The sequence below is a fragment of the Dreissena polymorpha genome, chromosome 12 (genome assembly GCF_020536995.1).
Source record: "Dreissena polymorpha isolate Duluth1 chromosome 12, UMN_Dpol_1.0, whole genome shotgun sequence".
In the NCBI taxonomy this organism is placed as follows: domain Eukaryota; kingdom Metazoa; phylum Mollusca; class Bivalvia; order Myida; family Dreissenidae; genus Dreissena; species Dreissena polymorpha.
In genome coordinates, this window is record NC_068366.1 from 34,597,886 (window position 1) to 34,669,974 (window position 72,089).

The following is a 72,089-nucleotide window of genomic DNA, read 5'->3' on the forward strand; positions in this document are numbered from 1 at the left end:
AATATTCTATATGTCATTATGCGGGGATACCTGACTATCTCGTATGTTCGTATTTAAGTGATGCTGTAGCACATTAGTTCAACACTCACAAGTCATACCAAGGGTATATAGGGTAAGGGCAACTAAACCTAATCATATTGTTCACTGCTCGCCTGCATGGTCTGTTCTTCTAAAAGCCATGTAAGAAACACAATCATTCTGCTGTGTGCATATTTTGATCAAATTAATGAATGCTAGTTCGGTTGTTCGGCGTAGCTGTCTTACCAAGCTTTTCACATAAAATACCCTTTATCAACAAACAATTAAATGATGGGGAAATTTCACGCCTGTAGACCCGAATGAATGAATCAGAATATTTTAATTATTGATTTCAGAGAAATCACCCACAGCATTGGCCAAATCACTGCGGAAATCCGGACTTCTTCGTGCACGTTTTGACCTAACAACAATCACTGCGAAATAGCGCAGACCGTGTTTGACTTACGCTGGCCGCATACGCATTAAGACCTATTTTCGCAAGACGCGACTATAAGTGTGATTTGGTTGTGTTGAAAGAACACTGTGCATGTATGAACTATTTACATCTCATTGCGATGGCGATATAATAAATTCATAATAAGCCTTGTGAGGCCACATATGATCACATGTAGTATATTTTTATCTAAGGACAAAATTGTTCGGTTTGAATATACGTGCACTTTATAAGAAACACATCATGCGGTGGATATGCGACAATTAAACCTTTATTTTCTATTTAAATATTTATAAACGTGAATATACGACTTGCTTTAACGATACAAGCGTTAATTCGTTACTGATAGGATCATGCGGCAGCAATGAATAGGACACTCCTCGTGTAAGTATTCATCATAGTCTAGGGACTCTTCAGATTTTGCATCGTAAAAAGTGTGACCCAGTAATATTGCTTAAAATGGTTGAGCTAACTTAATTTTCATCTTTTCTCGTGCTCTTTAATTACCCACATATTTAGGTCTGGTTGATAGTACTTATACTTCCCACAGAGCAATTCGGTTCAAATTACTAATGACAACAATACACATTTTTAGCTTTATTTCAAATGTGAACATATTTATTTAACGCAGACGTGTACATAATTTTAACACAGAACAAGGGCTGTTTGTAAAACATGCATGCCCCCCCTATGGGCTGTCAGTTGTTGTGGCAGCCATTGTGAATACGTTTTTGTCACTGTGAACTTGACTTTTGACCTAGTGACCTGAAAATCAATAGGGGTCTTCTGCCAGTCATTATCAATGTACCTATGAAGGCGGTCATCTGCCAGTCATTATCAATGTACCAATGATTTTTTTATTTTATGATCCTAGGCGTAAGCATTTATGAGTTATCATCCGGAAACCATTTTTCTATTTCGAGTCACTGTGACCTTGACCTTTGACTTAGTGACCTGAAAATCAATAGATGTCATCTCCGAGTCATCATCAATGTACCTATGAAGTTTCATGATCCTAGGCGTAAGCGTTCTTGAGTTATCATCCGGAAACCATTTTACTATTTCGAGATCAATAAACCTATGAAGTTTCATGATCCTAGGCCAAAGCGTTCTTGAGTTATCATCAGGAAACCATCTGGTGGACCAACCAACTGACATGTGCAAAACAATATACCCCTCTTCTTCCAAGGGGGGGGCATAAATATAATATTAATTTTTAGTAATCTAAATTAAATAAAAATTGCTAGATTGTATTTTCCGAGAAATTATCGGAAAACAGCGTTAAAGTTAAAGGGTATCTGCCAGCTTATGCCATTATAACACAAATGTTAAATGACAAAAGCTGTTGCCCGGTTCACGGCACGCGGAGCCTACCCTATTGTGAACCAAAATCTTTTTGTGTATTTCATCCTAGTAGTTACCTTGACATAGAACAGACACATTGGTTACTTTTATGAAACAATTCTTATAAAACTTGGTATACAAATTGCGACATTGTTGCCCATTTGTCCGTCAGTCCATGTCCGAATAGTAGCTAAAATTGAGAAAACTCAGTAAGATTTCATGAAACTTAATATTCACATAATTTTTAAATACACAAAATAATACATTGACCATTTTAATTTTGTGATAAAACTTGGTTTTCAAATGAACTCAGAAGAGCAATGTGATATTTATTTTGTCCCTACCGTTTTCACATGAAGGGATTTACGGTTGACCCACTGTCCATCGGTCTGTCAGTCAAATAAACCTGGATCTGGTTACAATGTTTTCCTAAGATTTCACCAGGTTACCTACTTTTTGGAAACACTCAACCCAGGCTTACTCAACCAAGATGAGCATGTCGATCAGGTTTCATCAACATTGAGTCGAAAAAAGCCTGGTTTCTTCCATCACCTGATGATCCTCTAACACAGCAAGTCAATCCTCGAATGTCCGAAATATGTTCTGGTTCTTATAGTGGCAGACAAAAACAAGACCTATGATTTTAAGTAAATTTGTTATGTTCATATAAACATTAATTATTCCAACTATTTTTTTAGCTCATATATGTTGTTATACAATTGTATTAAACATGGCCATTTAAGTCTTTCATAAGATTCTAACTAAACAAATGAGTTTTAATTTCTTTTAAAACTCTTGATGCAAGCAAACGATGAACGGCAGTATTGGGGGAAAAAAACTGGCAGACAATATGTATTTGACCATCAAAACTAGAGAAGACTGAGATAAAGATATGCAGAAAATGAAGCAACACCAGTTCATACACAGTTCTAAACTCACATCATAGAGATGTTTAAGTTCATGGTTTTCAAGACTATTAAAGCTCAGGACTTTGGTACAGTCTCCCCATCTACAGCATTTCTCTTGAACCACATGAGAGATGATATGTGCATCTTGCTGTCCTATGGAGTGGAAGTCTTCCTTGCAGGATATCCATTTGCACGAATACTCCTATAACAAGCAACTTTGTAAACTGCAGATTGGAAGCCAAAGTCAATTAACTTACAGTGTCCACATTTTTAACTTTAGTTATAATCATTGACTAAGTTTTTCATAAATGTTATTTTTGATTGAAAATGTTAATGAAAAGGCAAAACAAGGGACAAAATTGTCACAAAACCAGGTTTTCATTGTGAAAAAAAAATCTGATAAAGGGAGAAAACTCAAACTGAACTTTTGAAATGACCAAAAAAAATTACCCCCCTTTGTAAGTTTTTTTGTTTTTTTTTAATCTATTTTTAGTCGTGGCGACCTTGACATTGGAGATATTGACGTGATTCTTTCGTGGGACACACCGTCCCATGATGGTGAACAAATGTGCCAAATGATTTTAAAATCTCACAATGAATGACATAGTTATGGCCAGGACAAGCTCATTTATGGCCATTTTTGACCTTTGAACTCAAAGTGTGACCTTGACCTTGGAGATATCGACGTAATTATTTCGCGCGACACACCGTCCAATGATGGTGAACAAATGTGCCAAATGATTTTAAAATCTGACGATGAACGACATAGTTATGGCTCGGACAAGCTCATTTATGGCCATTTTTGACCTTTGAACTCAAAGTGTGACCTTGACCTTGGAGATATCGACGTAATTATTTCGCGCGACACACCGTCCAATGATGGTGAACAAATGTGCCAAATGATTTTAAAATCTGACAATGAACGACATAGTTATGGCCCGGACAAGCTTATTCCGCCAGCCCGCCAGCCCGCCAGCCAGCCCGCCAGCCAGCCAGCCCGCCCGCATTCGCCAATCTAATAACCAGTTTTTTCCTTCGGAAAACCTGGTTAAAAAAGAGATTTACTGTGAAATAAGTCAATGGAGATAAGCCTACTAATAGCTCTTGGTGTGTATTGTGGATTTCACCATGATTTGTTTAACTCTATTTTTGTTTTATTTATCTATATATTGATATTTTCTATGAGTTCTTTACGCAGATACACATATAATCAGAGCCTCTGTTAATGTAATAAAAGTATGTTACTGTTCTGTTCTTCTGTTAATAACTAATCTAAAAAGAAAGAAAAAAAGTAAATTTGCACTATTGTATGAATATGGCATACACTTATTTTTCCATGTTGAAATCTTATTAAATTCATGATATGAAGCCCTAAAATGTTTGTAACAAACAGATGGATGGACTGACAGACTGACCGATGGAAAACGCCAACACTATATCTCTCTGGCTTTGGAAAGGATAATGATTCAACAGAAAGTAGAAATCATCAATAAAAACTTGATGCATCTAAGTTAACTTAGCAATTAGTGAGTTCAATATGTCCTTTAACTGAACAAAAAACAGATGTTTCAAAAACTTAACATGATTTGTCATTTGTTGCAAATATTAAGAAGCACTTACAGGTCCTGGGTTTCAATCACCAACATATGATAAAATAGTTCTCAGTAATAAAAGGCACAAAAATGCAAGAAAAAAATCACTTTAATGTTAAAATAAATATATATAGTTATTCAATAAACGATGTATATTTTGTCATAAAGTACCGGTCCTGGATTTTTCTCAACATCATTTAAGAGATTTAAGAGCATCAACATCCGCTGGGACAGGTTAACATGTTGTTGAATACACAGCTGCATCATGATGTAATGAAGACCACCTTGTCCACACATACGACCCAGAATCATCAGCCCAAACATCTTGATCCACATGGTGGGTGGGAAATGTTTGTATGTTCCTAAAGAACAAAACATGTTAATGATTTATCATTTCAAGTATAAAAGGCAAGCCTTAAAATTCTTAGAAAGCTTTAACATCTGAAGGTTAATATCACCCTGGCTGTGCAGATCTTGGTAATATACCCATTTAAAAAACATTCCTTAAAGCCACACACCTTGAAATGAAATATCTGGCATAGTAAATTTTGATATAAATAAGAAACATATTTTATCTTTGCCAATTAGAATATATCTGGTGGTTGCAAGGTAGAAATCCGTCTTTCTTGTGCTTTAAAACTTAAAAATAATTGTGTTTCTCGAATTGAACATGTACGTATACAAATCATACATTCAGTTTTAAAATATAAAAAATAAATTACTTGCTAACTAGGCTATAGATTTAATGACAATTTTGCACACTTTCAAATTGCATCTATATGTACTGAGTAACATGTATTTCATTTCAAGGTGTGTGGCTTTAATGTAATAAACAAGAGTGCTAAACTGTCACAAGATACACCCGTTTGAAGGTTTTGGACACCATGCTAAACGCTGGAAATGCACTAAGTGACCTAGTTTTCGACCCGGCATGACCTATATCTGAACTTGACTTAGATATCATTAAGACACAACTTCTGCCCAAATTTGGTGAAGATCGGATGAAAACTCTTTCAATTAAAGAGCTTACACCATGCTAAATCCTTGAAATGCACCCTGTGAACTAGTTTTTGACCCAGCATGACCCATATTTGAACTTGAACTAGATATTGTCTAGATACAACTTCTGACCACATTTGTTGAAGATCAGATGAAAACTACTTCAATAAGAGAGTGGACACCGTGCTAAATGCTTAAAATGCACTAAGTAACCTCGTGACCTAGTTTTTGACCTGGCGTGACCCATATTTGAACTTGACCTAGATAACATTTTGACACAATTTCTGACCAAATTTGGTGAAGATCGGATGATAACTACTTCAATTTGAGAGCGGACACCATGCTTAATCCTTGAAATGTACTAAGTGAACCCCTGACCTTGTTTTTGACCCGGCATGACCCATAATTGAACTTGACTTAGATATTGTCTAGATAAAACTTCTGACCAAATTTTGTGAAGATTGGATGAAAACTACTTCAATTAGAGAGCAGACACCATGCGAAATGCATGAAATGCTCTAAGTGACCTCGCGACCTAGTTTTTGACCCGGCATAACCCATATTTGAACTTGACCTATATATCATTTACACACAACTTATGACCAAATTTGGTAAAGATCAGATGACAACTACTCCAATTAGAGAGCCACCAATGCTAAATCCTTCAAATGCACTAAGTGACCCCGTGACCTAGTTTTTGACCTGGCATGACCCATATTCAAACTTGACCTAGATATTGTCTAGATACAACTTCTGACCAAGATTGGTGAAGATCGGGTGAAAACTATTTGAATTAGAGAGTGGACACTATTATGGACGCCGCCGCCCGCCAAGGGTGAAACTATAATACGTCCCGTTTTTTCAAAACCAGCGTATAAAAATAAGTAATATCCCTCACAGGGTTCAGGTCACACAATTAACTTATAGACAATAGGCAATACTTAATTCATTCGCTTCAAACTGTTTCTCTTGACAGATAACAAATGTTCAATCAAATTTTCATTCAAGATCTTGTCACTTCATTTGGTTACAAATTTGAAATATACTAAAATTTGCCTTCATAATGGAAACTTCTATTTTCCAAGCATGCCTTCCACTTCCTTGAGCTGACTTCGTTGAGTTCATGATTAGCAGATGCAATCTGTAAGATTTACTTATAAATAACTCTAAAATAAGTGATTGTTACCCAAAAAATAAAAAAATATAAATTCTTTTGTCTAATTACACACTTTCACATACATAAATGTGACACACGCATAAAGGCCCATAACCATCCAATCAAAATATTCAGAAATAGAGGTGCTCATTATACTAACAGTAATGACTAAGTTTGTATACATGTATGTTTTTTCAACTATGTTTTGCAAAATATTCTCATGCAAACCAGGGTTTCCAATTTAATAAGCCACATGTACATTGCATGTAACAGGGGTAAGACAATGCTAACAAGAAATGTGGTTGTCAGAAACACAATGCCCCCTAATGCGCCACTTTGATTATTTTTTTACCTTTGACCTTTAAGGATGACCTTGATCTTTCACCACTCAAAATGTGCAGCTCCATGAGATACACATGCATGCCAAATATAAAGTTGCTACGTTCAATATTGCAAAAGTTATGAAGAAGGTTAAAGTTTTGGTTAAAGTTTTTTAATTATTTTTTTTGACCTTTGACCTTAAAGGATGACCTTGACTTTGACCTTTCACCACTCAAAATGTGCAGCTCCATGAGATACACATGCATGCCAAAAATCAAGTTGCTATGTTCAATATTGCAAAAGTTATGATGAAGGTTAAAGTTTTGGTTAAAGTTTTGGGACACACACACACACACACACACACATGGACACATACAATGACAGACAGGCCAAAAACAATATACCCCCGATCTTTCGATCCGGGGGCATAAAAATAATCCTGGTTGTGTTTTTCAAGCAATCTAGCTAAAACAAACAGGTTTAATAAAATAGAAAGATTAACTAAAATGAACATACCAGTTATATAGGGCTATAACTATCATATTGAGTATGTCAACACAAAATCGTGTCATTAGTTGCTAAAAGATACAGAAAGCATTATATGGGAAAGTACATGTGTTGACCTCCTTTTTTTGTTACTTTATTTGTACATAAAATGCTTGTCAAGCATACACAAGTTAGTGATTTAAAGTCATACCATTGGTGAGCCTATCAGCTTAATTTTACTCTCTTTTCCAGTCTCTGGTTGCTTGATGTGGCGACTGCAGAAGTGGCTCAGCAAAGCGTCTTCGTTGGAGCAAACAACCCTGCATTCTGGACACCGATTGTGCGCCTCCTTTAAATATAAAACTTTGTGAAACATAAAAATATATTTAACATTTATTTTTCATCATTTTAACCAATAAATACCTACTAAACAAGAACTTTGACATTAACTTAGATAAGAAAACATATATATTATTTTCAATTAAATTGTTAAACAAGAGCTGTCTCCATAGGATGACGTATGCCCCCAATAAATGCTTTGATAGAAATTATGAGCATTTTTCGAACCCTAAACGCGGATCCTAAGGTCAAGGTCATGGGTAAAAATTTGTGTGGGTATGGAAAGGCCTTGTCCATATACACATGCATATCAAATATGAATGTTACATCTGAAGCGACAAAAGAAGTGATGAGCATTTTTCGAAACCTAAACACAAAGTGTGACGGACAGACAGACATCAGACAAACAGACAGAAGGACAGTTCGATCACTATATGCCCTCCTTCGGCGGCATTAAAAAAGTTAATCCAGAAATGCAAAATAAGTCCCAAACTAGAGAGCGGACACCATACTTAATCCTTGAAATGCACGTAATGTAAGCAAGTTAGTTCAAATAACAATGTACACAATTTCAATACTTTCTTAAAGTTAGTTCAAATAACAATGAACACAATTTCAATATTTTCTTATCACTTAATCAATAATTATTATTTAAAAAAAAACATCCTGACAGTCCCCTCACATTTATGTGACTGAACTATCAGTCAAAAAAACGTTTGTTAGCTAACAGGGAGATATCTGTTATGGGAGAAGGTTCAAAATATTTTTGCCATTTCTTATATCACACTGCAAGTGTCAGTGCTACTGGCTCTGGGCATTTTCTATTTTTATCAAACCACTAAATTCAATGTATTTTATTCAGAAAACTTTGCAAAAGACAACCTCAGTGTCTGGACTGACCTGATGCACCAAATCGCACAAGTCAGCTACATCTCTGAAATTATTTCAATACAATCATTTTCATTAATAAAAAAAGATAACAAGAGCTGTCAGAGGACAGCGCGCTCGACTATTCGAGTGCTTGACAGTATAACGTAAGCCATCATGGGGAAATTGTTCATATTCAATAATTTATTAGATGATCTTTCAAAAATAAAAAAAGGAAAAAAAATAAAAATTTGGGGAGGGGGTAGGGGGGTTGAGAGGGGGGTATAACGTGGGGTGTGGTCATTTATTAGACGATCTGACGATCTTTCAAAAATAAAAAAAGGAAAACAAAAAATTTGGGGGGGGTGGGGGGGGGGGGCAGGGATTCTGGGTTGGGGCGTGGGGTATTGCAGTGCTGCAGCTAGGATTTGAAAAAGGCAGGGGGATTTTTTGTCAAAAGGGCACTTTGGACGCGCAGTATTTTGTCAAAAGGGCACTTTCGAGCGCGCGGGTGTTTCTAGAATGCTTCCTCATGCATGTTAATTTATGTGTTATCAATAATTGTAGGAATAAATTATTCCCATTGTCATTAAACAATTCAAATTTAATTACTACAATGAGGAATAAATTAATTACAATGTATTTTAATAAGAGATTTATAAATCATCATATGTAAAAAAAAAAAAAAATATATATATTTTTTTTAAGGGCAGGGGGGGCCCTAGGAAGGTCAGGGCGGAGGTTCGGGAGGGCAGGGCGGGGCGCCCTTCGATTTAGGCCTAGCTGGAGCACTGGTATTGCACGGGTGGAATCCATTGTGGTATTCAGGTAAGTGTTGTTTTGTCAAAGTATTAATAAAATCTTATCATAAATAAAGAAGTTATGTGAATTTAAGCAAAATGTCCAATTCTCAAAGTAAAAAAGGGGCCATAATTCTATCAAAATGCTTGATTCAGTGGTCTAATCTTGTTTATGGGTTGGGGTCATGTTGGAAAACAAGTATGCAAAATATAATAGCAATATGTCAAAGAACATAGGAAATATTTGGGGTAGTACGCAAACTTTAACATAGATTTATCAATAATATGCATATTCTGAGTATAAAAGGGGCCGTAATTCTATCAAAATGCTTGATTAAGTGGTCTGCTCTTGTTTGTAGGTTAAAGGTCATGTTGGTAAACAAGTATGCAATATAACAAAGCAATATGTTAAAGGACATAGGAAATATTTGGGGTAGTACGCACAATTTAACATAGATTTATCAATAATATGCATATTCTAAGTATAAAAGGGGCAATAATTCTGTCAAAATGCTTGATACAGTGGTCTGCTCTTGTTTATAGGTTGGGATCATGTTGGTAAACAAGTATGCAAAATATGAAAGCAATATGTCAATGGACATTGAAAATATTTGAAGTAGTACGCAAACTTTAACATTTGCACGCTCACGGAAACGCCAACGCCGGGGTGAGTAGGATAGCTCCACTATATATATTTCATATATAATAGTCCAGCTAAAATACAGTCAACAATTAAAGAGTTGTTGTCACTGGGAATGTGATCTTGCATATATACACTTCATGTTGACAACATATTATTTTCAATTAAATTGTTCAACAAGATCTGTCTCCATAGGATGACGTATGCCCCCAATACATGCTTTGATAGAAATTATGAGCATTTTTCGAAATCTAAATGCATTTTTTGAACCCTAAACACGGACCCTAAGGTCAAGGTCATGGGGTAAAAATTTGTGTGCATATGGAAAGGCCTTGTCCATGTACACATGCATATCAAATACGAATGTTACATCTGAAGCGACAAAAGAAGTTATGAGCATTTTTCGAAACCTAAACACAAAGTGTGACGGACGGACAGACAGACATCAGATAAACAGACGGAAGGACAGTGCGATCACTATATGCCCTCCTTCGGCGGCATAAAAAACGTTAATTTAGAAATGCAAAATAAGTCCCAAACTAGAGAGCGGACACCATACTTAATCCTTGAAATGCACTAAGTGACCCTGTGACCTAGTTTTTGACCCGGCATGACCCATATTCGAACATGACCTAGATGTTGTCTTGATACAACTTCTGACCAAGTTTGGTAAAGATCAGATGAAAACTACTTCAATTAGAGAGCAGACACCATGCTTAAACCTTAAAATGCACCAAGTGACCCCATGGTCTAGTTTTTGACCCGGCATGGCCCATATTCGAGCTTGACCTAGATATTGCCTAGATACAACTTCTGACCAAGTTTGGTAAAGATCAGATGAAAACTATTTGAATTAGAGAGCGGACAAGAAAAGTGTGACAGACAGACAGACAGTGAGAAAACTATATACCCACTTTTCTTCGAAAGGGGGCATAAAAAATGTGGAGTAAAATATATACAAATGTGTTCTTTTTCTTTGCAGACTGACTTACCTATCAAAATAGTTACATAAACAAATATGTATAATTATATTGTTAATATTATGCGCATAAATAAAACATTTGCTATTTCATGTAAAATTAATTGTAGACAGCAAATAATGAAACAAGAAACCGTTTGAGACGGGTGATGCTCCACAAAGGTTTTTTTGTCACAATATTGCACTATATATTCAGATAAAAGGAAACGTCTTGAGGGGCATAACTTTGGACAAATTAATACAATGGATGGTTTAGTAACTTAAAAATTTCAAAGGGCCATAACTCTGTAAATAAATCATCTAACCAGAACCCACTAATAACATGCGCATCTCCTCAAGGTAGTTAAGCTTCCCATAAAGCTTCATTGTATTCCAGTCAGTAGTTGGGGAGAAATAGCCCGGACAAGAATTGCACTATATGTACAGTTTATAGAAAATTTCAAAGGGCCATAACTCTGTGAAAAATCATCCGACCATAACCGGCTTATAATATGCACATCTCCTGTTGGTAGCGAAGCTTCCCATAAAATTTCATTGAATTCATGTAATAAGTTGCTGAGAAATAGCTCGGACAAGAATTGCACTATATGTACAATGGAAAATTTCAAATGGCCATAACTCTGTGGAAAATCATCCGACAAGAACCAGCTGATAATATGCACATCTCCTGTTGGTAGTGAAGCTTCCCATAAAGTTTCATTGAATTCCCGTTATAAGTTGCTGAGAAATTGCTCGGACAAGAATTGCACTATATGTACAATGGAAAATTTCAAAGGGCCATAACTCTGTGAAAAATCATCGGACCAGAACCCGCTGATAATACGCACATCTCCTCTTGGTAGTGATGCTTCCGATAAAGTTTCATTGAATTCCAGTCATTAGTTGCTGAGAAATAGCCCGGACAAGAATTGCACTATATGTACAGTAAATGGAAAATTTCAAAGGGCCATAACTCTGTGAAAAATCATCGGACCAGAACCCGCTGATAATATGCACATCTCCTCTTGGTAGTAAATCTTCCCATAAAGTTTCATTGAATTCCGGTCATTAATTGCTGAGAAATAGCCCTGACAAGAATTGCACTATATGTACAGTTAATAGAAAATTTAAAAGGGCCATAACTCTGTGACAAATCATCCGACCAGAACCCGCTGATAATATGCACATTTCCTCTTAATAGTGAAGCTTCCCATTAAGTTTCATTGAATTCCGGCCTTTAGTTGCTGAGAATCCAAAAATTGTTCACGGATGGACAGACGGACTGACGAAGCGGCGACTATATGCTCCCCCCCAAATTTTTTTGGGGGAGCATAAAATGTCAAATTAACATGGATAATAGAAAATATTGTGAAATGCTTTATTTATAAATTAGAAACTAGATAACACTTCTAAAATGATTGCAAGTTTCCATGACTCATTGAGGAATAAACCATGTAAAATGTTAGTTTTGCAAATTTATATAGTTATGGGAAACAACTACATTAAATTTAAATATCAAAGCTTTTTTTTAAATTGTATATGTACCGGTAAAACACCGCTTCATTCGTAAGAATGTCATTTGAGCCTAGATGAAGATACAGCTGTTGAACATCCATATTCCGCAAGTCTCTCAACAATGCATGGCGAAAACGATCACAAGAAAATTTGGCACCTTTGAAAACAGAGTTGGCGAATGTCTGTGTAAATAAATCACAAATATACATGAATGAATACACAAGGAAAATTCATGCTTTGCCTCAAGATTAAAATGAAAAGTTTGCAATTACAATTCCCTACAATCTGTAAAATATTCCACACGCTTAAATAAAATATATAACCATGCAAATTAGTTAGAAAACGCAATGATGCCAATCATTGCACATGATGACATCAGCATAATAAGTTTAACTTTATATTGATGACAAATACTGTAATCATACGAAGCTTAGGACTTGACATTTGAACTGTTTAAGTATAAAGAAATGAAATAATTACATCATTTATAGAAACTATAAGTATCACGTTTAAATGGTGGCATTTCGTGTTTTCTCAAAAATGTTTACAAAAACAGTAAACATTTAAACGACTGTTGATATCAACATAATCCATTTTAGTTCATTACGTTACAATGTTGCAAAACTTATTAAAAGCTGTTAAAAAAAGACTGGTATACATTTGTATCATGTGTGCCAGATGGCCCTTATTCACAACAGCGTAAACATAACAAAACACCATGTACGACCTAGACGTCTTGAATATTTGACACACGTCGGCACAAAGTGCTCGGGAAAATTTTCCAGCTATTTGTTGCATGATCATTCCCCGAATTGTCTTGAACATTTGACGCGCGTCAGCACAACGTGCATGAGGACATTTTTTCCGACATTTATTCATCCGCATTCATTTTTAATTTAATAAACAGATACTCGTTTTTATGTACATCTTGTTAGGTAGAAAACAATAAAAAATTTACACAGGTGTAGTCTTATTGAAGAAATGTGGGATCAATAGTTATTTGTCTTTGTTATAAAATACTACGGCATGTAAGTAGAAAATGTGTACCCAATGACTCAACAACGGCAAGAACAGTTGATTTTAATATGACGTCATTGCCCAAATGGGTAATGATCTGAATATAACTTCTGGAAATAATCATTACTTTCAGTTTGGAAATGCGATGTCAATGACGCTTTTATAACTGACATATGGATACCGTTTAAACGGTAACCTTTTGTTTATTTCATTAATCATTTTGTTTTAACGTTTAGAAAAATGTGTACATGTGATACCATTAATAGAAACAAACCTGAAACTGTAATTACTGTTCTATACCATTGTCATTACATATTCTCATCAGAGATTGGCAGGCATTTGACAGCTATATCGTCAGGAAGAATATCCTTAATCCGATGAGCATTGGAGTCCCCAGCAATACGGTTCACTTTTCTCCTGTCTTGGGCACCTGAAAAAATAAAAGGAAAATGCTTCCTGACACAACACTGCATCCTGTTCAAAAGAGCCTGCGTAATAAATCTACTAATTATAAAAAGACAAGTCTTAACAACCCAAATACTACCTTAACAATACTATTGCAACAAGACTAACAAGGACGACTAAACTTGTCTTATGTGTATCTAACTACACAAAAAGAATATAAACAAAACAGATCAATCACGCTTTAATAAAAATAAAGGTCACACAAGTTAAAAAGCACTAGTTTTCAATAATCAATAAGTGTCAAAATTGCAATACACTGGTCAGTGTTCAGTGCAAATATCACTATGAACATGATAAAATAGTCAATTATTGCACTAGTGTGTAACACACTGAATGTGTTCAAATGCGCGAAGCACCTGTTTTTTTAATAATTAGTATTAAAGTGTCACTCAAAATTGCAATCCACTGGTAAGACAAAGTGTTCAATCAATGCAAATATCACAGTCACTATAAACACATCAAAAGTGTCAATTATTGCACTAGTGTAAAACACACTGTAAGTGTCCAAATGCGCGAAGCACGTGTTTTTAATAGATCACAAAATGGGTAATAAAACGCACAGTTGAACTATAGGTGAAAAGTAAACACAAATCCTTCGTTCACTCACACCGAGTTACCAGGACTAGGTCGCGAAAATGAATGCCACTTTGAATTATACACTTTACAACGTCGAAATACACCAAATCACAATTAAAAGATAGCTATTGCAAGTTCAAAAACAAAACTGAAATATATAAGCGCCGAAATGACTTCTTGATCTCAAAACAATGTCACAAACGTATACAATACCGGATCTCAACCGTTTGAAAGCTCGTGTGCAATCAAAAGGGGAGATTATTTCAACGATGTTTTTTCTTGTTTCTCCATTCGGTACCCCTCACACGTTATTTGATTACGCTTTCTTCATATATGGTCACATTACACTCATTCATAACGTTTATTTATAGATGTTTGTGCTGTGACATATATGGTTATGATTACCATATAAGGTAAAGACGGCCAGGGACCAGAGTCGCTCTGGTAGGCTAAAGCGTTTTTATTTCAGGACTCTGGAAGGACTCCAGGGGTCACTGGTTTGAAACCTGCTGCGGGCAATGTTCTTTTCCTTTTTTTATTTTTTTTCTTGATTTTTTACTGGAGCTTTTAGGATCCACTGTTTACATTTATCAATATAAAGCATTTAATGAATAAGTTAAAAAATGTCAAAATCTGTGAAAAGGCCCCTTTAAGTAGAAGAAGATAAATCTATACGGGTGGGCTTGTTGGAAGTTTTACGCAAACTTACTATATATTGAATAAGGAAATACTGGGTTGTTGAAGATTAATAAAGATCAATAAAAGCATTTAATTAGAATATGGCATTTCAATAAATACAGAACTACAATGTCTGCTATAATATTTATATTTGTAGCAGTAATTCTTATTTTGATTATGATCTTTGGATTGATTAATGGGTGGGTGCTGCGAACAACAAGAATGGTTGCCTTTGAGGACCGAGAACCCAAGTAAGCCGAGCTTTTGATAAAAGTTTCTTTCAGTATAACAGCTCTCATGGAATCGACTTGCGCATAGAACTCGTGCAACACGGACAGTCGGATGCAAATCCTTCAGTTTATCATCGTGTCCATAGAACCAGCAGCGTGCCTTCGTCTCAACATTTCACTGGTTGCGGCTGTCAAGTAAGTCAGTTCACTGGTTGCGGATGTCTAGTGAGTCATTTCACTGGTTGCAACTGTCTAGTGAAGCCTATCCGTTTAAGTAACACTGTTGAGCGGATAGATGACAGTCAAGAGGAGTAGAAAAACATAACGTATGTGTTTATTACTACTTAATGCTACACTGAATAGTGCTTTCATTATTGACTTATTGACACTGTGTCTCTGTTTACTCGGTGTTTTCTGATTTCAAATTTTCTTTACGCTCGAAATTATCGAATATGCATATTATATTTTATACCTGTTTGTACAAGTGATTACTCTATTAAAGTATTTGCGCATCCGATTAAACTAAATAGTTTTTTGTTTTCATTGTTTATATGAATGGCAGCATGAAATGGTTGCTATTATTATTACCCGTATTTGAGTTATACAATCTTATTACATCACTAATTTTTTAACACTTGTCACTACGCAAGTAGGTTCGTGTTTATCATGACGTCACAGAGATCGCAATAAAACTATTGCAACACTCGCTGCTAAAGAATGATATAGCGTCGGCTGAATTTCCTGTGTTTGTTTGTACCATGTGCAATTTGCGCTTGTAAAAACGTTTGTATATGTTCGAGAGGGTTGAGCGATGAACAATGATTTCTTTCAATGGGCTGCTGCAGATTAACACAAATGCAATTTATCCAACTTTTTGTTACATGGTTATGAAATATATTTAGAGAATAATACACGACTGACCTGGGCCGGGCAGTGATAATCGGCCCGCAGGGAGCATAACGGCCCGAGGGCTGCCCCTCACTGCCCGGCCCGGCTCAGCCGTGTATTAACGTCTATAATATATATCTTTCTTGTATACTTAATTATAGATGGGCACAGGTTTTGAGTCATAAAATCATAGTATTTTGGTCCTTCACTAAAATTTATGAAGAACCAGCTTTCCGTACTTTTATTTTCATTGAATTGATTACGCAATTTATGATGTATCTCATGTGACGTAATTTAAATGACAAAACTAGCTAGACGCTTTGGATTTAAGGACAACAACAAATCGGACTTAGAGGGGTTTTATTTAACCGTTAAATATTGTTTAAGCATTGAACGATTAGTGTGTGTGCGTGTTTACGATGGATTATTATACTTTTATGAATGTGAATAACAGTGTTGGGATATAAAACTGGAATGAAACTGGTGAGACTGCATTTTCGCTTTCGTTAAAATGTCGAATAACGCGATGTTTTGTTGAATAATTGATTGATTAAATTTAAGAAAATTTTAAGTGAATTGTTCTTAAACTGTTCGAAAGAAATCGATGTTGAATTAAAAGGGTAATTTCTTTGATGAATAAGTCGTTCCTTTGTCAGTCGATCAAAGAATGTCTATCCACAAAGAATTGCCTGCTTACATCCAGTGCTTTAAAATGGAAAAGGTGGATGGCGATGAAGAAATGTGTCCAAAATTTTAACTCGTCATGGAAGCAAATTAAACTTTACGAAAATAAACATGGATATTACACAACTTCGGTGAGTAGAACAATAACCTAGATGTTTTACTTTTTATGGCTAAGACTGGATGTGGACGCCATTTTTTCCAGTTCAACGTCACGCGCACACATTCTGAGGGCCGACTATAAATAATCGGCCCTAGGGCCGAATATTTATAATGACCCCGCAATGGTGATAATGGCATGAACAACTGTACAAATTTGTTACTATATATAGTAAGGTATGTATTATAACAATGTAAACCAGGGAGCAAAATAACACTAAATCGTAGAGCATTGAAAATACATTCTTGTTTAGGAGAAATTAATATTTAAAATCAAATATGTTACAAAGTGCTGCAAACGCGAAACCGTCGATTACATTAGAATGTTGTGTAGTTTTCGTTTAAATGTGTGCCGATAAAGCATAACGAGGATTACGCAATATAACAGTCACTGATGCTGTACGTTTAAGACGATAAACTTAAATACAAAGTACTCCGTTAAGTATTCCGGTAGTTTCAACAAGTGTTTATTTAACATGTGTTTTGAAAGTACACTTTAGCTCACTCATTTAATAAAAAACATAACGAACTATACACACATTTCAACGAATGCAACTAAGGTCGCTATGGCGTAGTAGATAGCTGTACGCCTAGAGAACGGGAGGTCATGCGTTCGATCCCCTTTGATCTCCTTAAATTACTTAGAGCTGGTTCTTCCAGTCCCTGGCAGGTGAATAGTGTGCAGCCAGTCCGGTACCCGAACCCGCGACATTCTTTTATAAAGGAGAGTGCTCTACCGATTGAGCTTACAGAGCCTACTACACAGTTTATCACATATCAGGCACCAGATATTTCTCTCTTGTTAAATTCCTAAACTTCGAGTGTAACAGTGAACAGTGTATAGCAGAGTAACCATGGGTTGTATCGGACACCCTCAGGAAAATTGCCGTGTTTTGTAGTGACGTCACGGTTTATTTCGGATAGCTTTTGATTTTATTGTTAAACCATCTTTGTCAGAGTAAGTACAATAACTTGTCCGATAATAATCGAGGCATTAAACGAACCATTTACGTTTAAATATGTGTTGGTGCACTAGGGGTGGATCGGACACTTCCTGGCTTGTATCGGACATCAAAAAGGGGTTTATCGGACGACTTATTTTCTAGGGGTTGATCGGACAGGACACATTTGTTTACGATACCATTGAGACAGTGGACCCATTTCAATATATTTATCGACCTTTTGACGAGAAAAGGAAATGTAAAAGTGATGTAAGCACTTAAACTACGTCATCATAGTTAAAAAAAAATCATGATGTCATTGATGACGTAATTTACAACTTTTACTATTACTATTTTTCATTGAATTGATTACGCAATTTATGATGTATCTCATGTGACGTAATTTAAATGACGAAACTAGCTAGACGCTTTGGATTTAAGGACAACAACAAATCGGACTTAGAGGGGTTTTATTTAACCGTTAAATATTGTTTAAGCATTGAACGATTAGTGTGTGTGCGTGTTTACGATGGATTATTATACTTTTATGAATGTGAATAACAGTGTTGGGATATAAAACTGGAATGAAACTGGTGAGACTGCATTTTCGCTTTCGTTAAAATGTCGAATAACGCGATGTTTTGTTGAATAATTGATTGATTAAATTTAAGAAAAGTGTAAGTGAATTGTTCTTAAACTGTTCGAAAGAAATCGATGTTGAATTAAAAGGGTAATTTCTTTGATGAATAAGTCGTTCCTTTGTCAGTCGATCAAAGAATGTCTATCCACAAAGAATTGCCTGCTTACATCCAGTGCTTTAAAATGGAAAAGGTGGATGGCGATGAAGAAATGTGTCCAAAATTTTAACTCGTCATGGAAGCAAATTAAACTTTACGAAAATAAACATGGATATTACACAACTTCGGTGAGTAGAACAATAACCTAGATGTTTTACTTTTTATGGCTAAGACTGGATGTGGACGCCATTTTTTCCAGTTCAACGTCACGCGCACACATTCTGAGGGCCGAATATAAATAATCGGCCCTAGGGCCGAATATTTATAATGACCCCGCAATGGTGATAATGGCATGAACAACTGTACAAATTTGTTACTATATACAGTAAGGTATGTATTATAACAATGTAAACCAGGGAGCAAAATAACACTAAATCGTAGAGCATTGAAAATACATTCTTGTTTAGGAGAAATTAATATTTAAATTCAAATATGTTACAAAGTGCTGCAAACGCGAAACCGTCGATTACATTAGAATGTTGTGTAGTTTTCGTTTAAATGTGTGCCGATAAAGCATAACGAGGATTACGCAATATAACAGTCACTGATGCTGTACGTTTAAGACGATAAACTTAAATACAAAGTACTCCGTTAAGTATTCCGGTAGTTTCAACAAGTGTTTATTTAACATGTGTTTTGAAAGTACACTTTAGCTCACTCATTTAATAAAAAACATAACGAACTATACACACATTTCAACGAATGCAACTAAGGTCGCTATGGCGTAGTAGATAGCTGTACGCCTAGAGAACGGGAGGTCATGCGTTCGATCCCCTTTGATCTCCTTAAATTACTTAGAGCTGGTTCTTCCAGTCCCTGGCAGGTGAATAGTGTGCAGCCAGTCCGGTACCCGAACCCGCGACATTCTTTTATAAAGGAGAGTGCTCTACCGATTGAGCTTACAGAGCCTACTACACAGTTTATCACATATCAGGCACCAGATATTTCTCTCTTGTTAAATTCCTATATCTTCGAGTGTAACAGTGAACAGTGTATAGCAGACTGATCCCGACGAATCCACGGGGATGGTCAATGGAGAACTACAATTAACACGACATCAAGTTGGGCGACAGAGTAGTGAAAAATGTGCAACGAGTCGGTTCACAAACCCTTAAACATATCCCGCAACGGTAAACCGTGATATACACCGGCAACTGACTCGACAGCGGCTAAATCAGCGTTAGCCATTTTATGTCATCACGATATAATAGATAGCTTTAAACGAAATACAACTGCAGTCAGTTGTAAAAGCAGACGAGAGTGGGTTCTCGAACGGTTAAACATATCCCGCAACGGTGCACCATTACATTCACAGTCATCTGACTCGAGAGCGACTGGTTCAGCGTAAGGCTTTATATCTTGTCACGATATTAAAGATAGCTTTAAACGAAATGCTGCAGTCAGTTGTAAAAGCAAACGATAACGTATCCTTACAAAGTCGCTAGTGTTTATTTACTACCAGCCATTACGACTCGGGTTGTGGTGATTAAGAGGAATTAGGTTAACTGAGTAGCGCTGTGCGGACAGAACGGTGGTATCACCATTAAACCATTTGGTATTGAGTTAGCCTCTGCAACGAATAGCCTGGTTATAAACGGCTGTAAATGACAGGGCGACCGAATCCGATATTTATAACCGACCGATGAAAACGCCTCTCGGACGAACGGGCAGTATTTACAAATAATTATACTTTCGCGGTAAATTCATTATCAAGAAGAGATTCAGATATGGTACCAAACAAATAAATGAATAAACAAACACTAGATTTGTTTTTAAATTTTATGTGAGTTATTTTTTCCTTGCGTTTTACACGGCGTTTTATGATTTCTTTGCGTCTGCGTTTTTCTTCTTTTAACATGTCGCAATCGAGAAAACGCAGACCATAACTAACAAAGAAGGAAACTGTAAAAAGTATAATGTTTTCATAAAATGGAGTTAAATCATTAAATAAACATTGATATGTTGTCCTTAAACTGTGAGCAATTCACTTTCTGTTGAATTTTGTTTGAATTGTGTTATGCCGGCGTAACATTTTGTGTTTGGGTCTGTACATAAGAAATGATTCGAAATGCGAGCGATTCATTGACTGTTGAACTGTTTGAAATATTATGCCGGCGTAACATTGTTGGTTCTGGTTTGTAAATAAGATATGATTGGAGATGCGAGCGATTCACCTTTGAGTTAAAATAATTGGAATTGTGTTACGCTGGCGGAACACTTTGATTTTGGGCAGTCTGTAACTTAAGAATGATTGGAAACTTTCAATGCAAGTGATTAACTTTCACTTTGAAATGTTTGTTATATTTGTTAAGTTGGTGTTACATTTTGTGATTGGCTGCTGTAGATAGCAACATATTGAAAATTTGTGAGCGATTCACTTTCCGTTGAAATATTATACTTTTTAATGGCCGCGTACTATTTGAATTTGGGTCTGTAAATAAGACATGATTCGAAATGCGAGCGATTCACTTTCTGTTGAACTATTATGCATTTTGTTATGCTGGCGTAACATTTTGACTTTGGGTCTGGAAATTAGGAATTATTGGAAAATTTTAATGCCAGTGATTCGCTTTCAGTTGAAGTATTTGTTATTGTTGTTAAGCTGTTGTAACATTTTGCGATTGGTTTCTGTAAATATGAAAGAATATAAAATTTGTGAGCGATTCACTTTTCTGATGAACTCTTATGAGTTCTGTTATTCCGGCGTAGCATTATATAAGAAATGAATCGAAATGCGAGAAATTCATTTTAAGTTGAAAAGTTTGGAATATGGTTAAGCCGACACAACATTTTGAGATTGGCTGCTGAAAATAAGGAAAAATATTAAATTTGTGAGCGATTCACTTTCTGTGGAAATGTTATGAATGGTGTTATGCCGGCGTAACATTTGAGTTTTGGTCTGCAAAGGAGAAATGGTTCGAAATGCGAGAGCTTCACTTCAGAGTTTAAATGTTTGGTTGGTATGTTGGCCAAATTTTACAGTTTGAGTCTGTGAATTAATAATTAATGTAAGTTATAATGCAAATTATCAACTTTCAGTTAAAATGTGTGGAATGATGTTAAGCTGGCGTAACATTTTGTGTCTCCTTCAGTAGACTAGCGTGTCGATTTCTTAATCGTTTTAAGAAGTAACAAATACATTATTACGCGAAAATGCCCCCAATGACCATGCGGGTTTAACATTTAATTTAAAACATATGACAGTTGTCTCCTACGCTGCATAAATTGTTTACATTTTGATTTAGGACAATGTCGACTACCCCCAAAATCTTCAGAACGCATTCCACTAATGCTAAATGTGGGTAAAGTCCATATTTAAAATCATCGAGGCAACATAATTCGTGCTCTGCTGATTTGTCTTAATTTCAACGGCATGCATTAAAGGCAAGCTTAACATGCCTGTGCATATAGAAAATACTGAGTTGTGTCATTGCGGAATTGAATTAATCCGACGAGCTGAAGAAAGGTTCACATGTCTAGGCTTGCCGAGCCGTGTAGCCTTTCTGAGCCGAGTCGGATGATTTCAATTTCATTATGACACTAACATGGTGTTCTATTTATCATACTTTTATTATTTTTTTATTTAATTTGTTCCTGGTGCAATCAAAACAGCAGTCATTAATTGTAAAACGATAACAAAAAAGATTAAATTAACTGAATCATAACTTGAGTAGTAAATTAAAATTTTGTTTGATCTTTCCCGTTTTCGCTACTCGAAATAGTCCATAAAAATTCCGCGCAAAAGCGGAGTAACGAGACAAAATATCGCTTTATGCATCGATTTAAATTTAACCAGCATTCTAAATGATACACACTCAAGTAGTACAAAGACGTTTTTTCAAACTTAAATTCTTATTTTATCACTTAAAAATAACAAAATTAAGTGCCATTTTGAACTTACAAAATGTGTACCCCTCCGTGAAGCATGATTCAGCATTTATCCTTGTCGATATTGTTAATTTGAGTCTATAAAAACTCTTTTTACACGTTTTACTAATTTGCATAAAAAAGTCAAATATCTAATGGCTCTTGTTCTTCTCGCCAAAGTTGTGTAATTTTTTTTTTTTTTTTCGTCAAGTTTTGTTTGCTTCAATGATGAGTTAAAATGCTTAACACAACATAAAATATCCATTTCCTCATTGCCATTCATCTTTTCCATTTTAAATCCCTTGGTCTTGGTACAAGCTGGCAAATCTTTGTGGATAGACATTCTTTGATCGAATGACAAAGGAACGTCTTATTCATCAAAGATTTCCATAGAAAAGTAAAAGAACAATTCACTATCACTTTTCTTAATCCGTCAATTGTTCAACAAAACATCGCGTTATTCGAGTAAATTCGACGTTTTAAAGAAATCAAAAATTCAGTATCAACGGTCCTTGGATGGCTTAAACTGAATAGTGCAGTTTACATCACCGCTGTGCGATTTAGCAGCATTTAGTAAGACCGAAATCACACAGCGGTGATGTAAACTGCACTATTCAGTTTAAGCCATCCAAGGACGCGAATGTGTTAAACAAATAATTGTGTCCCGATTGTGTATGTTTACAACTGACTGCAGTTGCATTTCGTTTAATTGAGTTTAAAGCTAATAGGTAGTATATCGTGATAGCATAGAAAGCCTACCGCTGATCCAGACGCTCATGAGTCAGTGTCCTGTGTATGTCACGGTTTACCGAACTTAAGCGTGAAAGATGGTTTACTTAAGAGGCCCAATTAGATCACTCTGGAGAGCATTTGCCTTGAAAGCGGGAGGTCCCCGGTACGTGTACCGGACTATCTGCACACTTATCACTATACTGGCGCCCAACTTGAAGCAGTGATACTTTGCAGTTCTCCATAAAAACATGCACGTGGTTTTGTTGGGATCGGTTATACACAGTTCACTGTGACACTCTTAGTTAAGGGCTTAAAAAGGGAGAATGCTACGTGGTCGACCTTAAGCGGGATAGGTGATAAGCTGTGTAATTGGCCCGGTAAGCTCAATCGGTAGAGCAAACTCCTTTATAAAAGGACGTCACGGGTTCGAGTACCGGACTGGCCGCACACTATTCACCTGCAAGCTACAGGAAGAACCAGCACTTGGTAATATAAGGGAATCAAAATGGATCGAACGCGTGACCTCCGGTCCTCTAGGCTGACATAATATCTTCAAAGCCAAAGAGACCTTAGTTGCATTCGTGTAAAAAAAGTTAAGTTTGTGATCTTTTTCATTAAAACAATTCCGGAATGAGTGAGCGTAAGCGTACTTTCTAGACAAAAAATAAACAAAAATACGTTAAAACTACCGGGATACTTAATATGGTACTTTGGTCTATCGCCTTAACGTTCAGCCACACTGACTATCATATTGTGCAATCGTTGTTATACTTTATATTAGATATCCCCGTGTCGGCACATCATTTAACGAAGACAACAGAAACATTCATAAATAATCAACGTTTTCGCGTTTATGGATTTTAAATGGTAATTTATCATAAACAAGAAAGTATTTTGAATACTCTACGTTTTTAGTGTTATTTTGGTTTGCAGAGTTATAATATTCTTTACTATGTAACAAAAAGTTTGAATAATTGCATTTGTTCAATCTGTGAGAGTCCTTTTAATGATATCGATGTAAATCGCTCCCCTTATTGAACATACTATTATATGAACGTTTTATAAGTTTATTTGAAATCGCACATGGTACAAACACATAAACTTGTGCAGCGAGTGTTGTGATTGTATTCAGTACACTATGGCAAGCGGTTCGACGCATAATCCCAAGAAACTAGGTTTCTCATGAGAACCTAGGTTCTCAGAATGAGAACCTAGGTTCTTATGAGAACCTAGGTTTTCAAATGAAAACCTAGGTTCTCATGAGAACCTAGGTTTTCAAATGAGAACCTAGGTTCTTTTGAAAACCTATGATACCAAACGAGAACTTAAGTTCTCAGAATGAGAACCTACCTAGGTTCTCATGAGAACCTAGGTTCTCATGAGAACCAAAGTTCTATGTGTCTATGAGAACCTAGGTTCTCATGAAAAACCTAGTTTCTCATGAGAACCTAGGTTCTCAAGCGTAAACCAAGGTTTTCAAATGAGAACCTAGGTTCTCATGAAAACCTAGGTTCTCATGAGAACCTAGGTTCTCATGAGAAACCTGGTTTCTTGGGATTTCAATAACCTTGGTTCTCATGAGAACCTAGGTTCTCATGAGAACCTAGGTTCTCGTGAGAAACCTAGTTTCTTGGGATTTCAATAACCTAGGTTCTCATGAGAACCTAGGTTCTCTCAGAACCTAGGTTCTCAGAGAACTTAGGTTTTCAGAGAACCTAGGTTCTCTGAGAAACCTAGTTTCTTGGGATTATGCGTCGAACCGCGTGCCATAATTAACCTCCAGTTGTCTCCCATTGCTTGGTACACGCTGGCGGCATATGTGTAACATGAATAGAAATAGGCGTGAAAACGTGAATGTTTCTCCCCAAGAGCATTTTCTGAACAATGTTCAGACAATGCTCAGTAATATTCTACGAAACTTATCTGTTGAATATTTGTGACCACAGGCATTAGCCGTCAGTGACCGCCTCTTGTTCATGTTTCCATGCATGGGTGTTATTTAGGAATGAAATTAGTAAAGTAATCGGTCGACATTGGTCTGACACGTTAATAAAAAATTGAACTGTTTATGAAATACATCTTTAATTGTAAATATTATTTTGAGACTAAAAATTCAGATCAATCGTTACATAATATATTGTTACAGCATTAAATGAGTTTCAAATATTCAATTCCCTTGTTCGGGCCTCAAACGACTGTACGGTACAGTTTTCTATTTTAAGTATATCTGTGACCTACATGTAGGAAGCAATCATTATGGTATAAAATACAAGTTTTATCTCTATTGATTATGTGTTATAATGTATTATTCAATAGTAAGATATCGGCAACACTGCAAGAAAAACTTATGCGCTAAAGACTTTGCAAACATATTTCAATAACTTGAGATATCTGCAAAAATAAAGTTCTTAACGGCGTGTTTTCATTCTGTCCAGCCAGTGTGTAATCATATGTGAACCCCATTGATCCTGCGCCCTGAATAATATGTGTCCCGTATTCCAAACGAGCAAGTTTACGCCGTCCGACGCGTAATTCTGAAAACCTAGGTTCTGTGAGAACCTAGGTTCTCAGAGAACCTAGGTTTTCAGAGAACCTAGGTTCTCAGAGAACCTAGGTTCTCAGAGAACCTAGGTTCTCAGAGAACCTAGGTTTTCAAAGAACCTATGTTCTCATGAGAACCTGGGTTCTATGAGAACCTTGGTTCTCATAATGAGAACCTAGGTACTCATGAGAACCTAGGTTTTCTGAAAACCTAGGTTCTCAGAGAACCTAGGTTCTCAGAGAACCTATGGTTCCCAAATAAAAACCACGGATATGGCAAGCAGTTCGACGCATAATCCCAAGAAACTAGGTTTTTCATGAGAACCTAGGTTCTCATGAAAACATAGGTTTTCAAATGAGAACCTAGGTTCTCATGAGAACCTAGGTTTTCAAATGAGAACCTAGGTTCTCATGAAAACCTAGGTTCTCATTTGAAAACTTGGGTTCTTGACGCCATGTGCAATCTTCAAGTGAGAACCTAGGTTCTCATTCTGAGAACCTAGGTTCTCATTCTGAGAACTTAGGTTCTCATGAGAAACCTAGTTTCTTGGGATTATGCGTCGAACTGCTTGCCATAGTACACTTTCTGCTGCGTCATGATAAACACAGACCTACTTTGAAGTGTTTTACGATGTGGTATGAAGCCGCGATTGTATAACTCAAATAATAATACAGGCCATTTCATGCTGCAATTCATATAAACAAGGAAAACAAAACAATGTTGAGTTTTATTCGATGCGTTATAACTTTAATAGAGTATACACTTGTACAAGCAGTTTTAAAATATAATATGTATATTCGATAATTTTTAGCAAATATAAAATCTTAAGTACGAAACATGGATTGATAAATAGAAAAACACAGAATAAGCAAAGATATACGGTAGTGTAAATAATGAAGCACTATTCAGTGTTATAATGTTATGTTTTCTAGTCCGCTTGATTGTCTTCTATCCGCTCAACAGTGGTGCTGAGTCGTATAGGAATCACGTGGTTTTCAATGGCATGTCGATGGTCTTCAAACCTTGTCCAAACCAGACAGCCGCAGCCAGTGCAACGTTGTGATGAACCCTCATCGTGGTTTCTATGAACACGCTGAAGAGCAGCATGTCCGTCTAGAACGAGTTCTATTCGCACGTTGATTGAATGACAGCTGTTTAACGCAAACAGTGAATATTAGAGGCATGAAACGTACATGAATTTCTTTCAGTTACCTCTAAACAGCAAAAGTACACAACGACATCTTACATAGCATGAACGAATGATTTTTTTAAACATAAGATATTGATGACAAATGACTGCAGGAATAATATTAAGGTTTAAGAAAGCATTTTGTTTGCCTTAATGAATTACTCTAAAAATTCCATTTTTTATGAATTTTTTGGGGAACAAGGGGTTGCGAACATTAAAATAATGTTATTTGTTTTTCAACCGATAACTGGTACAGTGAGAATACTGGATACAAGGCACAAATTCTGCAAAACATTTATAATTATGATGTTTATTCTTGAAAATGTATCTTCTGTACTAACTTTAAATACCACTTTTGATCAGAAAATCCATGGATAATGATGTTTTAATTTGTCACATTATGGTTAGAAATTGTAGGTGGAATATGTTGGTTTACCTTATATAAGAAATATTGAAACTTTTATCAAAAGGGCCAGTAAACATGACAGTCACAAAGTGCACATATGTTCAAATAAGCTTATCGATGAGGGAGAGATTAAAGAATAGTATAGTTGACACAAGGCCGGTTATGTTTGTATTGTTCAGGCAATAGTGTTTATTCAGTTAAATCTCTCATCAAAAGGTTGGATAAAGCTTGTAAATATTTGGGTGGGTTGTTTATCCCGTTCCCAGGGCTTCATTGATTCAGTATCTTAAGTAATGTATCCAATCAGAAACAACCACGCATAGAACACTGACCAATGGGATTCGTAACTGAGTTTCACGGGGCAAATGTTAGAGGGAAATAGACAGTTAGCGTTTAGACTTGGAGGTGTACGGATCGAGAAAGATACGATCATGTAGCTATCAGACTGTATTTGTATAACCGAAAATATTAAGTATGTTAGACATTAAATTGGACTAGAAACTGATACATGGTGTTGTTGAATATTTTATCCTGTAATATGCAGAGAAATAAACATAAATAGAGAGGGACCGACTTGTCCCATGCGCGGCACGAGAAAATGGGAGTTAATGCAAAACTCGTCATCTTGGCAATTCGCGCATGACGAGATATCGAATGATAGGCTACATACCGGTAATTTAAGAGTAATGAACATTGTTAGTAACTATGTGTCGTCTATGAACTATGAACGATTACGGGACAAATTGTTGATTTTGTTTTTAATGTCAATAAGCATATATATATTTAACCTAATTTCGAGTATATTCAGCCTGTCAAGAGTTCATCGACTTTTTATACTAAATGAAAACATTTTCAATAAACGTTAGACATTTAATAAAGCAGTTCATGTCTTTACAACAAAATAAAGGCAAGAGTTTAAAATAAATAAAACGCTATACCCGTTTGGCTGACTTGGGTTCTCCGTCCTCGACCCTTTTTTGCAGAACACAAAAATCACAAGTAGAATTATTGCTCCGATTAACGTGATAGCTATATCAGACATTGTAGTTCTTTGTTAATCAAAATTGAAAAATCCGTTTCAATATAAAGAAATTTTGCGTAAAACTTTTCCAACAGGCCACCCGTATCCGTTAGCTTCATCCTCATATTCCCGCCGCTTATGCTTATATAGAATTTTAAACTCCGATTAACCTTTTATTTTACCCATTTAACCAATTTAACAGTTAACATGACTGAATGTTGGGATCCCAATTCACGGTGTATTTGTTCGTATTTGTGCGTCGTTGTGTCTTTGTGCGATTTAGCAGCAGTTAGTAGGACCGAAATCGCACAGCGGTGATGTAAACTGCACTATTCAGTTTAAACCATCCAAGGACGCGAATGTGTTAAACAAATAATTGTGTCCCGATTGTGTATGTTTACGATGGATTATTTAAACACATCGTGAATATTAAACAGTGTTGGACTATATTACTCGAATGAAACCGGTGATACTGCATTTTCGATTTCTTTAAAATTTACTCGAATAACGCGATGTTTTGTTGAACAATTGACGAATAAAGAAAGGTGTCAGTGAAATTTTCTTTTACTTTTCTATGGAAATCTTTGATGAATAAGACGTTCCTTTGTCAGTCGATCAAAGAATGTCTATCCACAAAAATTTGCCTGCTTGCACCAAGACCAAGGGATTTAAAATGGAAAAGATGAATGGCGATGAGGAAATGGATATTTGATGTTGTGTTAAGCATTTTAACTCATCATCGAAGCAAACAAAACTTGACGAAAATAAAAAAAAATATTACACAACTTTGGTGAGAAGAACAAGAGCCATTAGATATTTGACTTTTTTATGCAAGTTAGTAAAACGTGTAAAAAAGAGTTTTTATAGACTCAAATTAACAATATCGGCAAGGATAAATGCTGAATCATGCTTGACGGAGGTGTACACATTTTGTAAGTTCAAAATGGCAGTTAATTTTGTTTTTATTATTTTGAAGTGATGAAAATAAGAATTTAAGTTTGAAAAAAACGTCTGTGTTCTACTTGAGTGTGTATCATTTAGAATGCTGGTTAAATTTAAATCGAGGCATAAAGCGATATTTTGTCTTGTTACTCCGCTTTTGCGCGGAATTTTTACGGACTATTTCGAGTAGCGTAAACGGGAAAGATCTCACAAAAGTTTCATTTACTACTCAAGGTAAGATTCAGTTAATTTAATCATTTTTGTTATCGTTTTGCAATTAAAGACTACTGTTTTGATTGCACCAGGAACACATTAGATAATTTTTTAAAAAAGTATGATAAATAGAACACCATGTTAGTGTCATAATGAACTTGAAATAATCCGACTCGGCTCAGAAAGGCTACACGGCTCGGCAAGCCTAGCCATTTAAACCTTTCTTCAGCTCGTCGGATAAATTTAAGTACGCAATGACACAACTCAGTATTTCTATATGCACAGGCATGTTAAGCTTGCCTATGCTGCATGCCGTTGATATTAAGACAAATCAGCAGAGCACGAACTATGTTGTCTCGATGATTTTAAATATGAACTTTACCCACATTTAGTGGAATGCGTTCTGAAGATTGTTGGGGGTAGTCGATATTGCTCTAAATCAAAATGTAAACAATTTATTTAGCGTAGGAGACAACTGTCATATGTTTTAAATCAAATGTTAAACCCGCATGGTCGTTGAGGGCTTTTTCGCGTAATAATGTATTTGTTACTTCTTAAAACGATAACGTAATCGACATGGTAATCTACTGAAGGAGACACAAAATGTTACGCCAGCTTAACATCATTCCACACATTTCAACTGAAAGTTGATCATTTGCATTATAAATTTCAATCATAATTAATTCACAGACTCAAACTGTAAATGTTAGGCAAACATACCAAACAAACATTAAAACTTTGAAGTGATTCTCTCGCATTTCGAACCATTTCTCCTTTGCAGACCCAAACTCAAATGTTACGCCGGCATAACAACATTAATAACATTTCCGCAGAAAGTGAATCGCTCACAATTTTCATATTTTTCTTATTTTCAGCAGCCAATCTCAAAATGTTGTGTCGGCTTAACCAAATTCCAAACATTTCAACTTAAAGTGAATTTCTCGCATTTTGATTCATTTATTATATAATGTTACGCCGGCATAACAGAATTCATAAGAGTTCAACAGAATAGTGAATCGCTCATACTTTCATATTTACAGAAACCAATCGCAAAATGTTACACCAGCTTAACAACAATAACAAATACTTCAACTGAAAATGAATCACTTGCATTGAAAATTTCCAATAATTCCTTATTTCCAGACCCAAAATCAAAATGTTACGCCAGCATAACAAAATGCATAATAGTTCAACAGAAAGTAAATCGCTCGCATTTCGAATCATGTCTTATTTACAGACCCAAACTCAAATGTTACGCCGACATAAAAAAATGTATAATATTTCAACGGAAAGTGAATCGCTCACAAATTTTCAATATTTTGCTATCAACAGCAGCCAATCACAAAATGTAACACCAACTTAACAAATATAACAAACATTTTAAAGTGAAAGTTAATCACTTGCATCCAATCAAGTTTCCAATCATTCTTAAGTTACAGACTGCCCAAAATCAAAGTGTTCCGCCAGAGTAACAAATTTCCAATTACTTTAACTCAAAGGTGAATCGCTCGCATTTCCAATCATATCTTTTTTACAAACCAGACCCAACAATGTTACGCCGGCATAACAATTCAAACATTTCAACAGTCAATGAATCGCTCGCATTTCGAATCATTTCGTATTTACATACCCAAACACACAATGTTACGCCGGCATAACACAATTCAAACATGTCAACAGAAATGGAATTGCTCACAGTTTGAGGACAACTTATCAATGTTTATTTGATGATTTAGCTCCATTTTATGAAAACAGTATACTGTCCACAGTCAGTTTCCTTCTTTGTTAGTTATGGTCTGCGTTTTCTCGATTGCGACATGTTAAAAGAAGAAAAACGCAAACGCAAAGAAATCATAAAACGCCGTGTAAAAAGCAAGGAAAAAATAACTCACATAAATTTTAGAAAATAATCTAGTGTTTGTTTATTCGCTTAATTTTGTTGGTACCAAATGTGAACCTCTTTTTGATAATGAATTTACCGCGAAAGTATAATGATTTGTAAATACTGCCCGTTCGTCTGAGAGACGTTTACATCGGTAGGTTAATAAATATCGGATTCGGTCGCCCACTGTCATTTAAAGCCGTTTATAGCCAGGCTATTCTTTGCAGAGGCTAACTCAATACCAAATGGTATAATGTAATACCACCTTCCTTTCCGCACAGCGCTATTCAGTTAACCTAATGCCTCTTAATCAACATAGCCCGAGTCGTATCGGCTGGTAGTATACAAACACTAGCTACTCCGTGCGGATAAGTTCTCATCTGCTTTGACAACTGACTGCAGTTGCATTTGGTCTATTATATCGCGAAAACATCGCTATCGAGTCAGTGTCCTGTGTATACAATGGTTTACCGATGTGGGATATGTTTAAGGGTTCGTGAACCGACTCTCGTCTGCTTTAGCAACTGACTGCAGTTGCATTTCGTTTAAAGCAATCTATTATACCGTGAAAACATCGCTATCGAGTCAGTGTCCTGTGTATGTCACAGTTTACCGATGTGGAATATGTTTAACGGTTCGTGAAACGACTCGTTGCACAATTTTCACTACTCTGACGCCAAACTTGGAGCCGTGTTAATTGTAGTTCTCCATGGAACATACCCGTGGTTTGGTAGGGATCAGTTATACACTATTCACTATTACACTCGAAGTTTAGGACTTTAAAAAAGAAAATTATCTATGGTGCCGGATTGATGATAAGCTGTGTAATTGGCACTGTATGCTCAATCGATAGAGCACTCTCCTATATAAAAGGCGGTCACTGGTTCGAGTAACGGACAGGCTGAACATTATTCACCTGCCAGGGATATGAAGATACAGCTCTTGGTTACTTAAGGAGATCAAAGAGGATTGAACGCGTGCCCTCCCGTTCTTTAGGTGGACAGCATATCTACTACGCCATAGCGGCTTTAGTTGCATTCGTTGAAATGTGTGTATCGTCGGTGATATATTTTATTAAAGCAACTCCAATTTGAGTGAACTTAAGTGTACGTTCAAGTCAAGCATTAAATAAAAACAAGTTGAAACTACCGGGATACTTAATAGGGTACTTTGTATTTAAGTCTATCGTTTTAAACGTTCAGCCACAGTGACTGTTATATTGCGTAATCCTCGTTATGCTTCATATAAGGTATCCACTTGGCGACACACTATTAAACGAAAACTACAAAACAGTGCAATGTAATCGACGGTTTCACGTTTGCTGCGCTTTGTAACTTATTCGATTTTAAATGTTTATATACAAGAAAGTATTTTCAATACTCGTGTTATTTTGCTCCCTGGTTTGTAAAGTTATATTATCCCTTTATATGTCACAAAAACTTGGAAAAATTGAAGTTTTGTTGATCTGTAACAGTCCATTTAAGGAAATCAATGTTCATTGATCAACCTTCTCGAACAAATATGAACGTTTTTATAAGCGCATATTGCACAGTTTACAAACAAAAGCAAGCAATTCAGTTGAAACTATATCATTCTTTTACAGCGAGTGTTGCCATTGTTTTTATTACAATCTCTTTGGCATCAATATCGACATATGACATATTTCATGCTGCATTTAAAAAATGAAAACAAAACAACATTTTGTTTCATTCGATCGGTTATTACTTTAATAAAGTATTCACTTGTACAAGCAGTTTTAAATTATAAAACGCATATTCGATAATTTCGAGAAAATAGAAAATCTCAAGAACGAAACATGGATTGAAATCAAATAAACACCGAGTAAACAGAGACGCAGTTTCAATAAGTCAATAATGAAAGCACATTTCAGTGTTACATTAAGAAGGAATCAACACATTTCGCTCCTTTATCAAACGTTATTTTTTCTACTCCTCTTGACTGTCATCTATCCGCTCAACAGTGTTACTTAAACGGATCGGATTCACTAGACAGCCGCAACCAGTGAAATGTTGAGACGAAGACACGTTGCTGGTTCTATGAACACGATGAAGAACAGTAGCATAAGCTAAATGTTCGTGTGGCACGAGTTCTATGCGCCCGTCGATTCCATGAGAGCTGTTAAACGCATGCAGTAAAAATTAGGGGCATGTAACGCACATTGTTAAACTGCTTAAAACATACAAGACATCTGATACTGAAATACACTTTTTAGTAATAGCTCTATAAAATACATCGCGAACAAGACAATGCACATAAAATAGTTCTTCTTTAATGCTCTTAGCTTTTATGTGTAAATACTTGGTTTAATTGAAATTAATACATAAAATAAGTTGAATGCTATACCCGTTCGGCTGACTTGGGTTCTCGGTCCTCGAAGAAAACCATTCTTGATGTTCGCAGCACTCATTTATCAATCTTACTATCATCAAACTCAGAATTGCTGCTACAAATATAAACACTATAGCAGACATTGTAGTTCTGCATTTATTTGAATTAAAATTGAATATTCTAATTAAATACTTGTATTTAACAGCGTTTAAGATATTCAACAATACACTAATTTCCGTTTCAATGTATAGTAATTTTGCGCAAAATATTTCCAACAAGCCACCCGTATCCGTTAGCTTCATCTTCATAACCTCGTCTACTTATATAGCAAGATCTTTAATGACATCTTTAAAACATGATAAATTTTGGAATCCCAATTAAGACGCAAATCATTTTTGCACTCATTTTAAGGACATGTCAATTTTAGATTTAACCAGGATTTTGAAAACCTTCGACCTAAACGCTATACGTATTAAGTTTTCATATCTATAGGTGATTAAAAATAAAACAAACGTCATATTTGTTACAACAAAAAAGCGTTGTAATTATAATTATATAGGCATGTTTAGCTTGCGTATGCTACTTGGCGTTGATATAAAGACGAATCGACGGGACTTGATTTATGTGAACTCGATGATTTAAAATGTGCACAAATAGGGTATGAGACAATTTTCGTTGTGTTCTAAATCAAATGTTAAACCCGTGTAGTTCGTTGAGGGATTGTTCGTGTAGCTATGTATTTGTAACTTCTAAAAAAGATCACGGAATCGACATGCTAGTTTACTAAAGATGACACAAAATTTTACGACAGTTAAACACAATTCCATGCATTTCCACTGAAAGTTAATCCATCGCATTTTAAATATCCAATCATTCCTAATTTCCAGACCCAAACTCAAAATGTTATGCCAGCTTAACACAGTTCCAAAGATTTAAAGTCTGAATTGAATCGCTCGCACCCCAATCATTTGTTATTTACAATCCCGGACTCAAATGTTACGCCGGCATAACACAATTTGTAACATTTCAACAGATAATGATTCGCTCACAAATTTGTTATCATTCCTTATTTACAGAAGCCAATCACAAAATGTTATGCCAGCTTAACACAATTACATTATATCGTGATAAAATTTAAAGCCTAACGCTGATTCAGCCGCTCTCCAGTCAGTTGCCTGTGTATGTCACGGTTTATCGCTGTGGGATATGTTAAACGGTTTGTGAACCGACTCGTTGCACACTTGTCACTACTCTGTCGCCCAATTTGAAGTCGTTTTAATTGTAGTTCTCCATAGAACATACCCGTTGTTTCGACGGGACCAGTTATACACTGTTCACTGTTACACTCGAAGTTTAAGACTCGGAAAAGGGAGAATTCTGTGTTGCCGGACTGGTGATAAGCTGTGATTGGCCCTGTAAGCTCAATCGGTAGAGCACTCTCCTAAATAAAAGGAGATCACGAGTTTAAGTACCGGACAGGCTGCACATTATTCACCTGCCAGGGACTGGAACAACTAGCTCTTGGAAACTTTAGGAAATCAAAGGGGATCGAACGCGTGCCCACTCGTTCTTTAGGCGGACAGCATATCTACTACGCCATAGCGACCTTGGTTGCATTCGTTGAAATGTGTGTATAGTGCGTGATCTTTTTTATTAAAACAACATCGAAATGAGTGGGCTTACGTGTACTTTCAAGACAAACATTAAATAAAAACAAGTTTTACTACCGGGATACTAAATGGGGTACTTTGTACATAAGCCTATCGTCTTAAACGTACAGCCACAGTGACTGTTATATTGCGTTATCCTTGTTATGCTTTATATACGCTATACACGTGTCGGCACACAATTAAACGAAAACTACTACAAAACATTCCAAATTAATCGACGGTTTCGCGTTTGCAGCGCTTTGTATATCTCAGTTTTAGTTTTATTTTGCTCCCTTGTGTACAGTGTTATATTATTCTTTACTATGTAACAAAACGTTTGAATAATTGCATTTTTATAATCTGTGACAGTCCATTTAAGGAAATCGATGTGTATCGCTCCCATTCTCGAACATCTTTTATCAGTTGAATTTAAATCGCACACGGTACAAACACATTCAATTCAACCGACACTATATCTTTCTTCTGCAGCGAGTGGTTGCAGTGATCGTATTCATTTAACTTTCTGCTCGTCATGATAAACACAGACCTACTTTGAAGTGTTGTATGATGTGGTATGAAACCGCGAGGTTATAACTCAAATAATTATAGAGAACATTTCATGCTGCAATTGATATAAACAAAGAAAACAAAACAATATTTAGTTTCGTTCGATGCGTTATAACTTTAATAAAGTATACATTTGTACAAGCAGTTTTAAAATAATATAATATGCATATTCGATAATTTCGAGCGAATAGAAAATCATAAGTACGAAATACGGACTATTATAAGAAAAACACCGTGTTAGCACAGATAAAATGTAAATAATGAAAACACCATTCAGTGTTTCATTGCGTAGGAATTCTACTACTCTTTATTTTCTTCCAAAACCTCAGTAGAGGTACTTAAACGGATATTATTCACTTGGTGCTGTACTGCCTGTCGAGTGTATTCGTCATCCATAGTCCGATCTGGATACCTGCAACCAGTGCAATGTTGTGACCAGGACTCGTTGCTGTTTCTATGCACACAAGGACGAGCAGTAGCGTCATGCACGTATACGTAGCTGTTAAACGAAAACAGTAAATATAAGAGGCATATCAACAACACTTTCCTCTTCCACTAAACGGCACTATGGGACCTAATATTCTTTATAATAAAATAATTTTTTCGAAAGAGCTCTACAAAATAACTCGCAAACAAAATATTCCACAAAAAAGTAATTTAGTATAAACGTTATGCTTACTTGAGTTCTCAGCCCTCGAAGAACAGCATCCATGATGTTTTCACAATCAAAACCAGAATCACTACTCCAATTATGAACAGGACGAGTAGAGAAGGCATTGTAGTTCTAGCTTTATCCGAATTGAAATACAATGTTCTAAATAAATACTTTCGTCTAACGCGTGCGTTAAATATCTTCAACAATCCATCATTTTCCGATTCAATATATAGTAATTTTGCGTAAAATGTTTCCAACAAGCTACCCGTATCCGTTACCTTCATCTTCATAATACCGCTTCTTCTACTTATATAGCAATAACTTTTATTAATTTAACCCATTAATGCCTAGTGGACTCTCCCATCCTTTTAAATTGGTAGTCCTCATTGTCGCTACATGTTAAGTCATCATCACTATCCAATTGAACAGTGTCTGTTTCCGTCGTATCAAACGACGGGCCAGTTGGTACATCAGCAAAACTCACTTGTCATGGTGGTTTAACTGGATAAGTCGACCAATCTTGCAACGTATTACTCTGCTTAAACTGTACAATATATGTCCAACAACCGTATAGGGTATACACGTTCTTTCCACCACCTTCTGCACTGTCAAGCGTGCGGTAAACTGCCTTAAAACTCGCGCTAGGAAAATGCACCGTTGCACTGCGCGATGTGTCTGCCCATACATAACAGTTAAACCAAGGTTTACATTTCTTCTCATTCGCAATAAGCATAATCGGGCTCTCGTTGTAAGCCATCCCAATAGGATACGTAACGGGGCAAGACACCTTGTATTTAACAACCGGGTATCATGAAACGCATTTTTGTGTTAGGTCTTGCAACAGTGTTCGCGCGCCAGTCAGCACTTACAACTTATTTAGTATCATCGGGATCATATGATTTCCCTTCAATTGGTCTGTTGAAATTACGTGTATTCAGGTCACCTTCACAATCAACCAGTAATAAAATATACACTTCTTAAATCTATCCATTTCATTCTGAGTACACAAACTCCTAAATATCGGTCCCATAACTGCATCACCTTGTAAGTAAGTCTGCGGATCTGCTTTATATATCTAACCAGTTTCATCAGAATTAGACAATTTCAAATAATTTATCGGTAATGATCTAAACATTTCAGTCCGTATCTTCCTTCACCATGTTTATCTACGACGACGCATAAACCTACTGGGTATGTACGGTCTCCTGCGCAAATACGTGCGTCTACAAAAAACTGGTGGCCGTTTGCGCGTAACTGCAGACATCCGTCTTCTCTTTGCAGCAGGTCCCGCAAATGTGCGCGAATACGTGCGTTTAGGCACCTTGTACTTATTGTACAGCAAACTCGCGGCGTAAAAAATAAAAATGGTTATCACACAACTTTGGTGAGTAGAACATGCAAGTTAGTAAAAAGTGTAAAAAGAAGAGGCTAGCCATGTAAACCTTTCTTCAGCTCGTCGGATAAATTCAAGTACGCAATGACACACTCAGTATTTTCTATATGCACAGGCATGTTAAGCTTGCCTACATGAGGTTGATATTAAACAAATCAGCAGACCACGGTGATTTTAAGTATGAACTTTACCCACATTTAGCATGAGTGGAATGCGTTCTGAAGATTTTTGGGGGTAGTCGACATTGCCCTAAATCACAATTTAAACAATATACATGTATGTAACGTAGGAGACAACTGTCATATATATATGTTTTAAATCAAATGTTAAACCCGCATGGTCGTTGAGGGCTTGTTCGCGTAATAATGTATTTGTTACTTCTTAAAACGATTACGAAATCGACATGGTAGTCTTTTGAAGGAGACACAAAATGTTACTCCAGCTTAACATCATTCCACACATTTCAACTGAAAATTGATCATTTGCATTATAAATTTCCAATCATTCTTGATTCACAGACTCAAACTGTAAATGTTAGGCCAACATACCAACCAAACATTTAAACTCTGAAGTGAATCTCTCGCATTTCGAACCATTTCTCCTTTGCAGACCCAAACTCAAATGTTACGCCGGCATAACAACATTCATAACATTTCCACAGAAAGTGTATCGCTCAAAAATTTCATATTTGTTCTTATTTTCAGCAGCAGCATTTAAAAATGTTGTGTCGGCTTAACCAAATACCAAACATTTCAACTGAAAGTGAATTTCTCGCATTTCGACTCATTTCTTATATAATGTTACGCCAGAAGAGTTCAACAGAAAAGTGAATCGCTCACAAATTTTCTATTCTTTCATATTTACAGAAACCAATCGCAAAATGTTACACCAGCTTAACAACAATAACAAATACTTCAATTGAAAATGAATCACTTGCATTGAAAATTTCCAATAATTCCTTATTTCCAGACCCAAAGTCAAAATGTTACGCCAGCATAACAAAATGCATAATAGTTCAACAGATAGTGAATCGCTCGCATTTCGAATCATGTCTTGTTTACAGACCCAAACTCAACTGTTACGCCGACATAAAAATGTATAATATTTCAACGGAAAGTGAATCGCTAACAAATTTTCAATATTTTGCTATCTACAGCAGCCAATCACAAAATGTAACACCAACTTAACAAATATAACAAACATTTTAAAGTAAAAGTTAATCACTTGCATTAAAGGTTTCCAATCATTCTTAAGTTACAGACTTCCCAAAATCAAAGTATTCCGCCAGCGTAACACAATTCCAATTACTTTAACTCAAAGGTGAATCGCTCGCATTTCCAATCATATCTTATTTACAAACCAGACCCAACAATGTTACACCGGCATAACAATTCAAACATTTCAACAGTCAATGAATCGCTCGCATTTCGGATCATTTCTTATTTACAGACCCAAACACACAATGTTACGCCGGCATAACACAATTCAAACATGTCAACATAAAATGAATTGCTCACAGTTTAAGAACAACTTATCAATGCTTATTTAATGATTTAACTCCATTTTATGAAAACGGTATACTTTTCATAGTTTCCTTCTTTGTTATTTAATGTCTGCGTTTTCTCGATTGCGACATGTTAAAAGAAGAAAAACGCAGACGCTAAGAAATTATAAAACGCCGTGTAAAAAGCAAGGAAAAAATAACTCACATAACATTAAGCAAAGAATCTAGTGTTTGTTTATTCGCTTTATTTTTTTGGTACCAAATCTGAACCTCTTCTTGATAATGAATTTACCACGAAATTATAATGATTTGTAAATATGATTTGCGTTTTCATCGGTCGGTTATAAATATCGGATTTGGTCTCCCACTGTCATTTACAGCCGTTTATAGCCAGGCTATTTTTTGCGGAGGCTAACTCAATACCAAATGGTATAATGGTGATACCATATTCCTTTCCGCACAGCACTACTCAGTTAACCTTATGAGTAATGCCTCTTAAACAACATAACCCGAGTCGTATCGGCTGGAAGTAAACAAACACTAGCGACTTTGTAAGGATAAGTTCTCGTCTGCTTTGACAACTGACTGCATTTGCATTTGGTTTAAAACCATATATTAGATTATACCGTGACAACATCGCTATAGAGTCAGTGTCCTGTGTATGTAATGGTTTACCGATGACATGTTTAAGGGTTCGTGAAACGACTATCGTCTGCTTTTACAACTGACTGCAGTTGCATTTCGTTTAAAGCTATCTATTATATCGTGATAACATAGAAAGCTGATTCAGCCGATCTCCAGTCAGTGTCCTATGTATGTTACAGTTTACAGATACGGGATATTTTTAACGTTTCGTGAACGGACTTTTTGCACACATTTCACTACTCTGGAGCCCAACTTGGAGCCGTGTTAATTGTAGTTCTCCATAGAACATACCCGTGGTTTCGTCGGGATCAGTTATACACTATTCACTGTTACACTCGAAGTTTAAGACTTTAAAAAGGGAGATATCTGTGGTGCCGGATTGGTGATCAGCTGTGTAATTTGCCATGTAAGCGCAATCGGTAGAGCACTCTTTTATATTAAAGGAGGTCACGGGATTGATCACCGGACAGGCTTCACACTATTCACCTGCCAGGGATTTGAAGAACCAGCTCTTGGTTACTTAAGGAGATCAAAGATGATTGAACGCGTGCCCTCCCGTTCTTTAGGTGGACAGCATATCTACTACGCCATAGCGACCTTAGTTGCATTCGTTGAAATGTGTGTATCGTCGGTGATATTTTTTATTAAATCAACTCCAAAATGAGTAAGCTTAAGTGTACGTTCAAGTCAAACATTAAACAAAAACAAGTTGAAACTACCGGGATACTTAATGGGGTATTTAGTCTATCGTTTTAAACGTACAGCCACCGTGACTGTTATATTGCGTTATCCTTGTTATGCTTTATATACGCTATCCACGTGTCGGCACACAATTAAACGAAAACTACAAAACATTCCAATGTAATCGACGGTTTCACGTTTGCAGCGCTTTGTAACTTATTCGATTTTAAATGTTTATAGACAAGAAAGTATTTTCAATACTCGTGTCATTTTGCTCCCTGGTTAATAATGTTATATTATCCCTTAATATGTCATAAAAACTTGGAAAAATTGAAGTTTTGTAAATCTGTAACAGTCCATTTAAGGAAATCAATGTTCATCGCTCAACCTTCTCGAACAAATATGACCGTTTTTATAAGCGCATATTGCACAGTTTACAAACAAAAGCAGGCAATTAGTTGAAACTATATAATTCTTTTGCAGCGAGTGTTGCAATTGTTTTTATCACAATCTCTGTGGCATCAATATTGACATATGACATATTTCATGCTGCATTAAACAATGGAAACAAAACAACGTTTAGTTTCATTCGATCCGTTATAACTTTAATAAAGTATTCACTTGTACAAGCAGTTTTAAAATATAATACGCATATTCGATAATTTCGAGAGAATAGAAAATCTCAAGAACGAAACATGGATTGAAATCATATAAGCACCGAGTAAACAGAGACACAGTGTCAATAAGTCAATAATGAAAGCACTATTCAGTGTAACATTAAGAAGTAATAAACACATTTGGCTCCTTTATCAAACCTTATGTTTTTCTACTCCTCTTGACTGTCATCAATCCGCTCAACAGTGTTACTTAAACGGATCGGTTTCACTAGACAGCCGCAACCAGTCATATGATTCACTAGACAGCCGCAATCAGTCAAATGACTCACTTTACAGCCGCAACCAGTGAAATGTTGAGACGAAGACACGTTGCTGGTTGTATTAACACGGTGATGAACAGTAGCATTAGCTGAATGTCCGTGTTGCACGAGTTCTATGCGCCTGTCGATTCCATGAAAGCTGTTAAACAGTAAAAATTAGAGGCATGTAACGCACATTGTTAAACTGCTTAAACATACAAGACATCTGATACTGAAAGACACTCTTTAGTAATAGCTCTATAAAATACATCGCGAACAAGACATATAAAATAGTTCTTCTTTAATGCTCTTAGCTTTTATGTGTAAATACTTGGTTTAATTGCAATTAATACATAAAATAAGTTAAATGCTATACCCGTTCGGCTGACTTGGGTTCTCGGTCCTCGAAGAAAACCATTCTTGATGTTCGCAGCACTCATTTATCAATCTTACGATCATCACAATCTGAATTACTGCTACAAATATAAACACTATAGCAGACATTGTAGTTCTGTATTTATTTTAATTAAAATTCAATATTCTAATTAAATACTTTTTTTAACAGCGTTTAAGATCTTCAACAATCCACTATTTTCCGTATCAATGTATAGTAATTTTGGGCAAAATGTTTCCAACAAGCCACCCGTATCCGTTAGCTTCATCTTTATAACCTCGTCTACTTATGTAGCAAGATCTTTAATGACATTTTTAAAACATGATAAATTTTGGAATCCCAATTAAGGCGCAAAAGATGCACTCATTTTAAGGGCATGTCAATTTTGAATACAAAGTGTCGCAAATGATTTAACCTGGATTTTGAAAACCTTCGACCTAAACGATATACATATTAAGTTTTCATATCTATAGGTGATTAAAAATAAAACAAACGTAATATTTGTTACAACAATAAAGCGTTGTAATTATAATTATATAGGCATGTTTAGCTTGCGTATGCTACATGGCGTATGGTACATGGCGTTGATATTAAGACGTATCGGCGTGACGTGATTTATGTGAACTCGATTATGTAAAATGTGCACAAATAAAACATTAGTGGAATACGTTCGGAAGGTTTTGGGGTCGAAAGGATTGTCCTATATCAAAATTAAAAATATATTTAGGGTATGAGACAATCTTCTTGTGTTCTAAATCAAATGTTGAACCCGTGTAGCTCGGTTAGTGCTTGTTCGTTTAACTATGTATTTGTTACTTCTTAAAAGGATCACGAAATCGACATGCTAGTTTACTGAAGAAGACACAACATTTTACGCCAGCTTAACACAATTCCAAATATTTCCACTGAAAGTTAATCACTTGCATTATAAATGTCCAACCATTCCTAATGTACAGACCCAAACTCAAAATGTTATGCCAGCTTAACAAAATTTAACCAGATTTAAACTCTGTAGTGAATCGCTCGCATTCCCAATCATTTCTTGTATCCAGACCCGGACGTAATGTACGCCGGCATTACAAAATGTGTAACCCCCATACAAAATGATATAATTGTAGTACGGCCGGCACAGCGTAACCGCGTTAATCTAATGCCTCTTGAACAATATTCATGTTGATATCAGTAATGTACATGTATGGTTTGTCAAGATGTACAACTACTGTCAATATAAATAGAAAAAAAAATACCGCATATCTAATCTGCAGTCAACGTTAATCTACACAAATCCAAACTATCGCGGACACAAACCCACATACAAATTATGGCAAAATCATAATTAAAGTCCTCATCAAAATGTCATATTCGTCATTAAGATTAAAAATAATAAATACGACCTTAATATCGTCCTTTTCAACAAAAGATAATAAATAATTGCCAAAATCATCTTGGCATTCCTTGTGCGTTTAGCATCAGCATTATGGTCGCCATCATTGATGCGCTTCCACAAACAAAGTTACATGTATTCTTCATCAGCACTATCTGACAGCATCAACACACTCGCCATCATTATCATTAAAAACAAGAGGTTAAATTATTTTTATTAATTGATTTACATTTCTCTGTTCAAAAGTCCACTTTGTAATTCCCTGTGGTTTCCATTGAATACTATACTAATATTGTCTTCTTACAATCGCGGTATGACTTCCTTTTTGAAATCCTGCTATCACAAATCTTACTTTGCCGACTATAAAATATCAAGCCTCACAATTTATTAGACTGTTACAGGTTAACAGGCGTATTTGTAACAAAACAAGATAACACATGCCCAAGCATACGATCCACAGGTCCACAGTCACAAATGGTTCTTATTAATTTATTTGATAAATTTGTCCACTTTTAATGTATATCCCGGATAGGTCATATAGCATGGCGTTCTGCTGGTGGAGCATTACCCCACATCGTAATTACCTCATGAAAATAGTCAAATATAATACAATAGGGATAGATCTAGTGACCGAATCATGAGAAAAAAGAGTGTTTCCGTTTTTGCTTCTGTGCCTTCTTATTGCATTTTAGTATTCTCCTTGATTATCTGAGAGTATTTACACTGTGTACACAACAACTACTTCTTTGACATGAATGGTGTCGATTCAGTTCATTATTGGTGAGATACCATTGTAATCCTATGCCGACACACGTCATCGGTGTTTTTTTTTAGAATTACTTGACAGAGACGCCCCATTTATTTGTATCACTTCATCTTCAAACACGTTCATTTCCACCTGTTGGTCAAATCATGGTAAATGTTTATATACGCTTCGCTGCCATGCTCGCTGCAACGTTTCTGATTGGTTGCTATATTATTTTCTATATTAAAGCGAGATTATAAATTTTGTCAAATATTTATGAATTTATATAAAATGTGTAAACAACGTATTATACATATATTTCAAAATAAATTAACATAAAATTAAGAAGAACATGTCTCGAAAAATGCGAAATACCGGTAAGCCAGATATTTAATTCTGAAATCGAAAATGTCTGTACAGTCGAATTCGCCAGCATGTATATCATGCATATACGATGTGAATCTAAATTAAGTTCAACGGTTCATTTGAAATTCCTGCAACGATATATATACATACGACACACGAACACTTACTCTGATCCTAATAAAAAGACGAATGCTTCGGTTATTGTCGGAAAATATGTACGAAATATGTTCGTCCCAATCGGCTCGGGGCGCTAATTTGTATTTGCTACATTTTATGAAATTCGTCCTCAATGTATAATTTGTCTTGCCTATTTTGTGTTATTGCAACATATTTTATCAATACATTACAATTAAACACATATGCAAAATCGTATAATCTCGCTTTAATTGCGTCACTATATAACGTGCTGTTTTTGGAATTAGGTTTAAATGTCATATTACTACGCTGGTAAGTCATTGTATTCACGGCGATTTGCATCACCTCGGCGATGCTGGTGTACGCTGGTGAGGCATTGTATTCTCGATTTGCACGACCTCGGCAATGCTGGTGTACGCTGGTGAGTCAATGTATTCACCGCGATTTGCATCACCTCGGCGATGCTGGTGTACGCTGGTGTGGCATTGTATTCACGATTTGCACCACCTCGGCAATGCTGGTGTACGCAGGTGAGTCATTGTATTCACCGCGAGTTGCATCATCTCGGCAATTCTGTTGTTTGCTATTTAGTCATTGTATTCACCTTGATTTGAACCACCTCAGAAATGCTGGTGTACGCTGGTGAGTCATTGTATTCACCGCGATTTGCAACACCTAGGCAATTATCGTGTTCGCTATTGAGTCATTGTATTCACCGCGATTTGAACCACCTCAGCAATGCTTGTGTACGCTGGTGAGTCATTGTATTCACGATTTTCACCTCACAGCAATGCTGGTGTACACTGGTGAGTCATTGTATTCACGATTTGCACGACCTCGGCAATGCTGGTGTACGCAGGTGAGCCATTGTATTCACTGCGATTTGCACGACTTCGGCAATGCTGGTGTACGCTGGTGAGTCAGTGTATTCGCCGCGATTTGCACCACCTCGGCAATGCTGGTGTATGCTGGTGAGTCATTGTATTCACGATTTGCACCGCCTCGGCAATGCTGGTGTACGCTGGTGAGTCATTGTATTCACCGCAATTTGAACCACCTCGACAATCCTGGTGTGCGCTGGTGAGTCGTTGTATTCACCGCGATTTGCACCACCTCGGCAATGCTGGTGTATGCTGGTGAGTCATTGTATTCACGATTTGCACCACCTCGGCTATGCTGGTGTACGCTGGTGAGCCATTGTATTCACCGCAATTTGAACCACCTCGGAAATCCTGGTGTGCGCTGGTGAGTCGTTGTATTCACCGCGATTTGAACCATCTCGGAAATCCTGGTGTGCGCTGGTGAGTCGTTGTATTCACCGCGATTTGCACGACTTCGACAATGCTTGTGTACGCTGGTGAGTCATTGAATTCACGATTTGCACCAACTCAGCAATGCTGGTGTACGCTGGTGAGGAATTGTATTCACTGCAAATTGAACCACCTCGGAAATCCTGGAGTACGCTGGTGAGTCATTGTATTCACCACGATTTGCAACACCTCGGCAATGCTGGTGTACGCTGGTGAGTCATTATATTCACGATTTGCACCACCTCGGCTATGCTGGTGTACGCTGGTGAGTCATTATATTCACGATTTGCACCACCTCGGCTATGCTGGTGCACGCTTTTGAGTCATTGTATTCACCACGATTTGCACGTTTTCGGCAATGCTGGTGTACGCGGGTGAGTCATTGTGTTCACTATTTGCACCACCTCAGCAATGCTGGTGTACGCTGGCGAGTCTTTGTATTCACGATTTGTACAACCTCAGCAATGCTGGTGTACGCTAGTGAGTTATATAATTCACGATTTGCACCACATCGGCAATGCTGGTGTACGCTGGTGAGTCATTGTATTTTCCGCGATTTGAACCACCTCGGCAATTCTGGTTTTCGCTATTGAGTCATTGTATTCACCGCGATTTGCACCACCTCGGCAATGCTGGTGTACGCTGGTGAGTCATTGTATAAACCACGATTTGAACCATCTCAGCAATGCTGATGTACGCTGGTGAATAATTGCATTCACTACGATTTGAACCATCTCGACAATGCTGGTGTACGCTTGTGAGTCATTGTATTCACGATTTGCACCACCTCGGCAGTGCTGTCGAACGCTGGAGAGTCAGTGTATTCACGATTTGAATCAACTCGGCAAGTCTGGTTTACGCTGGTTAGTCATTGTATTCACGATTTGAACCACCTTGGTAGTAAACAAACAATAACGACTTCGTGAGGATAAGTTCTCGGCTGCTTTTACAACTGACTGCAGTTGCATTTCGTTGCCCGTGTATGTGTGTGTAATGGTTTACAGTGGCGGGATATGTTGAACGGTTCGTGAACCGACTCTCGTCTTCTTTTACAACTGACTGCAGTTGATTTTCGTTTAAAGCTATCTTTTAAATCGTGCTTAAATAGAAAGCCTAACGCTGATTCAGCCGCTGTCGAGTCAGTTTTCTGACTATGTAATGGTTTACCGTTGCGGGATATGTTTAACGGTTGGTGAACCGACTCTCGTCTGCTTTGACAACTGACTGCAGTTGCATTTCGTTTACAGCTATCTATTATATCGTGATGACATAGAAAGTCTATCGCTGATTCAGCCGCTCTCGAGTCAGTGTCTGGTGTATGTCACGGTTTAACTCGTATTAATTGCATGCCATTATCAACGGTCACCGGTTCTAAAAACAGCGCTTTTATGCAAGACGAAAGGACACCAGTCTACGTTGGTTCATCCACAACAAAAAGCTAATGAAGCAGGCGCATAAGGCGTGTGGTTGCAGAATTTAATGTTTCCATATGTATGTGGTATATTTGTATATATATGTTGTATATTTCCATTTTTGTGTGGTATAATTGCATATATATGTTATATAATTTCAAATGGTGAAATCCGATATATGTATTGCATAACAAATATATATTGTATAATTTCATATATATGTTCGATATTTTCATATATATGTTCTAAAAGTTCATATATGTATGCAATATTTTGATATTTATGTGGTATAATTCTTATATTTGTGTGGTATAATTTCCAAAATATGTGCGTGTTATAAGCTTTCATATATGTGTGCAATAATTCCATATGTTTGTTGTGAAATTTTCATATATAAGTTCTATTATTTGCATCATGGGAATTTTTTTAACAGGCGTGACTGAAAGCGGAGATGGCTAAATCCCACGTAACGGGCTTTTAAGTGGCAGGAAAAGGACTCATAAATATTAAAGCTGATATTTCAATTATATATTGTATGAGTTGTTTATTAAGATTATTAGTACATTTCTGTTGTATATATTGGAAAATATTCAAAATAAAACATGTTCGGCCCTTTCCGTTTATAGAAAGCCCTGTCCTTGGAAAGGGGCACTTCCCGCAATTCAGTCATTTAAAACGAAGGATTTCATTTGATGGGATACAATTTAATAAATATTTAAGTTATTAACAATTTGAGAACGATTTTAGCATATCTTATGGCGGTATATGATTTAGTAAACTTTACGAGAATCGATCGGAATTATGCGATCAGTTTAGTTGGTAGAATTTCGTAAAAAAAAGCTTATCATTTGAGCGCCTTCGAGCTGGAGAAAACGATATGGTGTTTACGTTAAAAGAACATTTAAAATTAAAAATAGGGTCGAATAAGCCCCCTTGATTTTGGTCCGAATAAGGCTGAAGCCGAATAGACCCAGGTATAGGGCCTAGACCGAATAATCCTGCTACAGTGAAAATGGACGCCTGTTAAATGTGAAAAATACAACTCATCGTGACGATTCACTCGTGAAGAAGACACACAGACGCACTTAACGCTCGTAGAAGCCATACCCGCTTTTTAGTCATATCCGTTAAAAATATTTCCCAGGATGCAAATTATAGGACATATATATGAAAATTTTACAACAAACATATTGAATTATTGCACACACATATGAAAGTTTAGAACACACATATATTTTGAAAATTATACCACACAAATATAAGAATTATACCACATATTTATCAAAATATTGCATACACATATGCAGAGCTCCAGATAATTTTTTCAGTCGAGGGGTATTTCACTCATGAAATTTTTAATTGAGGAGTACAAATCAAAATCCGTTAATTTTAAGGAGTATTTATATCCAAAGGATGAGAATTAATAATAAATTGTACATGTAGTGTTAACTCGCTATAACAAGCAGTCTTGTACACAATAAAACGATCACATTTGTTTTATTTAACAGTTGTTCTGTTTTTTTTACCCTTGGCTTATAAGCAGCCATTAATCTATTTTTCCGTCTTGATTTGGCAAGCCACTGTTTAGCACACACTATACAGCCACGATCAAAATCTTCGAAGCTTGGCCCACAAAACTTGTTTATTATATGTGTATTTCGGCTGCCATTTAAAAAGTGCTTGAAGGAAAAAGGTTTTTCCATAGTGCCACACAGGAGATAACTGTTAGTAAAAATTAAATGCTTGAAGTTGGGCGATTCGGATTTTATCGAACGTGATGTCAAATGTTTTCACCATAAGCGTATATCGATTCTCAACAATGCAGCGGGGAGCCTGTTGTGTCAACATCGGTCTTTATCGTGGGCCAAAATGAAATGATACTGTTCTGACTGAGGAGTATATTAGGTCGGGAACCACATTCTATACATAAATCGTCATGTCACTACGTTTTTACCGGTGTCGCGTGAGAATTGCAAGACCGTGAGGCAGTTAAGATATACAGGAAGACAACAGGTTTTGCGCATGCGCAGTATGATATAAACATGTTCGTGAGGAATGCAAGACCGTATCCTTGTATTATATCAACGATTCTTACCCTATTTTATGATTATTGCAAATGGTGAATAATTTAGATGCGGAAAGTACACTCAAAACCCCCGAACAAGATCGTCACGATTTGTACTCGTTAGTTTTCTTATTGCGTGAACACAAAAAATAACATTGTTATTATAATGTAAGCAGATTGATTCGGCCCCAAGCTATTTCGGTTATTTAGTTGGGTATATAATCTGGGTCATTTATTATTAAAGCTTATTATAACTACCAAGTTTTAGTTTCAAGTAGTCGTTGTGATGCGTCGTTTTACTTGGTATTCCAAGATGTTCACATGCAGGCGTGTTGTTTATTTTGCAATTGTTCAGACAGAATTTGTTAAAAAATGTCAACATTAACTAGGATTGCTTAAAAACATACAAATTTAAAAAAAAAAATGAAAATCAATGTGAGACAGACTCCCAGTATAGGCGCAGTGTGTCAATGCCCTAGAGAAGCTTTGCAATTAAAGTGAAGAAAAAGAAAGATTCAAATATTTTAAGCATAGGCAGACATATGACCATGGGAATAGTATTGTACTGTAACACACTGACAATTTTTATTATGTCATCCAGTGTGGTCAGTTTCTGATATTAGAGCGAGCCAGAAAACTGGGCCTACCCAAACTAAGTTGTTGCTGGCATTTTGTATATTACGTATTTTTCAGTGAAAAAATCATAACTAATTTAAATATAAATGTATTTTAGAAATTTAAAACAAATTATGCAGCAGTAAAGGACTAGGTATATGTAAATCTCTACAAAAGATGACAACGTATTGCACAATCATTCTAAAAATGAATTGACTAATTAAAACCTTATATTAGTTTTTTGTGGCAGTTGTTTGTTTTTGTTGTTTTTTAATAATGCTTATACAAGGAATGGTTGAAAGTATGTCAACATTCTTCCATCAGGGATAAAACTTTCTTATAACTGATAATAATAATTATTATTATAAATGATTGTTAGTATGGTTATGATATTATGTATAAGCCGTAATCTGTATTGTCAGTATCTTTGATAAAATTGTTACATGTTGTATTCTAGTGTTATTATTAATGAGAGTGAATCAATCTCAATGCAGAGTTGTTCCTTGCTCTCACATACTCCTCTGCAACGGGCTCAGCATCTATTAGAACAAGAACCGTGTTTAAACCGAACAAACATATTCAAAGTATATTTAATTGCACATTGAGGATAGAAAACATTTTACAATGAAATACCACCACCCATGATTATAGGGAAACTTTGACCCCTTCATTTATGTCCAATCATTATCTGATCTACATGTAACAGGAAATTCCTCCCCTGAATTAATTATTATGTTGTACTTGTATTGAACAGGTTTGATACTAGCCAATGTATACAATGTATCTTTATTCAGAATTGTTCTCAGACAGAGATATTAAAGCAATTTATTTTCTTATAAGATTCATATTATTATATTGGGGTTTTAGTTAATAATATTGATAGTTTTAGTATATTGATATTTCATTTTTTGTATTCAAACAAAAATGACTTAATTTTTAATAATGGAAAATATATGAACCATGCAAAATCATACAAAAATGAACTTAAGCTGTAATGTGTTGCAGATTCACAGAGGCATGTAATGTGATGTTGTTATGTTGTGTAAGATAGATCATGTAAAAATATTCTTCATGGAATTTGTAAATAATACCACAGATAAAATATTGTTGAAGGTAAATAGTCTGCAAGTTGCTCATTTTCCTCTAACATGCCCTTGTATTTCAAGGAAGAATACTTTCCAGGCCAGAGGAAAGAGGTTTGGGTTCATTTCCCAACAGGGGCTTCAGAGGACATGCATTTTGGGACAAATAATTTTATTTGCTTAACTTTATCCTTAAACTCAACCAAAGCATCATGCAAATGCATTGGCAATAATCTTTGATAATGCATAAATGAAAAGACATAAAACTTATGAATTGAAATCATTTTAGCTCCACTATTATATATGAAATATATATAGTGGAGCTATCCTACTCACCCCGGTGTCGGTGTTAGCATAAGCGATAGCGTGCAAATGTTAAAGTTTGCGTACCACCCCAATTATTTCCCATGTCCCTTTACATACTGCTTTAATATTTTGCATACTTCTTGACCAACATGACCCCAACCTATAAACAAGAGCAGAACACTGTATCAAGCATTTTGTAAGAATTATGGTCCTTTTTCACTTATAATATGCATATTATTTATAAATCTATGTAAAAGTTTGCGTACCACCTCAATATTTTTCTATGTCCCTTGACATATTGCTTTTACATTTTGCATACTTCTTTACCAACATGATCTCAATCTATAAACAAGAGTAGACAACTCTATCAAGCATTTTGACAGAATTATGGCCCCTTTATACTTAAATAATTGAACATTTGGTTAAGTTTTGTGTTTTGGTCCATTTTACTCCTAAAGTAGCATAGCTATTGCTTTCAAAATTTGAAAACTCGCTAACTATCATAAGGGGACTGTACAGGGCAAGTTGCATAACTCTGGTTGGCTTTTTAATGGAATTATTGCCCGTTTTTGTCTTAGTAACTTTGAATATTTTGTTAAATTTTGTGTTTAGATCCACTTTACTTCTAAAGTATCAAGGCTATTGCTTTCAAACTTCCAATACTTTCTTACTATCATGATGGAACTGTACCTGGTAATGAGACCTTGACTTTTGAATGACCTTGACTCTCAAGGTCAAATTAATAAATTTGCTTATATTGCCTTAACTTCTTTATCTATGATCAAGGTACCTGTAGCAGACCTGAGCCCCCCCCCCTGGACGCTTGGACCAATTGATGTTGACCTATCACTCTCTAATAAAATAACGAAAACTGACTTGCCACAACTCATCAAGTCAGAAGCTCTCTCCCTTATAGATAATTTGTATGCTGAGCATCTAAAAATCTACACTGACGGCTCCAAATGCCCTAACTCTGGTTTGGTAGCCAACTCTTTTGTAATTCCCTAAAAAAATATTACCAAAACGCACAGGCTCAGCAACAATCTCTCTATTTTTACAGCAGAACGTTTGGCAATTTTTAAATACTCTTTGTGCTGATTATTGGTCAATAAACCTACTAAAACTGCTATTTTATCAGACTCAATGTCATCTCTTGAGTCTATAAAAAAACAGAAAAAGCAGATCTAGGTCTGACATTTAAGCTAACATTTTGGAACTTCATCAACAGTGCCTAGATCAATCTTTAAAGGTCACATAAGTATGGTGTCCAGCACATGTCAACATCAGCGGGAATGAGCAGGCCGACAGGGGGAAAAAGGAGGGCCTCTTGAGGGGGGCCGTAGATGCTGGGGAACTCCTGGCACCTACTGAGATCTACTCCCTGACCAAGAAATTTGTAGTGGGTGAGTGGAATCTCCGGACCGACAATTTGTCTTCCCGTCGACATACTTTTACCAGAACCGCGAAAACCCTCAGGCCGCCTGACAGATACTCAGCAAAGTATGTCCTCGGTATAGACCCCGCATGTTCTAGGTGCCAGGAACTGCGCCCCACATGCTGCTGCACTGTCCTAACCACAAGTCGCAGAGCGACCACCTCGAAGCTGCATTGCACTCCCATGGACTAGTTTTAAACCTTTCCAACGTGCTAGACCCCAAGGGAGCAGCTAGGGGCCCGGTCTTCTCTGCCCTCGCCAAATACCTTCTGGATTGTCAGATAACTGACAAAATCTAGGTCATTGGGGGAGGGAGAGCAGCCAACACCCACCCAATTATTCAGTCTTGTGACTGTTTGTCCTTTAAACTGTGTAATCTTTGCACAAAACTGACGTAATCTAGTAATTGTGTTGGATTTGTGTCTCCTTTACACAACTTTTATTTTGCTTTTATGGGTTTATTGTTCTACCCCGCCCTTTCTAAATCAGGCCAATGGTATTGACCTGGTCTTCTTTATTTTAATACATTTTTTATGAGAGTATGACGTTAGTCCACCATTTACATTTTTCAGTATCTTAATATAATCATATTTTATGGCATTTCTTATTACAAGAAAGGACGAGGCTGTCCAGTAACCTGGGATTGTTGGCTGCATTGCACCCCCTCTATTCCCCTTTGACACCCCACCCTTTCCCCTTCAAACTCGAAGAGCCATGTCGGACTGGAGTGCACGGTGCAGGGCCTAATACCATGAAAAACCCTTATTTAGCCCTATCCAGGGTAATACCAATCCCTTGGTATTATTGTCGATTTTGATGATATTGCTAATTTTTGATCATAGCAAATTTTGTACCTTGTAGTACATTAAATCTTGTTATAACTGCTAATTTGTGTAGCAAATTTCCTTATTTTTGTGTAAAACTGCTATCTTATATAGCAAATTGCCTTAATTTTTTCTCAATACTGCTATTTCTACACCATAGCAAACGTTTTACTCTGTATTACACTTATTCATGTTAAAATTGCTATTTTATATAGCAAATTTCCTTAATTTTATGTTAAATTGCTATTTTATATAGCAAAGTGCCTCGGTTTTTCTGTTTAATTGCCATTTTACATACCATACAAGGTACTTTAGTACTATTTCCTCCATTGTTTTCACCAATATACAAATAATATTGATTGGATTAGAGCTTTTTGGGTTTGTTTTACTGCATCTAGGCAATATTTGGTCTTTTTACCATTTTACATCATACCTTTTTCCAATTTTCCTTCAATTGCATACAAACTATTTTTCATTTACCGTGCACTCCCTCTGGTCCTGGGGAAACAACCTTTGTAGACTCCATCCCCACAATTACCTCCCTTAGTTCAACTAAATGACATCACCCCTGCTGGCTTTTCTCCCCCACTCACACCGGCCTACACTCCCAAAATCTCTTCTTCTTTCAACCCTCCAGGGTGGCAACTTGTAATTTAAATATATAAACGCATACAGTACTGTACATATTGTAAATAATGTACTTTTTGTACAAATTTAGTTGTTTTGTCACATTTTTACCTGTAAAGCACATTGTTTTACCCTTTATTTTTATGTGGCCCTATAAAGGTGACCGTTTGGAGACACGTACGTCATTACCCTTAACATATAAGGTTTTTTTACTAATCTCACTTTTAAATATTGTTTTAACGCCACTCTGGGGGGGACTTCTCTTCTCCATAGACCAATCCTCTTTAAGTTCCATACAGACAGGGTCTTACGTTGGAGCATTACGGCTATGTTCCCTGTCTGCAAGTGTTTAACATTGAGCCACATACATTAATAATTTATACACATTACAATTTTTAATAACTCAATACTCAATTGCAACATTAATATAGATTTAAGAGTTATACTCCCTATATGTTATTATATATTATCTTTTTCCTTTTTTTCCATATAATTGCATGTCTACATGCAAATTCACTTTACATTTGAGAGCTATTAAATCAGGCTCTAGCATTCCTACTAATTAATGTTCGTAGATAAGCATATTTTCCCATCGATTAGATTTTGTTGTATGACATTTCGTTTAAACATTAAATATACACCTGATTCTGGTACTTTACTATGTATGTAAATATATAGTGGCAATGTTAAACCACTTTGTGATCTGGAAAATCCTTAAATATTTTTTTTTTCAAACATATTACACATCTGTGTATTCCTTTACTTTTCTATAGGCATTATACTCAAAATAATCCTACTTAAATTTTAACATTTAAAACACAGATCACAAAGTTTAAACACTCCAACAAAGCATTGCAGTAAATACTGAACAATGGGTCTAGTAATGATGATACCGCATATAATAGTATGTGTTTTTACCATCAATTCTTATAAAAAATTGGGCTATTCTCCTCCTTCTCTCTCTTTTCAATACAAACAACATACATATAATAATGATAATAATGACAATAGTAACAATAATAATAATATTAATATTAATATAACTTCATCATAATAGTTTAAATAACATATACCAATTATATTAAATTCAAACAGATTCAAGTAGTAATATTCCTTCTTGTTTCATATGCTTTGTTTACATTCCAAAAGTGCAAAAGGGCAGACGTCCGTGCAAGAGCAGACGCCATTTCAAGGTCGTTCTTTGTGCGAAATTTTTATCCCAAAACGGATTGACCTACTTGCTTTTGCGCGGACGTGACAGAGATAACCAATCAGAGCTATGCTTTTGAAGTCAACCAATAAAAACACGGCTTTCTTACAGCATTAGGCTAGACATTGATTATTAATTTTATTAAGTACTGCGTTTTTAACGCTTCTTGAATAAGTATAGATATTTTTAAACCAATAGATTTTTATTAAGGCACCGCACCAACACTGCAATGTTTTCTATTTATATCAATGGTACAGCCCAGTAAAATCGGGCTGTCCATTTTATGGCTGTTTTTGACCTTTTTATCCAGAGTTTTATGTTAAGCAGTGTGCTCGGGCAATGGTTTATTAACCGAAGTCCCGAGGGTAAATAACCCCATTAGTCAGTCATTTATGATCACATTTGATTCATACTTGGACTCAAAACAATGACCACACACCCACATTATACCCCCTCTTCATGATGGCTTACGTTATTCTGTCAAGCACTCAAGTAGTCCAGCGGCTGTCCTCTGACAGCTTGTGTTCTTTTTTTTGTTACTCCAACTATCACGCAACATTTTAATGCAAATGAATAACATTTTTGGTTTCAATAGTCCTAATACAATATAATATATAATGCAAAAATGAGAGAACAGAATAAACTAATTATATTAGGTAACAATCTCACAATTTAAATAAATTAATAATAGGTTTGCCATCCATATAGAAGAAAGAAAAGTAAAGAAATTGTGAAAAAAACACACTAAAATGTGTGTGTGTGGTACAATCTATGTATTGAAAAGAAAATATATAAGACTTCAACAAATAAATAACTGTATGTATTAACATATGAAATTAAAAAAAGGAATAAAAATACTTACTTAAAAAATTGTTATAAACGTTTTAAATCACCTAGGGGCTAATGTCCTAGCGTGCACTTTTTTGAAGGTGCTAATGTTCTAGGGGCTAACGTCCCAGAGGGCTAATGTCTGTACCCTATTAATAATATATTAATTACTGGTGACAGTCATGTATTTATATACATATAATTAACAAAAACCTTTCAAATGTTACACTATCACTCATACAACCATTGAACCATTTTATCCATGAACAATTGTGAACTTAAGCTTTGAAATTGTGAAAAAAAGAACAAGTAGTATAATGCATGGGGAACTACAGTAAATGCAATGCTGAAAGAAATTAAGTATATTATTTGGTTCATCTTCAGTCCATTTCCAAAATAAAATATAATATAATAATAACTGTCAGTCATGTATCATTTATGGTTATAATACCTATGTTTATTATATATTCATAAAAGAATTACATTTTCTTGCTAATAAACTTAATACATGCTCTAACTCGCCTACACAAATGACACAATAAACAAATATTTGGATTGATTTTGAAAGATTCTTAGTGCTCATAGGTAATATGGATGTAATATGATAATAATTGTTATCATTATTTTGTGTTTATTGTTTTTTTAAAAACAAACAGCTATGCAAACAATTAAAATCCTAACAATTAAAAAGACTAACAAGTATAGATCTGGTACAGTGGACAGGAAATGGACCCAGTCATAGGGGTACAATTATCAAGTGATGAGCTCGTTATCATAGACTCTGAGAAGAAGCTATAAAAACATGGGACCTGTCATAAAAAGCTAAGATGACCTTTCTGCCATAAAGTTGGGGGTCATAAAGTGTCTTCTAAGAAAAATAACAATATTGACAGGTTAGCTTAAAAAACAAAGAATTATACGATTTATTTATTTATTTTTTATTGGTGAACCAAAGGGCCAATGAAATCTATTAATTGTAATGTTAAGAGATAAATTACTTGATTTCTTTAGCTTCTTGCTATTGTGTAGTCAGATTTTTGAAGTGCTGTCAACATTTATTGTATGTTATAATAAATTTGATTTTGTTTAAAACTGTGTTAGTAATACTCTTCATAAAATAATGGAGGATAATGAATATGTTGATTTAGTGAACTTTCTCACTTTGGAAACTTTTCCTGTGCTTATGAAGGGAACTGATCGTGTAAATATCAACAGGCGTCACCAGTTCAAAATTAAGGCAAAGAAATTCTTCTTGAAGGGTAGGATATTTCAAAATTGCATTTTCTCCCTGAATTTCTCAGATCAATAATTAACTACAAGTAACGGTTTCTAGAATAGCTCCCAGATGTGATCATAGTGTTTATTTTAAGTTATAAATTACCCTTAGTCAGGTTGCATATTTCTTTATGAAAACTGGCAATTTAAATTAATATCTTAAGATGAAAATAATGAACAAAATAATAAAATAAAATTAAAATATTAAAGTGGCTGTAATGCCATTAATTACAACATAGTTGTTTAAATTTTAACCCTTTGAGCGCTGGAACCGGATTTTGAAGGCCTTTGCAAACAGTTTGGACCCAGATGAGACGCCACAGAACGTGGCGTCTCATCAGGATCCAAACTGTTTGATATCCTGATAGTGGTCTTAGAAAAAAAATCGAAGAAAATGCTAATTATAGAATTCAGCAGAGAACATTTAAGCAGACGACAAATTTCCCAGCATGCAAAGGGTTAAAGTGGTTGCAATGGCATTAATGACAACATACTTCTTTAAATTTGAATGGCAATTGTCATATTATTTTATCATTTAATGACACATCAATTATCAATTAGTGTAATTGGTAATATGAAATAATATGTGGAACACTGTATTATGTGAATTTGGAATAAGACATCAACTTGGGAATGGACATCATTTTGGTGATTTTCTCAAACAAAACTATTCATGATCTCAATTATTTTTTGTAATATTTTATCTATACTTCAAGCTTAATAAGCAATTTTCTATAACTTTTTATTAACAGTGATTGTATTTTTATCCCTTTTAATGTATTTTTAAAATGTGTTCATGCACTGCAAGGACAAGGTATTATTTTATGGGGATTAAAAACATCATTATTTCAAACTAATACTTGGTCTTACACTTCTCACGGGCAATAGGTATCAGCTGTTTAAGCCAAAGATAAGAAACAACCACCATCAACATCATCATTTCAAACTTATACTTGGTCTTGCACTTCTCACGGGCAATACATATCCGCTGTTCAAGCCAAATATAAGACACCACTGCCACCAACATCATTATTTCAAACTAATACTTGGTCTTGCACTTCTCACGGGCATGAGGTATCAGCTGTTCAAGCCAAAGATAAGACACCACCACCACCAACATCATTATTTCAAACAAATACATGGTTTTGCACTTCTCACAGGCCATACATATCAGCTGTTCAAGACAAAGAGAAGACCATACCAACACAAACATCATTATTTCAAACTAATACTTGGTCTTGCACTTCTCATGGGCAATAGGTATCAGCTGGTTAAGACAAAGATAAGGCACCACCGCCACTAACATCATTATTTCAAACTTATATTTGGTCTTGCACTTCTCACGGGCAATACATATCCGCTGTTCAAACCAAATATAAGACACCACTGCCACCAACACCATTATTTCAAACTAATACTTAGTCTTGCACTTCTCACGGGCAATAGGTATCAGCTGTTCATGCCAAAGATAAGACACCACCACCACCAACATCATTATTTCAAACTTATACTTGGTCTTGCACTTCTCACAGGCAATAAATATCAGCTGTTCAAGCCAAAGATAAGACACAACCACCACCAACATCATTATTTCAAAATTATACTTGGTCTTGCACTTCTCACAGCCATACATATCCGCTGTTCAAGCCAAATATAAGACACCACCGCCACCAACATCATTATTTCAAACTAATACTTGGTCCTGCACTTCTCACGGGCAATAGGTATCAGCTGTTCAAGCCAAAGATAAGACACCACCCCCACCAACATCATTATTTCAAACTAATACTTGGTCTTGCACTTCTCACGGGCAATAGGTATCAGCTGTTCAAGCCAAAGATAAGACACAACCACCATCAACATCATCATTTCAAAATTATACTTGGTCTTGCACTTCTCATGGGCAATACATGTCCGCTGTTCAAGCCAAATATAAGACACCACTGCCACTAACACCATTATTTCAAACTAATACTTGGTCTTGCACTTCTCACGGGCAATATGTATCAGCTGTTCAAGCCAAAGATAAGACACCACCGCCACCAACATCATTATTTCAAACTAATACTTGGTCTTGCACTTCTCACGGGCAATAGGTATCAGCTGTTCAAGCCAAAGATTAGACAAAACCACCATCAACATCGATATTTCAAAATTATACTTGGTCTTGCACTTCTCACGGGCAATACATATCCGATGTTCAAGCCAAATATAAGACACCACTGCCACCAACATTATTATTTCAAACTAATACTTGGTCTTGCACTTCTCACGGGCAATACATATCCGCTGTTCAAGCCAAAGATAAGACACAACCACCACCAACATCATTATTTCTAACAAATACTTGGTTTTGCACTTCTCACGGGCAATACATATCAGCTGTTCTAGACAAAGAGAAGACACCACCAACACCAACATCATTATTTCAAACTAATACTTGGTCTTGCACTTCTCATGGGCAATAGGTATCAGCTGTTCAAGCCAATTATATAAGTCACTACCACCACCAACATCATTATTTCTATCAAATACTTGGTCTTGCATTTCTCACGGGCCATACATATTAACTGGTCAAACCAAATATAAGACTCAACCACAACCTATTTCATGATTTTAGACAATTACTTGGTCTTGTACTTCTCATGGGCAATAGGTATAGGTATAAGCTGGTAAAGCCAAAAATATAACACCACCACCACACACATATTATTTCAAACAAATACTTGGTCTTGCACTTTTCACGGGCAATACATATCAGCTGGTAAGTCAAATATAAGACACCAACACCGCCAACATCATTATTTTAAACGAATACTTGGTCTTGCAAAACATTTACTTGGTCTTTCACTGTTCACATGCCATACATATCAGCTGGTCAAGCTTCACATGAGACACAACCTCAATCAACATCATGATTTTATTAATAAATTGGTTTTGCACTTCTCAAGGGTAATACATATCAGCTGGTCAAGCCAAATATATGACACAACCACAACCAATTTCATGATTTTAGACAATTACTTGGTCTTGCTCTTCTCACGGGCAAAACATAACAGCTGTTAAAGCCAATTATATAAGACACAACCACCACCAACATCATTATTTCTAACATATACTTGGTCTTGCACTTCTCACGGGCAATACATATCAGCTGGTCAAGCCAAAAATAACACACAATCACCACCAACATCTTTATTTCAAACAAATACTTGGTCTTGCACTTCACACGGCCATACATATCAGCTGGTCAAGCCTAAGATAAGACACCATCAACACCAACATAATTATTTGAAACAAATACTTGGTCTTGCACTTCTCACAGGCCATACATATAAGCTGGTCAAGCCAAATATAAGACACAACCACAACCAATTTCATGATTTTAGACGATGACTTGGTCTTGCACTTCTCATGGGCAAAACATAACAGCTGTTCAAGCCAATAATATAAGACACAACCACCACCAACATCATTATTTCTAACAAATACTTGATCTTGCACTTCTCACGGGCAATACATATCAGCTGGTCAAGCCAAAAATAAGACACCAACACCACTAACATCATTATTTCAAACAAATACTTGGTCTTGCACTCCTCATGGGCCATACCTATCAGCTGGTCAAGCCAAATATAAGAAACAACCACAACTAATTTCATGATTTTAGACAATTACCTGGTCTTGCGCTTCTCATGGCCAATACGTATTAGCTGGTCAAGCCTCACATACGAGTAAAAAGACACAACCTCAATCTACATCATGATTTTATTAATTACTTGGTCTTGTACTTTTCATGGGTAATACATATCTGATGTTCAAGCCAAATATAAGACACGGCTGCCACCAACATCATTATCAGACAATTAGTTGGTCTGGCACATTTCTAATGAAAGTAAGTAACAGTTGGTCAAGCACAATTTAATACAAAACCACCATCATCCTTAATTCAGGCAATAACTTTGTCTCTCACTTCTGATCCACTATAAGTATCAGCAGGTCAAGCCAAATATAAGTCACAACCACAACCAACATAACTTTATTTCAGACAATTACTTGGTCTTAAACTTTTCGGGGGGCAATTTGTATCAGCTAAGTCAAGCCAAATATAAAACAGAACCACCAGCATCAATATGTCAGACAAATAATTGGTCTTGCATTTCTCACTGGCAATTCCTATCAGCTGGTAAAGCCAAAGATAAGACACATTACCAATGCCAACATCATTTTTCCAGCCAATTACTTGGTATTGCACTTCTCACTGGCAATAAGTATAAGATAATTATGGCAAATTAAGACAAAACCACCACCAATTTTATTTTTTTAGACAAATGATTGTTCTTGCACTTCTCACGTGCAATAAGTATTAGCTTTTTTAAGCCAAATATAAGACACAACCACCACCAATATCATTATTTCAGACAATTACTAGGTTTTGCATTTCTCAAGGAAAATTCTTATCAGCTGGTAATGCCAGTTTGTATGTTGGTTTTGCAAATCTAAAAGGCAAATATTTTTGCAAGCCATGAAAAATATAATACACTGCTACCAAGTTACCAATATCATTATTTCAGTCAATATTAAAGTGAGTCTTACATGAATCAAATGTAATTATATATTATAACAAATGTATTACTAGCTATAGACAATACATACAACACATCACCACAATTATAATTTGAAACAATATTTTGGAAATAAAAAAAAGTTGGAAAAAGCTAGAAATAGCCATTAGAAATATAAAATATTACCAACACAAGCACAATTATTTTGGTTAATAACTTGACGAATGATAAAATAACTGTAAATGTATTACACAATAAAACAATATTCACTTTTTGGTTCCCATATCTTAAGTAATTTTGGCAGGATTAAAAACATAATTTACCAAGATAACAAATCATTATAATTCAATCTTAACACTTACAGACACTTAATACCTTAAGAATTAACCATAATTTCTACATATAAGCGTTCACAGAATGTGCGATACCTAAACGTTTTAAGTACACTTGTGGTAACACTTCAGTATAAACTTATTCATAAAAATTTGGGTCCGGTTGTTAGCACATTGATTTTAAACAGTGACCGTTTTAACCTGTCAGGCCGTTTTACCTCGGGACCGTTTAATTTTTACCAGCAATAATTTTCACCATTAATGTCCGGAAATAACAACAATCCGAACAGTAGTTTTTTGCATTCTTGATGTAAAAAGTCATTTTGTACTTTTAATATTAACAAAACTACTACAAATTCAAATTAAATAAGTGCTACTTGTATCGGACATCGGTCTTAATGTTTTCACGGTCAGCGGGTTTGTAATTCTCACGGAGGTAACGTGAGAAATGCAAGACTTCCGGTTTATCTTAAGAAATTCACGGTCTTGCAATTCTCACGCGACAGGGTGTCGCGTGAGAATTGCAAGACCGTGAGGCAGTTAAGATATACAGGAAGACAACAGGTTTTGCGCATGCGCAGTATGATATAAACATGTTCGTGAGGAATGCAAGACCGTATCCTTGTATTATATCAACGATTCTTACCCTATTTTATGATTATTGCAAATGGTGAATAATTTAGATGCGGAAAGTACACTCAAAACCCCCGAACAAGATCGTCACGATTTGTACTCGTTAGTTTCTTATTGCGTGAACACAAAAAATAACATTGTTATTATAATGTAAGCAGATTGATTCGGCCCCAAGCTATTTCGGTTATTTAGTTGGGTATATAATCTGGGTCATTTATTATTAAAGCTTATTATAACTACCAAGTTTTAGTTTCAAGTAGTCGTTGTGATGCGTCGTTTTACTTGGTATTCCAAGATGTTCACATGCAGGCGTGTTGTTTATTTTGCAATTGTTCAGACAGAATTTGTTAAAAAATGTCAACATTAACTAGGATTGCTTAAAAACATACAAATTAAAAAAAAAAATGAAAATCAATGTGAGACAGACTCCCAGTATAGGCGCAGTGTGTCAATGCCCTAGAGAAGCTTTGCAATTAAAGTGAAGAAAAAGAAAGATTCAAATATTTTAAGCATAGGCAGACATATGACCATGGGAATAGTATTGTACTGTAACACACTGACAATTTTTATTATGTCATCCAGTGTGGTCAGTTTCTGATATTAGAGCGAGCCAGAAAACTGGGCCTACCCAAACTAAGTTGTTGCTGGCATTTTGTATATTACGTATTTTTCAGTGAAAAAATCATAAATAATTTAAATATAAATGTATTTTAGAAATTTAAAACAAATTATGCAGCAGTAAAGGACTAGGTATATGTAAATCTCTACAAAAGATGACAACGTATTGCACAATCATTCTAAAAATGAATAGACTAATTAAAACCTTATATTAGTTTTTTGTGGCAGTTGTTTGTTTTTGTTGTTTTTTAATAATGCTTATACAAGGAATGGTTGAAAGTATGTCAACATTCTTCCATCAGGGATAAAACTTTCTTATAACTGATAATAATAATTATTATTATAAATGATTGTTAGTATGGTTATGATATTATGTATAAGCCGTAATCTGTATTGTCAGTATCTTTGATAAAATTGTTACATGTTGTATTCTAGTGTTATTATTAATGAGAGTGAATCAATCTCAATGCAGAGTTGTTCCTTGCTCTCACATACTCCTCTGCAACGGGCTCAGCATCTATTAGAACAAGAACCGTGTTTAAACCGAACAAACATATTCAAAGTATATTTAATTGCACATTGAGGATAGAAAACATTTTACAATGAAATACCACCGCCCATGATTATAGGGAAACTTTGACCCCTTCATTTATGTCCAATCATTATCTGATCTACATGTAACAGGAAATTCCTCCCCTGAATTAATTATTATGTTGTACTTGTATTGAACAGGTTTGATACTAGCCAATGTATACAATGTATCTTTATTCAGAATTGTTCTCAGACAGAGATATTAAAGCAATTTATTTTCTTATAAGATTCATATTATTATATTGGGGTTTTAGTTAATAATATTGATAGTTTTAGTATATTGATATTTCATTTTTTGTATTCAAACAAAAATGACTTAATTTTTAATAATGGAAAATATATGAACCATGCAAAATCATACAAAAATGAACTTAAGCTGTAATGTGTTGCAGATTCACAGAGGCATGTAATGTGATGTTGTTATGTTGTGTAAGATAGATCATGTAAAAATTATCTTCATGGAATTTGTAAATAATACCACAGATAAAATATTGTTGAAGGTAAATAGTCTGCAAGTTGCTCATTTTCCTCTAACATGCCCTTGTATTTCAAGGAAGAATACTTTCCAGGCCAGAGGAAAGAGGTTTGGGTTCATATCCCAACAGGGGCTTCAGAGGACATGCATTTTGGGACAAATAATTTTATTTGCTTAACTTTATCCTTAAACTCAACCAAAGCATCATGCAAATGCATTGGCAATAATCTTTGATAATGCATAAATGAAAAGACATAAAACTTATGAATTGAAATCATTTTAGCTCCACTATTATATATGAAATATATATAGTGGAGCTATCCTACTCACCCCGGTGTCGGTGTTAGCATAAGCGATAGCGTGCAAAATGTTAAAGTTTGCGTACCACCCCAATTATTTCCCATGTCCCTTTACATACTGCTTTAATATTTTGCATACTTCTTGACCAACATGACCCCAACCTATAAACAAGAGCAGAACACTGTATCAAGCATTTTGTAAGAATTATGGTCCTTTTTCACTTATAATATGCATATTATTTATAAATCTATGTAAAAGTTTGCGTACCACCTCAATATTTTTCTATGTCCCTTGACATATTGCTTTTACATTTTGCATACTTCTTTACCAACATGATCTCAATCTATAAACAAGAGTAGACAACTCTATCAAGCATTTTGACAGAATTATGGCCCCTTTATACTTAAATAATTGAACATTTGGTTAAGTTTTGTGTTTTGGTCCATTTTACTCCTACAGTAGCATAGCTATTGCTTTCAAAATTTGAAAACTCGCTAACTATCATAAGGGGACTGTACAGGGCAAGTTGCATAACTCTGGTTGGCTTTTTAATGGAATTATTGCCCTTTTTTGTCTTAGTAACTTTGAATATTTTGTTAAATTTTGTGTTTAGATCCACTTTACTTCTAAAGTATCAAGGCTATTGCTTTCAAACTTCCAATACTTTCTTACTATCATGATGGAACTGTGCCTGGTAATGAGACCTTGACTTTTGAATGACCTTGACTCTCAAGGTCAAATTAATAAATTTGCTTATATTGCCTTAACTTCTTTATCTATGATCAAGGTACCTGTAGCAGACCTGAGCCCCCCCCCCCCCCTGGACGCTTGGACCAATTGATGTTGACCTATCACTCTCTAATAAAATAACGAAAACTGACTTGCCACAACTCATCAAGTCAGAAGCTCTCTCCCTTATAGATAATTTGTATGCTGAGCATCTAAAAATCTACACTGACGGCTCCAAATGCCCTAACTCTGGTTTGGTAGCCAACTCTTTTGTAATTCCCTAAAAAAATATTACCAAAACGCACAGGCTCAGCAACAATCTCTCTATTTTTACAGCAGAACGTTTGGCAATTTTTAAATACTCTTTGTGCTGATTATTGGTCAATAAACCTACTAAAACTGCTATTTTATCAGACTCAATGTCATCTCTTGAGTCTATAAAAAAACAGAAAAAGCAGATCTAGGTCTGACATTTAAGCTAACATTTTGGAACTTCATCAACAGTGCCTAGATCAATCTTTAAAGGTCACATAAGTATGGTGTCCAGCACATGTCAACATCAGCGGGAATGAGCAGGCCGACAGGGGGAAAAAGGAGGGCCTCTTGAGGGGGGCCGTAGATGCTGGGGAACTCCTGGCACCTACTGAGATCTACTCCCTGACCAAGAAATTTGTAGTGGGTGAGTGGAATCTCCGGACCGACAATTTGTCTTCCCGTCGACATACTTTTACCAGAACCGCGAAAACCCTCAGGCCGCCTGACAGATACTCAGCAAAGTATGTCCTCGGTATAGACCCCGCATGTTCTAGGTGCCAGGAACTGCGCCCCACATGCTGCTGCACTGTCCTAACCACAAGGCGCAGAGCGACCACCTCGAAGCTGCATTGCACTCCCATGGACTAGTTTTAAACCTTTCCAACGTGCTAGACCCCAAGGGAGCAGCTAGGGGCCCGGTCTTCTCTGCCCTCGCCAAATACCTTCTGGATTGTCAGATAACTGACAAAATCTAGGTCATTGGGGGAGGGAGAGCAGCCAACACCCACCCAATTATTCAGTCTTGTGACTGTTTGTCCTTTAAACTGTGTAATCTTTGCACAAAACTGACGTAATCTAGTAATTGTGTTGGATTTGTGTCTCCTTTACACAACTTTTATTTTGCTTTTATGGGTTTATTGTTCTACCCCGCCCTTTCTAAATCAGGCCAATGGTATTGACCTGGTCTTCTTTATTTTAATACATTTTTTATGAGAGTATGACGTTAGTCCACCATTTACATTTTTCAGTATCTTAATATAATCATATTTTATGGCATTTCTTATTACAAGAAAGGACGAGGCTGTCCAGTAACCTGGGATTGTTGGCTGCATTGCACCCCCTCTATTCCCCTTTGACACCCCACCCTTTCCCCTTCAAACTCGAAGAGCCATGTCGGACTGGAGTGCACGGTGCAGGGCCTAATACCATGAAAAACCCTTATTTAGCCCTATCCAGGGTAATACCAATCCCTTGGTATTATTGTCGATTTTGATGATATTGCTAATTTTTGATCATAGCAAATTTTGTACCTTGTAGTACATTAAATCTTGTTATAACTGCTAATTTGTGTAGCAAATTTCCTTATTTTTGTGTAAAACTGCTATCTTATATAGCAAATTGCCTTAATTTTTTCTCAATACTGCTATTTCTACACCATAGCAAACTTTTTACTCTGTATTACACTTATTCATGTTAAAATTGCTATTTTATATAGCAAATTTCCTTAATTTTATGTTAAATTGCTATTTTATATAGCAAAGTGCCTCGGTTTTTCTGTTTAATTGCCATTTTACATACCATACAAGGTACTTTAGTACTATTTCCTCCATTGTTTTCACCAATATACAAATAATATTGATTGGATTAGAGCTTTTTGGGTTTGTTTTACTGCATCTAGGCAATATTTGGTCTTTTTACCATTTTACATCATACCTTTTTCCAATTTTCCTTCAATTGCATACAAACTATTTTTCATTTACCGTGCACTCCCTCTGGTCCTGGGGAAACAACCTTTGTAGACTCCATCCCCACAATTACCTCCCTTAGTTCAACTAAATGACATCACCCCTGCTGGCTTTTCTCCCCCACTCACACCGGCCTACACTCCCAAAATCTCTTCTTCTTTCAACCCTCCAGGGTGGCAACTTGTAATTTAAATATATAAACGCATACAGTACTGTACATATTGTAAATAATGTACTTTTTGTACAAATTTAGTTGTTTTGTCACATTTTTACCTGTACAGCACATTGTTTTACCCTTTATTTTTATGTGGCCCTATAAAGGTGACCGTTTGGAGACACGTACGTCATTACCCTTAACATATAAGGGTTTTTTACTAATCTCACTTTTAAATATTGTTTTAACGCCACTCTGGGGGGGACTTCTCTTCTCCATAGACCAATCCTCTTTAAGTTCCATACAGACAGGGTCTTACGTTGGAGCATTACGGCTATGTTCCCTGTCTGCAAGTGTTTAACATTGAGCCACATACATTTATAATTTATACACATTACAATTTTTAATAACTCAATACTCAATTGCAACATTAATATAGATTTAAGAGTTATACTCCCTATATGTTATTATATATTATCTTTTTCCTTTTTTTCCATATAATTGCATGTCTACATGCAAATTCACTTTACATTTGAGAGCTATTAAATCAGGCTCTAGCATTCCTACTAATTAATGTTCGTAGATAAGCATATTTTCCCATCGATTAGATTTTGTTGTATGACATTTCGTTTAAACATTAAATATACACCTGATTCTGGTACTTTACTATGTATGTAAATATATAGTGGCAATGTTAAACCACTTTGTGATCTAAAAATCCTTAAATATTTTTTTTTTTCAAACATATTACACATCTGTGTATTCCTTTACTTTTCTATAGGCATTATACTCAAAATAATCCTACTTAAATTTTAACATTTAAAACACAGATCACAATGTTTAAACACTCCAACAAAGCATTGCAGTAAATACTGAACAATGGGTCTAGTAATGATGATACCGCATATAATAGTATGTGTTTTTACCATCAATTCTTATAAAAAATTGGGCTATTCTCCTCCTTCTCTCTCTTTTCAATACAAACAACATACATATAATAATGATAATAATGACAATAGTAACAATAATAATAATATTAATATTAATATAACTTCATCATAATAGTTTAAATAACATATACCAATTATATTAAATTCAAACAGATTCAAGTAGTAATATTCCTTCTTGTTTCATATGCTTTGTTTACATTCCAAAAGTGCAAAAGGGCAGACGTCCGTGCAAGAGCAGACGCCATTTCAAGGTCGTTCTTTGTGCGAAATTTTTATCCCAAAACGGATTGACCTACTTGCTTTTGCGCGGACGTGACAGAGATAACCAATCAGAGCTATGCTTTTGAAGTCAACCAATAAAAACACGGCTTTCTTACAGCATTAGGCTAGACATTGATTATTAATTTTATTAAGTACTGCGTTTTTAACGCTTCTTGAATAAGTATAGATATTTTTAAACCAATAGATTTTTATTAAGGCACCGCACCAACACTGCAATGTTTTCTATTTATATCAATGGTACAGCCCAGTAAAATCGGGCTGTCCATTTTATGGCTGTTTTTGACCTTTTTATCCAGAGTTTTATGTTAAGCAGTGTGCTCGGGCAATGGTTTATTAACCGAAGTCCCGAGGGTAAATAACCCCATTAGTCAGTCATTTATGATCACATTTGATTCATACTTGGACTCAAAACAATGACCACACACCCACATTATACCCCCTCTTCATGATGGCTTACGTTATTCTGTCAAGCACTCAAGTAGTCCAGCGGCTGTCCTCTGACAGCTTGTGTTCTTTTTTTTGTTACTCCAACTATCACGCAACATTTTAATGCAAATGAATAACATTTTTGGTTTCAATAGTCCTAATACAATATAATATATAATGCAAAAATGATGAACAGAATAAACTAATTATATTAGGTAACAATCTCACAATTTAAATAAATTAATAATAGGTTTGCCATCCATATAGAAGAAAGAAAAGTAAAGAAATTGTGAAAAAAACACACTAAAATGTGTGTGTGTGGTACAATCTATGTATTGAAAAGAAAATATATAAGACTTCAACATATAAATAACTGTATGTATTAACATATGAAATTAAAAAAAGGAATAAAAATACTTACTTAAAAAATTGTTATAAACGTTTTAAATCACCTAGGGGCTAATGTCCTAGCGTGCACTTTTTTGAAGGTGCTAATGTTCTAGGGGCTAACGTCCCAGAGGGCTAATGTCTGTACCCTATTAATAATATATTAATTACTGGTGACAGTCATGTATTTATATACATACAATTAACAAAAACCTTTCAAATGTTACACTATCACTCATACAACCATTGAACCATTTTATCCATGAACAATTGTGAACTTAAGCTTTGAAATTGTGAAAAAAAGAACAAGTAGTATAATGCATGGGGAACTACAGTAAATGCAATGCTGAAAGAAATTAAGTATATTATTTGGTTCATCTTCAGTCCATTTCCAAAATAAAATATAATATAATAATAACTGTCAGTCATGTATCATTTATGGTTATAATACCTATGTTTATTATATATTCATAAAAGAATTACATTTTCTTGCTAATAAACTTAATACATGCTCTAACTCGCCTACACAAATGACACAATAAACAAATATTTGGATTGATTTTGAAAGATTCTTAGTGCTCATAGGTAATATGGATGTAATATGATAATAATTGTTATCATTATTTTGTGTTTATTGTTTTTTTTAAAAACAAACAGCTATGCAAACAATTAAAATCCTAACAATTAAAAAGACTAACAAGTATAGATCTGGAACAGTGGACAGGAAATGGACCCAGTCATAGGGGTACAATTATCAAGTGATGAGCTCGTTATCATAGACTCTGAGAAGAAGCTATAAAAACATGGGACCTGTCATAAAAAGCTAAGATGACCTTTCTGCCATAAAGTTGGGGGTCATAAAGTGTCTTCTAAGAAAAATAACAATATTGACAGGTTAGCTTAAAAAACAAAGAATTATACGATTTATTTATTTATTTTTTATTGGTGAACCAAAGGGCCAATGAAATCTATTAATTGTAATGTTAAGAGATAAATTACTTGATTTCTTTAGCTTCTTGCTATTGTGTAGTCAGATTTTTGAAGTGCTGTCAACATTTATTGTATGTTATAATAAATTTGATTTTGTTTAAAACTGTGTTAGTAATACTCTTCATAAAATAATGGAGGATAATGAATATGTTGATTTAGTGAACTTTCTCACTTTGGAAACTTTTCCTGTGCTTATGAAGGGAACTGATCGTGTAAATATCAACAGGCGTCACCAGTTCAAAATTAAGGCAAAGAAATTCTTCTTGAAGGGTAGGATATTTCAAAATTGCATTTTCTCCCTGAATTTCTCAGATCAATAATTAACTACAAGTAACGGTTTCTAGAATAGCTCCCAGATGTGATCATAGTGTTTATTTTAAGTTATAAATTACCCTTAGTCAGGTTGCATATTTCTTTATGAAAACTGGCAATTTAAATTAATATCTTAAGATGAAAATAATGAACAAAATAATAAAATAAAATTAAAATATTAAAGTGGCTGTAATGCCATTAATTACAACATAGTTGTTTAAATTTTAACCCTTTGAGCGCTGGAACCGGATTTTGAAGGCCTTTGCAAACAGTTTGGACCCAGATGAGACGCCACAGAACGTGGCGTCTCATCAGGATCCAAACTGTTTGATATCCTGATAGTGGTCTTA

General features: G+C 35.6%; 1 protein-coding gene and 1 long non-coding RNA gene across 6 annotated transcripts; both read right to left on the reverse strand.

Moving 5' to 3' along the window:
• Window positions 1-1,859: 1,859 nt before the first annotated feature.
• LOC127853104 (uncharacterized) lies at window positions 1,860-14,698 on the reverse strand. Of its 5 annotated transcripts, none has more exons than XM_052387311.1 (8): window positions 14,669-14,698; window positions 13,715-13,844; window positions 12,428-12,554; window positions 8,518-8,551; window positions 7,490-7,627; window positions 6,372-6,456; window positions 4,488-4,678; window positions 1,860-2,926 (listed from the first exon to the last, which is right to left on the reverse strand). In XM_052387311.1, exons 2-8 carry the CDS (start codon window positions 13,734-13,736, stop codon window positions 2,603-2,605), a joined length of 921 nt encoding a protein of 306 aa, XP_052243271.1. In that variant the 5' UTR covers window positions 13,737-13,844; window positions 14,669-14,698; the 3' UTR covers window positions 1,860-2,602. The 5 variants fall into 5 exon arrangements, with proteins under 5 accessions (XP_052243271.1, XP_052243270.1, XP_052243272.1 ...); XM_052387310.1 differs by having other exon boundaries at window positions 12,428-12,579; XM_052387312.1 differs by having other exon boundaries at window positions 13,689-13,844.
• An 11,987-nt stretch (window positions 14,699-26,685) lies between these two features.
• LOC127853105 (uncharacterized) lies at window positions 26,686-28,905 on the reverse strand. Its single transcript, XR_008036461.1, has 2 exons — window positions 28,504-28,905; window positions 26,686-27,121 (listed from the first exon to the last, which is right to left on the reverse strand). It is a non-coding gene; the product is annotated as an uncharacterized LOC127853105 (long non-coding RNA).
• Window positions 28,906-72,089: the final 43,184 nt, after the last annotated feature.

What these genes read in the sequence shown, in the direction of transcription:
- LOC127853104 (XM_052387309.1), bottom strand. Translation starts at nt 12,606, where the DNA reads ATGTATATTTGTGATTTATTTACACAGACATTCGCCAACTCTGTTTTC. An exon ending in AATGAAGCGGTGTTTTACCG is followed by an intron (nt 8,552 to 12,427) that starts GTACATATACAA and finishes AAATAATTTCAG; the next exon opens with AGATGTAGCTGACTTGTGCG. An exon ending in TGTGCGATTTGGTGCATCAG is followed by an intron (nt 7,628 to 8,517) that starts GTCAGTCCAGAC and finishes TTATATTTAAAG; the next exon opens with GAGGCGCACAATCGGTGTCC.